Raw genomic sequence first — 66,419 nt, 5'->3', positions numbered from 1 at the left:
GGCCCTTGCGGCAGTGGCAGGGCCGGTCCTAGGCCCCGGGCTGCAGTGGGCGGCGGCGGCGCGCGGGGCCCGAGTTGGGAGGAAACTTTTGCGCCGGCTCCCAACTCCGCTGCGCCGCGCCGCGCTCTGGCTCCCGCGGCCCCCGGGCCGGCCTGGGCCCGACTCTTAAAGGGGCCGCGGCGCTCCCGGGCCCCGCCGCCCGCTCGGAGGCGCCCGGCTGGGACCGTGCGATGCGGTAACTGGAGCCCGGAGCCTGTTCCCCCTCACTTGGACTCTCCCCGGCTATGCTCCTGCCACAGGCAGACTCAGAGCTCTGGGGAACTGTAACCGGACCTGCAGGCTGCCCACGGGGAACTGAAACTGGATCTCATAAAACACACTCAGGGACTCGCGAGGAGACGCCCTTAAGGTGGGGGGAATCGGAGCAAGATTCTAGGAAAGCCCGGGAGCAGGTGCTTCTCGCCACGCCCACCAAAAACACCCTCGGGAGCAGTAGTTTGCAGGTAATGAGGTGCAGGTATGGCCACAGGGCCTGTTAGGAACTCGTCTTAAGCACAGCATGGCAGCTGCCCTTAGGAGCCCTAAAGAGGGCTTAGCCCAAGGAACCTGTGGCAAACCTACCCTTGAAACTATCTTCCGCACACCAGGACCCTGGGTTTCCCCGCCCAAGTTCTCCTGCCCAGATAGAGTCGCTTGTGTTTATGAAGTGACCTTCTGAAATGTCAATCCCGCTGGTTATTTGACTAGGAAAACAACAACAACTCCTTAAACACCTTTAGGCTGATGATTTGGCAAGTGTGAATCCATTTCCAAAGTGAAAGAACGAGACCAGGAAGGGTGGAATTTAATAAGCAACATTTGTATCCTTCCTCGCCTAAATGAGCTCCATGAACAACAGCTGAACTTCAACCCTGTAAGGTAAATCTTGGCATACAGAACCGTTCTCAGGGAAGTGAAGGGACTTACCAGGTCATGGAGTTAGTTCTGTGGAAACAACCCAGGTCTCCAAAATTAGAGCTCTGATTTCTCGTAAAGCAGTTTGCTTCCCAAACCAGTTCGCCCAACAAGATCCTCAGGGCTTGGGCAAAAACTGTGATTCAGGAAATCATTTCCCTACTTTTGCCTGGCATCCTGTATCAAAGGACTGGTTCAAGTCCAGGCTACTCCATTTATGATCCAGCTGCCTGCTAATGCACCTGGGAAGGAAGAAGAAATGTCCCAAGTGCTTTGGCACCTGCTACCCAAGTAAGAAATCGGGATGGAGTTCCTGGCTTCTTCCTTCAACTCTGGGCATTGTGAACATTTGGGAAGTGAACCAGCAATAGAAAATCAATTCTCTCTCTCTCTCTCTCTCTCTCTCTCTCTCTCTCTCTCTCTCTCTCTCTCTCTCTCTCATAAATAAAGTTTAAATAAAATCCTCAAGGCTACATCATCTGTTTTCCTACAAAAGGATTTGCTCCTATGTCAAGACACACTGAAATAGAACTTCAATGGCCTAGGATGGCATGATGAGTTTTAAAGAGCTTTTCTAAATTTTAGTTTATTCACATACTCAGTATATATAGGTTCTTTTCTGTGTCTATAGGGCTTTGTATAAGGTCAATGTCAATAAAGACAATAATGTATACCAAATCAATTTCAAGAAAATGTATATTAATCGATATAATTTAGTTGCATATCTAACACAAACTGACTTAAATAAACCAGACAGAATTGATTTTCTCTTAAAATCAGAAGATTCAAGGAACACTCTACTGAGGCCAGATTGCAAGCAAGACTCTTACCCCGTGCTCCAGGGTCATGTCCTTGTACTGTTTCTGTGTGGTTCAGTGCAGCCTGTAATGCCAGGCGAGCTCTCCCCAAAGGAAGTACTTCATCCTCCTTTTAGAAATGAGGAACTGACATCAAAAAAGGTGAAGCAATTTGCTTAAGGTCACATTCTTAGAAAGTAGCAGAGCCTGTTTGAGAACCCAGACAGCGGAAGGACCAAATGAGCAGATCAAACAAGTTAATGTGTGACCCTCGCTTTTACTTCTGGGTGTTATATGGACATGCAGAATGAAAGAGCAAAGCTCCTCAGCTGATGAAAAAATTTTAATTCTGCTATTCTTTCTTCTTCATGGCTGTTCCCCCCAACATACATACCTGGCCTTTTCCCTCATAGTTACTCCAGACTCATCTTCTGCTCAGGTGATGAATAGTTCCTGTTCTTTTCACAAACTCCTTGGCAGCCCAATTTTCACTCTTCCCCTGGGCCTGGCTTTGAAAATTCCCAGGTGAACATGAAAAACACCCAGGTTCACCTACTGCAGGAGACTGGGAAATGGCAGAGGCTGTGCATTTGTGAAATGGAAGAGATGAGGCTCGACACCGATGTGAACAATGCATTGTGTATTCCTGCACACCAGGTAGTGAAATTTTATGGCTTCAACTTAGGAATTCTGAAAAGAGGGTAGTGTTTCTGTCATATTTACTAAATAGGCAGGTTAAAGTTATTATTCACCCTCATCACAGCATGCACAGAAATAATTTATCATATATTAGGAAATGATATAAAGGAACAGAGTTGCAACACAGTCATTCATGCCCAAAAAATTCCTAAATCAATATTTCATGCCCCACAGGACTTCCTGGGCAGAAGACAATAAATAATTTGCCTTGATTGAGTAACACCAGAGGATTCTAGGCCTAGGTTTTATTTTCTTGTTTTGCCTGCTGGATGGATAAATAATGCCTGTGATGTGATATTTTCCCATTTGTTATCCAACATCTTAGCAAGCTTTGGAATAGACAGTGAAAACATGTAATCCACAGAACAACAATACTTATTGACCAATATTATTAAACTGCCTCCCATAAGGGAAGTACAACTAAAGTGTCAGATACCATTCTTTTAGATGCATACTGAAGAAAAATTGATAATTTTACATCTATAGATTACCAGTCATCCATTCGGATGTTGTACACTGTTAAAAGAGCAAATAGAGGCTGGCTAAGCCTACAGCTATGGCACGGGAATCCCACATGGGAGCCAGTTCTTGTCCCAGATGCTCCTCTTTCTTTTTTTTTTTCAATATTTATTTATTTATTTGAAAGTCAGAGTTACATCTCTCTTCTTTCTGAGAGAGAAGGAGACATACACACACACACGCACACACACACAGGTCTTTCATCCACGGGTTCACTTCCCAATTGGTCACAACAGTCAGAGCTGCGCCAATCCGAAGCCAGGAATGAGGAGCTTCTTCTGGGTCTCCCACATGGGTGCAGGGGCCCAAAGACTTGAGTCATCTTCTACTGCTTTGCTTGATCAGAAGTGGAGCAGCTGGGTCGCAAACCAGGGTGTATCTGGGATGCCAGCACTGCAGACAGCAGCTTAACCCACAGCGCCCCACCCCAGCTGCTCCTGTTTCAATCCAGCTCTTTGCTGATGGCCTGGGAAAGCAGTGGAAGATGGCCTAAGGGCTTGGGTCCCTGCACTCACGTGAGAGACCCAGAAGTAGCTCCTAGCTTTGGATAAGCCTACCTCTAGCTAATGCATCCATTTGCAGAATAAACCAGCAAATGGGAGACTTTTCTCTCCGTCTCTCCCCTTCTTTCTGTAACTCTCTCAAATAAATAAATAATCTTTTTAAAAAACAGCAAATAATTTCAATTTTGAGGAAATATTATAATAAGCGCTATTTATCACAAAAATTCATCGACTTATTTCTAAGGCCTTTGGAGCAGTCACTTTGCTTCCTTCTGAAAGCAGGTGCCAGAGTGATCTCATAAGAGAAGTAGAAACATGGGGATGATTTCTCATGCTTTCCCTCCATATTTAAAATAAACACATTTGGTTATTGTTTAGCTTGGCAAGAATCGGTTCGTCTTAAGAGGTGTATGTCTATAAATTCCTGGCGGCCTTCATTTGTTGATGGTTTCTTTGTTAGCTCCCCTGAAAGCACAAGTAACTGGACTGGACATCCTAAGATCAGGACTGTGAGTTCTCAGCTTTGAGGAGGGTCTGTCTTTATGCTTGCTGTGTAAGTCCGACTCCATTGTCTCCAAAATGATACATCCAGACCCTCCTCATGCTGAATTCTGTTGTAGGGATATTAATGCCCTCCTTCGATTTGTTTTCTTGAAAAGGATGTGGATCATGAAATGCATGTCTCTTTAAAAAGCAAATTAAAGGGACCAGCAGTGTAGTGAGTAGGTTTTAAGTGCCTGTTCGAGTCCCCGCTGCTCCACTCCTGACCCAGCTCAATGCTTATGAAAGTAGTAGAAAATGGGTTGGATCCCTGCACCTACTTGGGAGACCCAGAAAAAACTCCTGGCTCCTGGCTTTGGTCTGGCTCAGCTCCAGCCATTGCAGCCATTTGGGGAGTGAACCAGCAGGAGGAAGATCTCCTTGTCTCTCCTTCTCTCTGTGACTTTCTTTTTGTTTGTTTGTTTGTTTTGTTGTTTTTTTTATAACAAATCTTCAGTTTATTTGAAGCAATTCCATTTCAAAAACTTTTAAGTTAGAGCAGTCACAGAAAAAAACGGGATAGAAACAATAGAAGAATGACCGGGAGTACTGCATTTACTGTATTTTTTAACACTGTCATGACTTTATTCAAAACACAGTTGCACAAAAGTATTAACTTCAAAGTTTTTAAGGAGAGATTCTTGAGAAACTTAACACACTATCTACATACTGCCATACAAACAGCATTAAAGTAGAACCAGAAACGTCTACAAAATATAAAACCTACCCTTACCTGTTTGCATAAAAATACCACCCACAAAACTCTAGGTGTTGTTTTCAAACCAAAGAACTCTTAATTTTGATTGCACAATATGATGATTTATAAGAAAGTCAATATATAAATTTCATTTTAAAAATAAGTATTAAATAATCTGGCATAGTATGCAATGAGAATTCTTAGGGATTATAACAGGGCATTTCAATTCTGAAAATTAGGAGGCAAATGTGAAAGTCTTTTGGAAGAGTCCAATCCCTCCACTAATCTTCCCCAAGTGTTTATATTTCAGTCAGTAGTGAAACTTTTTTAGTTTCTCCACAAATAACTCCACTTTTACTTTAAAACATAAAGCATACATTTTAAACTAATAAAGCAGCAGAAAAAACTATACTCAGTAATTTAAATGTGTCCCAGTATTGAAACAATTTTAGTATAATGACACTTTTTAAAAACATACAAATATTCAAACAAAATTTTAGATAATTGAAGTTAAAAATGCAATTGCCTTGAACATGGAGCCTCAGCATCAAAAAGGGAAATGCACTCGTCTACTCAGTGAACTTTTTTTTTTTTTTTTTGACAGGCGGAGTGGACAGTGAGAGAGAGAGACAGAGAGAAAGGTCTTCCTTTGCCGTTGGTTCGCCCTCCAATGGCTGCTGCGGCGCTGCAGCCAGCGCACCGCACTCATCGGAAGGCAGGAGCCAGGTGCTTCTCCTGGTCTCCCATGGAGTGCAGGGCCCAAGGACCTGGGCCATCCTCCACTGCACTCCTGGGCCATAGCAGAGAGCTGGCCTGGAAGAGGGGCAACTGGGACAGAATCCGGCGCCCCGACCTGGACTAGAACCTGGTGTTCCGGCGTCGCAAGGCGGAGGATTAGCCTATTGAGCCTTGGCGCCGGCCTCGTGAACTTTATTTAGTAGCCATGTAAGGAAACACTCACACTTATCCCAAATATTTTGTATTTTTAATGGACATCCACTTAAAAGCAAGTTAATTTTACTATTAATTTAGTTTAAAATATTTTTCCAGATGCCTAGTGTATTTCAATTAAATGCCATAGCCACAATGCTTTAAAACTATAGGAAAAATAATTAAAGGTTCTACTCAGTATTATCAATACTTTGCAGAGTGGTATTCAAATCATTTGAGAAGCCAACTTAAAAGTCTCTGAGCAGCCATTGAAGGGGAAGGAACTGCGGCTCAGCATGTGTGTGTGTGCACACGCGGGTGTGTGGACAAAGAGGTGGGGGCAGCTGAGTTAGAGTCCCAACTCCTTGGAATCCATTTGCTATTCTTTTCTTTCTCCTTCACACCTATCTGGTGGTAGTAGGCGTTTACATTTGCATTTCTTTTCATTCATTTCCAAATCTTTTTAAAAAAATTTTAAGGTTGGGGGTAGTGGGAAAGACAGGAAAGGGGTAGGGAGGAGAGTAATCGGAGAGGAGCAGGAGGAGGACATGGAAATGAAGAAGATTAACCTGGAGTTAAGGAACAGAGCCCCGGAGGAGGTGACAGAGTTAGTCCTTGATAATTGCCTTTGTGTCACTGGGGAAAATGAAGGTCTGAATGATACTTTTAAAGAACTGGAGTTTCTGAGAATGGCCCAGCTTCCCAGCTTAAATAAACTTCGAAAGCTGGAACTTAGTGACAACGTAATTTCTGGAGGCTTGGAAGTCCTGGCAGAGAAATGCCCAAATCTAACCTACCTCAATCTGAGTGGAAACAAAATCTAACTTTCAAATAAATGAATAAATCTTTTTAAAAAATTAAAATAAGCCAACCCAAATCAAGAAAACTTTTGATGATGTTGCCTTGAAATATGATTATTAGATATTTTCCTGCATTCTACAATCTTGTGATAGACTCTACTCAGGAAGGCACCAAGTTCTTTTACCACTATGGATCAAGGACAGCCCGTTATGAAGGGGGCCAGTACCGTGGTCAGAGGATGTTCTCCAACAAGCTTGGTTACCCAAGGATAGCCCCTGAAGTGGGGTAAGAATGCAGCAAGAGTTTCCTTTCAGTTCTTTCCTTAAGGCCTTCTGCTGCTGCTAATAGATATCTCTTTACTTGAAGAGGAAGTAAATTGGTGTTTGCAAACTTGGTCAAAAGTAGAGAGAGAAAGAGCTGAGTTGTAGCTCTGCATGTTTCAGCATAAATGGATCACAGGCAGAACTAGTAGATTGGAGCCAGATAGACCTATGCCCAAAGTACTCTTGCCATCTACCAACTATATGATCTTAGGGAAGTGTCACTATCCTTCTTTGAAAAATGGAGCAATAACCCTATTTTTAGGTAGAACACACAATAAGCTAACAGCACATAGTGATCAAAATGTATTGTCCTCCTCAACTTTTGCTCCATTTATTAGTATTTCTAAATACCACTTACTTTCATTGGGCCTGGAAGTTCTTTCAAAAGGAGACAATGCAAATGACACTTAGCAACTACACATTATTGTCATCAACAATTGGGAAGCCCATGTGTAACTAGCTCTGTAAAGAGAGTGTCACGCAGATAGCAAAACCAATAATATGATTTTATTATATTTCACAATCCACATATCATTTCCTTTGATAAAGAATAAATAAAGCTGCACATATACAGTACCTGAGAATCTTAGAATTACAGAGTTGAATGAGGCTTTGGAGATGATGTGCTTCGATCCCCGCGTTTTATAGACAAAGAAACCAAGAACTGGAGAAGCACGTGGCCCAGATCACTTTGGTTCATGGAGAGTCAGATTTAAGACTTGGTACCCAAATCCCCGGGTTCAGTCCAGCACTTTCTCCACTTCCCTGTTTGCCTGATAATCGGACTTAAAGCAATATTTGGCCAACAATTTGCTCAAAGCTTTAAAATCTCATTGAGCTCATTCTTCTACCTATTCCTGAGGTTTCAATTTAAACATAGTATCGTGAATCCTTATTCTTGCCACAACTGTCAATCTTGAAGAAAAAAAAATTGCCAAACATTAGATTAGTACAGAAAAATTGGAAACCACAAAGCTATTCTAAGATAAAAAAAAAAAAAATGATTGAACATGCAGAGAGATAGACAAGAGCCTCTGCTCAATCCATTCAATCTGTCACCCATTCTACACAAGTTTTTATTGAACACCTAAAATGCACTGCATACAAAGTGATTATGAATCTTAGACTCTGGTAAGGAAAGCAGATTGTGAATGACTAACCAAATACTTAAAATATTTACATATTGTGATAAAGTGAAATGAAAGGTAAAAATAAGAGCAGGGGGAGTAACTTTGGGAAGAACCTAAAGGAAACGGAACAGAAAATTCTTACCCACGAGACAAGACTAAGACTTGTGTGAGTTAGGAATTAAGGGGAAGCCAGATTGGTTCCTGGAGCATTTCTGAGTAAGCAGAGAGAAAGGCAGGAAATGAGGTTGAAAAGATTACATACGACAATGGCTTCCCAGAGCCCAAGGCAACATAGATGATAAGAAAAGACAGTTTTGTGAAATCTTTCAGGATTTGTGATAGATTAAGGATAGTAAGCTCTCTCTTGAGTTTCCTAGTGAATGTTGGGAAGAATCCAACAGAAGGATATTGAAGTAAATCATATAAGGCAAATTTAAATGAAACATCATGTATGTATATATGTATAAAATATCCCCTCCTTGATATATGTTGATCCAAAGTAGTGGGCTTTGTGTTTGCTTCATATCCAGACATACTATTCTAGTATTCCATGAATAACAAGTGGGGAAGCAATATATGATTTGAAGTCCAGCTAGAAAACCTAAAAACCCACCCTATCTGAAACAATAGGATTGAAAAGAAGAAATCAAGGAACTGAGAAGCCAAACAGGATATGGGAAGACAACTCAGAGGTTAGCCACAGCAGGAAACTGCCTATTTCTCCAGGGCTGCTCTGGTGCAGGGAGGAGAGAGTGTTAGTGGAACCCAGAAGTTGGGGCGCCTGGCAGGAGCTCTACCAGGGACAGCCTGTCAGCAATTGGGAGTTTGGAGAGAGGGGCTGTCCATAGATGGCTGTGGAACTCTAAGGAGGAATTGTACCCCTGCTGGAAAACACAACCTGAGGGAGGCCACAGGGAGGTGCTGAGAAGTAGAAACAGAAAGACCTCCTCGGTCCTTCTTCTTCCAGCATCCATGCTTCCACCAGTGTCTCCTGCCAGCTGAACTGACTGGAAGATTTTTAGCAAGGGAAAAAGTAAAGAAGTTTTTGAGAACAATCACAAAAGGTAGCCCAGTCCTTCCTAGTGATCTAGAGTAATTCATACATAGAGTTTGGAAATTTAATACTTCGAATTTAGAAAAAAACACTGTTCCCTATTTGGTTATTTATGAAAATGAATTTTTCCAGTCTAAGCTAAATTTATACTTTCCTCGTGAGAAAGTACTTCTACGTCTTAACATGGAAATATGAGCCTTTCCCTGATTGTTAAATAACTATTAATTTCCATCATCATGTAAGAAATAAGAACAATTCTACTCTTGCTTAGTCATCAAACTCAAATTAATAATTTCCTTTAGCTGTAATTGCATAGTACTATAAGCAGCAAATCTGAAAATCCTATTAATATTGAATGCTGAAGCTGTCTAACTTCAATGCTATCTGATAGTATTTCACTTATTTTACATACTATAAATTTTAGACACTATCCATGGATTCATGATGGAAGCTTTGAAAGACTGAGTTTAAAGGTATGATTCTTTTGTATAAAATTATTTGAGAAAGACATTAATACTTTACCCCATGTACATATGAATAATAATAAATGTAATTTTTATTTCAATACTGTCAGGAAAGCTTCATTTAACTAGTATTTTCCTTCAGGAGTATGTACTCTTGGTAACACATTTTGTAACAACTTTTAGCAATGATCTTCAAGCTCTTCTTTATATAACTGGAATATATATAAAGAATAAATGGACTATAAGTAGACTTCAACATGTCTCACAAGACTTGAGTAACTTAACAACAAGCAAAAATAACTAACAATTTGCCAAGTATCCAATAAAAGTTCAGCTTTTGCAAAATGGTGGTGTAGACCATGAATAGTATATACTGGACAAGAACCCTATTGGGGACATTGTTGTTCAGTGGATTAAGCAACTGGGATGGCTATATTCTGTATCAGCTTGCCCGTTTGAGTCCCAGCTACTCTGCTTCTGATCCAGCTTCCTGTTTGTGCATTCTGAAAGGCAGCTGAAAATAGTTCAACTGTTTGGGCTCTTGCCACCTTCATGGGACACCCAGATGAATTTTGCACTCCTGTCTTCAGCCTGGCCCAGGCCTGGCTATTGCAGTTGGGGGAGAGTTACTGAGTAACTAACCAGAGTTACTGAGTAGCCCAAGAATGACCCCTGACTTGAGGACAGCTACACATTGCTGATGTAACCCATGATACTGAAAGCTAGTGAAGTCATTAGTGATTAGCCAAGCTGATCAAACTGGCTTTTTCTGCCATCTAAACTAGAGAATGGAGAGGTTTGGTTGTATGACAGTAAGAGATTGAGAAGCTAAAACCTTGAGAGCCTGTGGCTCATAAGAAGAAATAAGTTGGAGCATTGTACTAATCTGCACTAAAGTACAGTACTAATCTACAAGTATTCTTACAACAAAAATCATTCCCCATACCCAGTTCTTTTCATTAAATTATTCTGGTTGAAACCAACCCTTCAAACCCGAGCCAACTCAATCTAGTAAAGAACACAAGTAAATTCAAGATAAGATAAACTCACAAACAATAAGTCATAGACTCAGGAGAAATTTTTGCCAGTAAGGATGCAGGACCCACTGGCAATAACTGAATTGTAATTTGAATCATCTGGCAGGCATGGATAATTTAATGAATTTTCCTAAAGAAAGCAATTTGAATGTTGCTACTCAGAAGTTAGGAAGGATATCAGGACTGGGAAAATCCAGCATTGAGCAGAGTCAAGGCCTGCAACTTTTCTGGCCTCCAGAAGAAATGGATGAACAATTCCTTCCCAAGTAATTTGATGGTTGAAGATCTGGCCAACATACCCGAAGGCAATGACACTTCATTCTTGTGAGGCAGGGTTGTTTGAAGGTACTCCTTGGACAAGTATTTGAACCCTACTAATAGAACAGTTTATTCCACGGCATATAACTCAGATTCCCCCACCCCCAGCACTGAGCACTCCTCTTTTGCAGCTGAGATTATTGGCAGCTGAGGCTCTCAGCTGAGCTGCCTTGTAGGAACTGTCCTCAATGGAATAGTGCCTTGCTGCCATGATCCTGTCTCATCTAAAACACAGCCCACATGCCCACATTCAGTATGTGGCCCATATGTGTGGAGACATGCTATAAAGGTCCAGGCTCCCTGTCATAGGCTGATCAACTCTGAGAGGTCATCCCAGTCATGGAAGACCTTTGTTGCAAATGTATCCCCATGCAACTGCTTTCTCTGCATAATCCTACCTCCTTCATGTCTACCCCGGAGTTGATTTTGAGAACATTCCCCAAGAAATTTATACCTATAAAGTTATGAAACTCCATGCCATAGTCTGTTTTCCAGATAGCTTGATGGGAGGCATAAAGTAACATAAAGAATTTGTGGCTTTTGAGAAGGCAGCACTTGTAGGTGGCCCTCAGCAGCTAGTTCTTGCATGATGTTGAGCAGTTTTGAGAATCCCAATTTATGTGTGGTTGACCCAGGCAGAGGGGACAGAATAGATGTTGGAGGAAGGACTCTGGACTTCCATGAGAACTCCATGGAAGAGACCTACAACCTGTGATCTCCTTGATCACCAGCGTTTGCTCTTGGCAAAAACCATGCCTTGAATGGATCTAAATGAATCTCAGGTGTGGGAAAGGAGTGGTCAGGAGCCCCGTGCCACAGTATGTTGTGGTTAGCCAGATCATTCATTTGTCTGTAATAGAATTCATTTGTTTTAGCTGTGGAGCTGGAGTGGGAGTCCTCCTCAGGGAGATTGATCCAGCTCTCTGACCCAGCCCCAAAAGGCTGCTGTGCTTAGACTGAGGGCTATCCAGTTTTCAAAAGATTTTACCTATTACCTTGATATCAAGAAATATTATTAGACTTTGAAAAATGTCCAACTTTGTAGCTTCTTATTTGGAAAAAATAAAATTGTTCTTGTATTTGGCCAAAAGAAGAAGAAGAAAAAAAAAAAGAACTCATGGTCACATGCTTTGCATGAATGCTCCATCAACTTAAAGATAAAAAGAATAGATGAATATGTGAAAGAATGCATTGTAAATGACTTCTAAAATATGCAAAATGGGTAGATTAGCAGAAAATGCAACCAAAGAAACTGACTTTAAAATAACTCAGTACTGGTGACTCACTTGAGCCTGCATACAATGGCACAAACTTTTATGATTCAAGTATAAGTGAGAAGAATTTCTAAAGGCATAGCAGAGCAATCTGATTTTCAGGCATCTTGAGAAGGAAGCCATTGCAAGAAACACACACACCTGCCATATCATATTCTATATAAAAAGAACCCTCTGATTTTTTTCATTCTATTCAATAGTACATCCATACTGTTTTAGTAAAACCATGCATTAGATTACTTTTGTTGGGAAAAGGTTTTTTCAGTATTTTGTGAAACGATGAAATGCTTATCTCCTTAGTCCTTCCACTTCACAAAATTTCTCTTCACTGACTTAGATTAGTAATATTTTGAGAAGTCATCTAAATAGGTATATTCAAATGACACTAGTTTAGTTATAATTTTATGAGCTAAACCACAGTAGTCACTAAGAAAACATCATTCAATTGTTCAGCGAATATCTATGCTGTGACTGTTGTGTGTCAGGTTCTGTTTAGGGTGCATAGTGGTGAACAAAGGCAACACTATCTCTATTCTTTTGTCACATCCAGGATCAAGAATTCCAGGATAGTCCAAAGGGAATTTACTGCAAATTCGTATCATGTTGTTGGGAGAAAACTTCAGTAAGTTTCTCTTCCATAAAGTCGTGCCATTTCTTATACAGGGTGACCAGTAAGAATTTTTCATACACTCATTACTTTTACCTATGTCTTAGATAATTACTGAAAGGACATTTTAGGTGATGCAAGATAGCTGATAAGAGTGTTGCTTATTTTATTTCTAAGTCCATGATTTCATCAGCCTTTTTAAAAAGATTTTATTTATTTGACAGGTAGAGTTACCGATGCAGAGAGGAAGAAACAGAAAGGTCTTCCGTCGGCTGGTTCACTCCCCAAATAGCCATAATGGCCGAAGCTGAGCTGATCTGAAGCCAGAAGCCAGGATCTTCTTCCAGGTCTCCCATGCAGCTGTCGGGGCCCAATCACATGGGCCATCTTCTACTGCTTTCCCAGATCAAACCGAGAGATGGATCGGAAGAGGAGCAGCCAAGACATAAACTGGTGCCCATATGGGATGTCAGCACTACAGACAGAGGCTAAGTCCACAATTTTAATAGAATTAATATTGTTGTTCCAAAGAGTCAACTCTAATCACTCAGCTCTGAAACTCCATTTTTGTTTTAGCCATTTGCCATATGCAATGCAATTTTCCACCATTTGGCCTTGAGAGTATTGGTTGTAAGAACTAGCTCCAAAAATATCTGCTCAACTAGCCAATTTTTAAAGCTCTCCTTAAGCTATGGTTGAGATATACAATAAATTAATTCTTCCCTTTTCTTCCAAGATTTTACTTCTAGGTACAATGTCTTTTTTCTCCCTCTCTATGAGATAAAACAGAATTGCAATCTTGAAGAAATCCATCCTTTTCATTTTTCTAGCCAAACATTCAACTATTAGCAGTCTAAGTTTCCAAAATTTCTCCCCATTTTATTACACAGGACCACACATAAAGCCACTGGCTTTTAGTTTTAATGTTTATGTCAGTCAGGTTTCTGGAAAGAATTAGACGGCCCACTTGAAAGGGTTAAATGATAATATTCTAATAAAGGGACCACTTCCAGGTATAGGCAGCTTTAAGTAGCCCAACTATGGAAGTTGTGGTACTTCAGGGACAGCAAGATGGTAAGATGTTACCAACCCTGTGCAAATTGATACAGAAAAGGGCCACCTGATGGATCATCAACACTAGCCTCTGTGCAGCTTTTCTAGCCACAAAAAATGGAGCTTGGGAAAAATACAACACCTTCATATTCTCCTGCTTCTGGTCTCCTATTAGGTATATTTCACTTTTTAAACCCACTGGAAGGCAGAAGGTAGGGAGTCCATTGGTACTCCTGGGACTGATAGTGCGATGGAAAAGGGTGGACAGTAGATAGGGAGGGGTGTAGGAAATGTGTCCAGCACACTGTTTTCACTTTTTTCTAGAATATTTTATTCCCCCCCCCCAATTTTTGTGAGCATTTGACAAAAATGAAGAGTCAGACTCTGTGACGTGTTTGCCATGAAGGATGTTCCCTCAAGGTATATAATGGTTTGGCTGTGGACAATCCCTCTTATTTTCCCATCCTGGATTTGGCTCCATCCATTAAGGTTTTTGGAAGGACAAATATTTCCAAAGTGTTTTTAGTGCAACTTGCTATCTCAATACATATGACTTTCACTAGATTTTTTAAGGCGATCTTTATTACTATTGAATCAGGTAGATATTTACTTGACTATTAAGACTTGTTAAGGATGTTTCAAATATTTCACCTGATCTCTTAATGTGTTTTTTTTTCTTTTATTCAGAGTCACCAAATTGTACACATAATAGCTCGGCATTATCATCAGAGTAATAACACATCACTAAAATAAGAATATTCTCTGTGTCACTTCCATGTGATTTTTCCAAAGCATTGTTATAAGGTGCATGTATAGGTTGTTACGATGTATTACATATTATATATTATATATTTAAAAGATTAAACTAAAGTCAGGTGCTAGTCTCATGTCAAAGAATAGAACATATAAACAGTCCAATTTAGGAGCAACTTACAAATGGTGTAGCTTTAGGAACAGATGGTTGAAGGGTCTGCTTCCTGAATTTTTGTTTTCAAGTCCAAACCAGTGGTGGGACGCACTGGAGAAAATATGTGAATATCAAATCCTGTTTTCCTGTTTCTTTTCCTAAGATTTTCTCAGTGGACCAGTCAAATCCACATGTTACCCATTTAAATAGAGCCACTTTTCAAGATTACTCAAGTGGATGAGTCATGCCGCTTCTGCTTACATATTCTCCAGTACAGAAGAGTCCCAGGGTTTTATTATCATTTTATTCCATCCCTCAAGTTCCCAGGAAATCTTTCATCCTTGTACAGTTGATCTTAGGGAGCTCTGAACAAAATAATTGAAATACAAAGAACACACCAGGGTCTAAATGATTGACTTGGAAAATGTCCCCAAATGTTACAATGGAAAATAAACAATCCAGTTTTGTAAAGGTGATCATTTTAAAACTACACAGGAACTCAGCGTTAAACTAAGTAAATCAACCAAGAGGGTTAAGCCAGAGTCAGCAGAATCAGACCTGTCCCAGCTACTTGGGAGGGCTGACTAATGAGATTCCCATGAAGTTCCAATCCACAGATTAGAGCACAGCTGCAGTCAAAGGCTAGCAATTTGCACATTTAAAGCCTTGGAAAAGACAATGATACCAAAACTGGGAGGAGGAGAAAGGGTTAACAGAAAAGTCTGAGTAGCAGAGTGTGGAAAGTGGGAGAGGACCAAGAACTTGGCCTGTTAGTCCCTAGAGGAACCAAGAAAGAGGTGCCCTCCCCAGGAGACTCCAGCCATCTCTTTGGCTGATGCTTTCCTCAGTGCGGCAGAATATCTTCTAAGTACTCTTAGCTGAAGAACTCTTCATTAAGAAAACCTAGGCCGTGGCTCACTAGGCTAATCCTCCACCTGCGGCGCCGGCACACCAGGTTCTAGACCTGGTCGGGGCACCGAATTCTGTCCCGTTGCTCCTCTTCCAGTCCAGCTCTCTGCTGTGGCCCGGGAGTGCAGTGGAGGATGGCCCAAGTGCTTGGGCCCTGCACCCGCATGGGAGACCAGGAGGAAGCACCTTTCTCCTGGCTTCGGATCAGTGCAGTGCACCAGCTGCAACGCGCTGGCTGCAGTAGCCATTGGGGGGTGAACTAACGACAAAGGAAGACCTTTCTCTCTCTCTCTCTCTCTCTCACTGTCCACTCTGCCTGTCAAAAAAAAAAAACCTAATTCTTCTTGGTTTGTACTTAATATTCACTAAGTAATCCTGACTGTAGGTTACATTCCATCTGTTTGCCTTAGGGAGAAAATGTGTAATCCAAACACCACTTCATGAATGTCTGTAGTCTTCCTGCCACCTCAAAGCCTGGTGCATGCATTAAGGGCACAGGGTACTGAGCCACATCCCTGGGTTCTGGACTAGACACAGCCACCTACTATCTGGGGAACCTTGGACAAATTACCTTCCCATTCTGTATCTTACTGGGAATTAATAATAGAACATGTATACTCTCGTTATTGTTATGAGAATTGACATAAAACAAAAGACTCTGAACAGCACTTTCTGATTTATCCCTCAAATTCTGTGAACTTAGCTGACTTAAGTCAGTTTCCTAAGATTTCCCTAATTGGGATATATGAAAACTTTAATGTTTAGCCACATAGATTAATAATTGTTGACTAGCTACCAACAGAATCCCTGGAAAGTACCTCTGGACAATACAGCCATTCTCTTGTGTGTGTGTGGAAAGAAGGTAATGGGGTACAGTGGGTGTTGCTTGCCTAGAGCAAATTTCTATAATTTTATGGCCAAGAACAACAATACTCTGCAACTTCCAGTTTGGGGTAATATGGAATTGAATCTGGCTGTGGGGCAGTTTCCCAGCCTCCTTATTCCCCTTTTCTTCCTGACCTTCAACCCTGGTGAGGAAAATTCACAAGGAAGTGAAATACAGCTGAAATTTCTTGTGTGCATTTAAGAGTTTATTGTTCATATCACTTTGTCCATGAACGCACACTCTGAGGCTAAAGTCCAGGCCTTGAGGAAGTCTGTTTGCAGAGGTGTGTGTGTCATCTGGAGAAACTGGGAAACCGACAACTCAGGCAGGATGTAGAAGCCTGGTTGAGGGAGTAAACGTGATCCTGGCTAAGAATGAGGGTGGATACCTGGACATTGCAATAGGAAGCATCCACACCAAACAAGAGCAAGATGCAGAATCTGAGGCCACTCCTAAATCAAAGTTACTCTGTTAGAGAGTGACTTTCAGTCCAAAAATAGCCCCCGCCAACATCTCAAAAATGTAATGAGACCACATGCATCAATGAAGCTCCATATCCATAAGTGTTATCAATAAACTCCCTTGAACTGAACTGCCATCCTACTGCCTGCAGATTTCCTACTGGAAGTAGCAAAAGTACTAATGGAATTTATCTTTAGGATAGTGTAAGTAAACTCAACTTCTCCCATATGCTCTATCTACCCCACTTGGACCGCAGGTTTTGGATGACATCATCACTTTTCCTAAAAATGTCTTCAGAAAAATGTCTTCAGACTGTTTTACCCAGACTCAACCCTGGCTTCCAAGATGATAATCCTGCCATTGTGAATTTTCCTGTTCTCGTTGAACACTGGCCATCTGCTTTGCCACCCTCTCTACATTCTTGCAGCTCTTATAGTCTCACCTTAAACATCACTTCAGTCAGGGGTCTGTTTGGAGACAGATGATACACTTTGAAGAGCTAGTTGAAATGAGCTGAATATGTTCAGACGCCTAAGAAGACAAGAGGACAGGACAGGTACCAGATTCTGAGGAAGCTATCACTTTGGGAAGAGACTGCCCCAGAGGACCTGTGGCCACAGGTCAAGTTGCATAACCAATCCCCCATGTGCCAGACTCTAGAGATACAAAATGCTAGGAGAACAGCTCAACTTTTATCTTTGGTTCTCCATTCTTCTGCCAGTGCCTGTTATTGGCCAAGTCCAACTTGAACCCATGGGGCAGGAAGTGCTAGTGGTACAGTCCATTGAAATCAGCTTTTCCTGGGGCAGGGAGCAGGGCAGACAGAGTTGCTTGGAAACTAAACAGGATAATCAGCAAATGTACTCTTCTATTATTCTTCAATTTTTGGTTTTTTAAAATTTGTTTATTGTTTAACTTATATGAAAGGTAGAAGAAGAGACAGAGAGAAATACTCCATCAATTGGTTCACTCCCTAAATGTCCACAACCCTGTCTGGGTCTTGCATGTGGGTAGCAAGGCCTCAACCACTGAAGCTACCAACTCCTTCCCCCGGGTTTGCATTAACAGGAAGTTGGAATTGGGTGTGGAGCTAAGACTCTTACCTGGGTATTCTGATATGACATGCAGGCATCCCAAGGGGGATTTTACCCACTACACCAAATACCACCCTCATATTTTTTCTTTTAATAGGAATATTAAAAGATAATAGGAAGATTAAAATAATCATTAAAATGATTATTACTAGCTATCTTCACCCTGATTATAAGAGCTCATGGAGAAATTTAAAAATACAGAAAAGTATAAATGTAATATTATCTGTATAGTTGTAGGTTCTGCTTTTTAAATTTAATGTCATTCCATGAGTATTTCCCAATGTCACTAAATAGTATTTTTAAACATTATTTTTATAATGGCTGCATCAATCTCCATCTTTTGAATACACCAAGATTTGTGTAAGCAATCAATTAATGTTAGCATTTAGATTATCTCTTTTTTAAACATTGTATCTAATATTAAATCAATATCCTCATATGTCAGCCTAATTATTTTCAGAGGAGAAAGATTAAGGAATGAGATGACCTTTCAGGGCCCTTTCTACAAGGTATTACTAAGTACATTCTGTCAGCAGTGGATAGGCTTGTTGGTCTCTCCGTTCCTCTACCTCCTGAAGACAGCCAGTCTAATACTTACCATTGCTTGCTAGAGTTATGCAGAATAATGTTAACAAACTATACAATAGTACAGCAATATACAAATAAAATGATTATACACATTGTGGCCAAGTAGGCCATAGGAAGGAACATTGATTATGGGGAAGGAGGTAGAAAGGTGTCAAGGGCACACATGTTTTCATTTTCTATCTCTAGACTCTGGCACATCATTTAGAACAAATAAAGTACTTACCAGGGCTGTTGAACAGAGGAGTACAAAGTTTTTGGCTTATACACTGACTAGTGAAAATAAACAGAGAGAAATGAAATTCATTCTGCCTGTATTTTTTTCAAGATTTATTTATTTATTTATTTGAAAGGTAGAGTTAGAGAGGAAAAGACAGAGAGAGAAAGAGGTCTTCCATCCACTGGTTCACTCCCTAAATGGCTGCAATGGCTGGAGCTGGGTTTATCAGAAGCAAGGATCCAGGAGCTTCTTCGAGGTTTCCCATAGGGGTTCAGGGGCCCAAGGACTTGGGCCAGCTTCTACTGCTTTCCCAGGCCATAGCAGAGAACTAGATTGGAAGTGGAGAAGCCAAGACTTGAACTGGCACCCATATGGGATGCTGGCACTGCAGGCAGTGGCTTTAGCTGCTATGCCACAGTGCTGGCCTCATGCCCAGACCTCCCTAGAATTGCAATCAAGGGGCACAAATCAATTACTCCTGGTTGCATAAGCATCCCCCCAACACACACACACGAACACACACACACAATCCAGGATAATCTTCCAATCTTAAGATCCTTTGATTATTCACATGTGCTAAGTATTTTTCCATGTAAGATAGTATATTTACAGTTTCTTGGCACTGAGACAAGCACATCTTTTGGAAGCATCTCACCAACTCATAAGATTGTGTGAGATCATTAAAAATAATAATTTGTATCTGAAAACTCTCTAATTCAATACCTGACATAAAAGAAGTGGGCAGTAGATGTTGGATATCATTTTAGTAACCATGTCCCCTCTCTACCTTCCTATTCCCTTGCCAAAGAATCTTTTTTATACCCAGAAACATTTTACTTAAGGTATACAAACACTTTATTCACTTCATAAATTTAAATTAAGGAAAATAGTGATTCTTCCAACCCTACCCTCCCACCTGCATTCCCCACTTCTTCCTCCTCCCTCTCCTATTCCCTTTCTTGTTTTTTATAAAGACCTATTTCCAGTTAATTTTATACTCATAAGATTAGCCATACACTAAGTAAAGAGTTTAACAAATAGTAAGAAAGAAAGAAAGAAAGAGAGAAAGAACAGACAGAAGGACGGAAGGACGGAAAGAACGGATGGAAGGACGGAAAGAATGGACGGAAGAACGGAAAGAACGGAAGGAAGGATGGAAAGAACGGAAGAAAGGAAGGGAGGAAGGAAGGAAGGAAGGAAGGAAGGAGAGAGAGAGAGAGAGGGAGAGAAAGAAAGAAAAGAAAGAAAGAAAGAAAGAAAGAAAGAAAGAAAGAAAGAAAGAAAGAAAGAAAGAAAAGAGAAAGAAAGAAACCTGTTTCTCAATAGTTGAGACAAGGACTGTTCAAAGTTATCACATCCCAAAGTGTCAATTTCACTTCTATAGATTACCTTCTAGAAACTCTATTAGTTACCCCAGATCAGGGAGAACATATGGTATTTGTCCTTTAGGGACTGGCTTATTTCACCAACTATGATGTTTTCCAGTTGCATACACTTTGTTGCAAATGACAGGATTTCAAGATTTCATTTTTAATGTGGTGTAGTATTCCATGGTGTACATATCCAATAATTTCTTTATCCAGTCTTCAGTTGATGAACATCTGGGTTGATTTCATATCTTAGCTATTGAGCTGCAATAAATATGGGGATACAGATAACCCTTTCATATGCTGATTTCATTTCCTTTGAGTAAATTCCCAGGGGTAGGATGGCTGGGTCATATATGGCAGGTCTATATTCAGATTTCTGAGGTATCTCCATACTATCTTCCATAGTGGCTGTACTAGTTTACATTCCCACCAACAGTGGGTTAGGGCACCTTTTCCCCCACATCCTTACCAGCATTTGTTTGTTGATTTTTGGATGAAAGCCATTCTAACATGGGTGAGGGGAAACTTCACTGTGGTTTTGATTTGCATTTCCCTGATGGCTAGTGATCCTGAGCATTTTTTCATGTGTCTTTTGGCTATTTGCATTTCTTCTTTTTAAAAATTCCTGTTCAACTCCTTTGTCCATTTCTTAACTGGATTATTTGTTTTGTTGTGTAGAGTTCCTTGAGGTCTTTATGTATTTTGGTATTAATCTTTTATCAGTTGCATGGCTTGCACATAATTTCTCCCATTCTGCCGGTTGCCTCTTCACTTTGCTGAGTGTCTCTTGTACAGTGCAGAAGCTTCTCAATTAGATGTAATCTCACTTGTCAATTTTGGCTTTGATTGCCTGTGCTTCTAGGGTCATTTCCAAAAACTCTTTGCCAATGTCAATGTCTTGCAGGATTTCCCCCATGTTCTCTAATAATTTGATGGTATTGGGTCATAGAGTTAGGTCTTTGATCCACTTTGAGTGGATTTTTGTATAAGTTGTAAGGTAGGGGTATTGCTTCATACCTCTGCATGTGAATACACAGTTTTCCCAGCACCATTTGTTGAAAAGACTATCTTTGCTCCAGGGATTGATTTTAGCTCCTTTGTCAAAGATAAGTTGGTTGTAGATATGTGGGTTGCTTTCTGACATTTCTATTCTGCTACATTGGTCTATCCATCTGTTTTTGTGCCAGTTCTAGGCTGTTTTGATTGTAACTGCCCTGTAGAATGTATTGAAATATGGTATTGTGATGCTTCTAGCTTTGTTTTTATTGTGTAGGATTGCTTTAGTTATTCGGGGTCTCACGTGTTTCCATATGAATTTCAGCATCATTTTTTCTATATCTGAGACTAATCTCCTTGCTATTTTGATTGAGATCACATTGAGTCTGTAAATTGTTTTTGGTAGTATGGATATATTGATTATATTGATTCTTGCAATCCATGAACATGGGAATTTTTCAATTTTTTGTGTCTTCTATTTATTTAATGTTTTGTAATTTTCATCATAGATATCTTTGATGTACTTGGTTAAATTTATTCCAAGGTATTTACATTTTTTGTAGCTAAGAATCTTTTAATTTGTTTTATGTAAACTCTTTTTTTTCCCACGAAGGAATCTGACAAAGGAGAAGGGTTTGGTATGGGAAAGTAATTAGTTCCATTTTGAAAGCACTTTCAGAGAAAAGTGGATGAAAATATTTAGGAGGTAATTGGTAAAACTGGCTAAAATGGAACTATATGAAGATTTGGTAATCATGGGTATAGCTAAGCTTACAGGATATGATGTAACCAATGAGAGAGTATATAAAACAAGAAGAGCAAAAGAATGAAGATAGATTCCACGGAGCATCAACATTTAAAGGAAAGGAGGAAGAAGACTTTACAAGGAAACTGTGAACAAATGGATAGAAAGATACAAGAAGATCAAGCAGAGAGCTTCGCCTCTGAGGCTGAAGTGTGAGAGGATTCTAGTGAGGTGTGTGGTGACTAAATTCTAACTGATAAAAAAGATGAACACTAAATGTAGCTGATAAGTCAGTAGTGGTCTGTTTTGGTAGACTTTCCACTAAGTGATGAATGCATAAACCGAACGTTAGCTGTCATATTTGCTGTTTGTTTCAATGAATTGTGTTAATGAGTATTCGGGGAGCAATGGAGAAAGTAAGTCTTCCTAACATGTGACTGCTAAGGAAAGAAAAAGATGTGGTATTAGCTTTAATGCTCACAGGCAAAGAAATATTAATTTGGGTGTGAATTAAACTTATCTGTGTTTGTAGGTCTTTGGAAAGGAGCCAGTAGAAAATCAGGCATTGTTATAAGCTAGGGATTTAATTCACAGAGGAAGTCCTTAACAGGTGCTGGGAGGAGGTTAGATTAAACAAATAGCAGAAAGAGGTAAAGACAGAATTATTGATAAGTTTGATATTAAAAGGGAAAGTTTTTAGGAAGTTCTTGCCTGATTTTTTTTTCTGGTGAGGTTGGAAGTAAGATCTTTTGACTGTGAAGGTGGCAGATACAAGGTGGATGGCTTTGGGTTTGAAAGAGCTGTTGTTCTGAATAAAAAGTTCAATGTAGGAGGGTCATCTAAAGATTGCTAAACAAGAGTAGGGACCCAGTGGAGTTAAATAACCACAAATGTTCAATGGAGCCCTTCAGCCTGATTATACTGTCATCTCTAACAAGGATCTGAAGATTAGCATGGTAGGTGAAAGAGAACCAAGGGTTTCCAAAACCATGTTGTTGACGCTGTTAACAACTGGATCCAGTTGCTTCAGCATCAGCCTTTGCCAGGCTGCTCCAGCTCCTAAATTTCCTCCTGTGAGTTTCCTTCAGCTTAAGTTGACCTCAGACACTTGCTCACTCATCTATAAACTAAATGTCCCTATCATTGAAACTGCTTCCTCTTGAAGCTGTTGGTGTCTGAAATTCCCCTCTAACTGTAATCCATTTCCTTCTTACCTCACCCACTCCTTTGCATTAAAATTTCCTTCCCCCACTGCTCTTCTTTTGAATTAATTAACTTCCCTGGTTAGCTTATAGCCTGCATTTCCATATTTCCATTCTCATATTTATGTGAACACCAAGAAGAAATTGGCACCCTCTTACTTCCCCTCAGCCATCTCACTCCTAGAAAAGCATATAGTCTGTGAATGAGTGTGAGCCTTGCAGGTGTTTGGGAGGTTCATATTGTGTGAAATAATTCTGATTCTGGGAGGCAGTTAAATTCGGAGGCAATTCCCAGAGTTTGAGTCTGTTCGTGAATGGGCCCAACTCATGTGGACCTTAATGTTGGCAGGTAGAATTAACATCCTGGTTCTAAGAGCATACTGTACTCATTACCAGCCTTAGGCTTCCAGAAGGTTCACTTCTGTTCCCTAATATGTATTCATTATTCTTCTCCATTGGGAGAACCAAATCACCTGCTAGCAGCTGAAAGGCAAAGTATTATTTCACTATGACTCAGTGCTAAGTCAACTTGTGGGAGTGAGATTTATTTTGCTCTCTGAGCCACAACTGGGTATGAGATCATAGTGGATACAAATATGAAAAAAAGAGAACTTGGTAAATTTTAATGTTCATTTGTAAAACTTGTTCAACCCAGCCCCATTTATCATTCTCATATACTTGGTTATCAATAATAGAAAATGTTAGCTTCTATATTAACAATAATTTGGAGGGTCCTTAATATAGAAGGAGCATGACCTTTGATAATTCACTTGGAATAGGAGGATGATGTTATCATGGAAAGCTAGACATATGTGAGTCTATGTCTTTTTTCTTTGCATGTTCTTAGATAAGTTACTTCATCTCTCTGACCCCAGTAAAATGGGAACAAATTTACCTCTTGCACATAATTCTTGCTAGGATTATACAAAACACTGGTTTTTAAAAATTATTTATTTATTTATTTATTTATTTGGTGCACCATGCCTGGAGGTACCGCAATACTTGGTTGATGCATGGAATGGACAGAGCAAGCTCCTATTCCAATTCCCTGCTCCAAAAATCCACTTAATATATTGTCCTCGGATAGAGGACGTATCAGATATTAAACTGTTAAGAATAGATACTACATTTGATCTTAGCCAAAAGGCTGAGAAATGATACAAAACACTGTTGTATCAAGGATGCTGTCTGGCTGTAGGATTGTTAGATCTCAACACATCACTACCATCACTCTGCCCCTCTCTGTCTGGGAGCTACATTTTCCTGAGTCCTTTTCCCAGCGCCGTCCTGAGTTGCAATTTCTCAGTGGCAGGTGTAGCAGTTTGCACCATGTGGTCCTTCACAGAACTCTCTGAGATGGTGCCTTGCAACACCAGTTCATGCCTCTAATTTTGTAATTAGATGCTCATGGCTTCTAGAATCTCCTTTGCATTCTGATGATGCCACTCATGCCAGTGCTTCAAGAAAGTGTTTTTGTGAATTTTCTTCCTGGTGATAGTTATTATATGTGTCAATTTGATTGGGCTAAGGAATGCCCAGATAGCTGGAAAGCATTATTTCTGAGTGCGCCTGCAAGGCCATTTCTAGAAGATATTAACATTTGGACAGGTTAACTAAAAAAAAAAGATCAGTACCCATCATCAAACCTGTTCATGACACCAATAGAACAAAAATGTATAGAAAGGGAAAATCCTTTATCTCTCTCTCTCTCTCTCTCTCTCTCCTTGAACTGGGACATTCATTCTTTCCTGGTTCTTAAGTTTTCAGACTCTGGGACTTAGACTGGCAGCTTCGCCTGTTCTTGGGCCTTTGGCCTTAGGTTGTGAGTTGTATCATAAACTTCTCCGGTTCTCAGACTTTTGGGCCAAAAATTGGAGAACCAGTTTTCCTGGTTCTCCAATTGCAGACAGTGGGTTCTGGACCTTCTAATCACCTTTAATTGACTGAGCCAATTCCCATAATAAATCTCCTCTTAATTCTGCTTCTCTGGAGAATCCTAACCATCTCACCTCCATTCAAGTCCCTAATCCCCTAACTTGAAGGCACTCTGTATTTTTTAACAAATTCTAGATTGATTCAGTATCAAAATGTCTGTATGAAAATCACCCCTATGACTGACTAGGTTGGAAATAATCTCACTGAAACATTTGCTCTTAAAACTCATTATTTTGGCTATATTTCCCTACAGCATTCTAAACTTCATTACTAATTTTTAAAGGCAGAGTTTATACTCTGTCAAAATGAAAATTTTATATTTGTTTATCCATTTCTCACAAACCTCAAACTTCCAATAACTATTTTTAAAACTGGACTTCATTGGTATTTCATGAACCTTCCCAATTACTGTGACAGACTGAAATTTACCACCATTGCCTTTTTTGGTCTGTTATTATCCTCCCTTTATGAGTTACTGAGGATGAATCTCCTGATTAGAGATTAGCAATCACTTTTTCATGTATTTCTCTAAAAATTACTCTGCTGCATACATATTCTAAAGCCATAATTCATGAATGAGAGTTAATGATATTGTCATTCAATGCATTTTCTAGTTGTATGGGTAATTTCTTAGATTGATTTTGCCTAACAGTGTGAATAAACTATTTCAAGGAATATTTGATCTTGTCCAAAGTCCCTACTTGACAATCTGGAAACTGGAATTTCAGGAGCTGGGGTTGGGTGGGGCAGGAGAAACAGATATGAGGAAAGGGAGCTGGTGGCTGGTTTCTAGAATGAGGTAGAAGCAAGTCAGAAATTAGGACTTCAAGGATGAGTGGAGAGCAAGATGACAACAGCTGGTGTTTATTAAGTTCTGATGTTTCAGTGCTGGCTCTAAGTGTTCCACCTATATTATTTGCTAATTTTCAATTTACAATCTGAGAAAGACTCTATTATTCTTAACCCCTGTTCGGTTAGAGTCCCAGCAGGATAGATGAAGGATGTGCAAATATAATCACTAGGACTGTTGAGCAGAGACTATGTATGGCAGGGTTACGGAAACTGATAGGGATGGTTGAGGTATTGCTGAATAGCCAGAGGACTGAAGAGGTAAGGGGAGGAACAGTATTACTAGAGCCCAGGGATTGCTAACTCCACAGAGGAGAAGCCACCACCAGAGTGTGCAGAGTTGTGGCCAATGGCAGATCTGCAGTGTTTCTAGGCAGGGCACACTCTTTCTGTTTTTCCCTCACCCTTACCTCTGTCATCTGCAAACTGCTTTCCCATTTGCAAAACCCAAGCAAACGTCACTGATGCTATCTGTAAGGGTTGGACTCCCAGAGCAGAGAGAAAGGAGCATGGGCTTTGTTTGGGGGTAGGTGCCAAATAAATAATAACTATCTGCTTCACAGATGAGGCAGTTGAGACTCAAAGAGGTTAAGTACTTTCTCAAGGTCACTCAACTATAAAGTACCTTCATGCCTGGATAATCTGAAGCCATTATCTCTGGAGGATTCTACAAAGAAGCAGGTTGATGGGACAGGCATGTTCCCAAATCCTCTGTATAATTATATTAAAAGGCAGGATCCAGACAGGGGAAACCTGAAGGCATAGCTGAACTCTTCAAGAGGATCAGTTAAATTCGAGCAAAATCTCTGAGAAATGTTCTTTTTGAATCTAGAACTTGCTTCCTTCAAAAGGAAATGCAATTGCAGAAAATTTTTGAGATTTCTTTATTTATTTGAAAGAGTTACAGAGATGGAGAGAGAGAGAAGCAGAGAGAGAGAGAGAGAAAGAGAGAGAGAGAATTTTCCTTCTACTGGTTCACTCCCCAGATGGGTGCAAGGGTCAGGGCTGTGTCAGGGCTGGGCCAAGTTGAAGCTAGGAGCCTGGAACATCATCTGAGTCTCCCATGAGGGTGGAAGGGGCCCAAACATTTGGACCATGTTCTGCTGATTTTTCCCAGGCCTTTAGAAAGGAGCTGGAGTGGAACTGGAGCAGCCAGGACGTGAACCAGCACCTATAAGGGATGCCTGCATAATAGGCAGGGGTATAACCTGCTACAACCAAAGCTGGCTTCTGTATAAAAATGTTAAAAGTTGGGGTCAGTGCTGTGGCATAGCATGTAAAGTACTGATTTGAGTTCTGGCTCACATCTGATCCAGCTCCTTGCTAATGCTCCTAGAATAGCAGCAAAAGATGGCCAAAGTGCTTGGGACCCTGCACCCATGTGGGAGACCTGGAAGAATCTCCAGGTTCCTGGCTTTGGATTAGCCCAGCTCTGGCTGTTGGAGCCATTTGGGGAGTGAGCCAGCAGATGAAAGATCTCTCTCTCTCTCTCTCTCTCTCTCTGTGTGTGACTGTGCCTTTCAAATAAATAGATAAATCTTATAATAAAAATTTTCTAAAGTTTTGAATAGAAATTTAAAAAATAAAGTCTTAAAAATATTCTCTGGTAATGTCTACATGATGCCAAGCATTCAGATTAAAAATAAAATTAATTGGATCTTTCTTAATATCCAAAATTTTGGCAGCAAAATATTTTAATATTCATTGAATTCACCAGCCAATTCTTATAATAGTAACTAAGATTTAAGTCTGTATAGTTTTAACAAAAACTTTCATATGTACTACCTCATTTAATACATGTAGCAATCTTGCTCTTTTAATATTATTATAATTTTATAGATGAAAAACTGGGGTCTCAAGAAGATCAAAAGATTTATTGAACTATTTTAAGAACTATTCCATGGCAGGCTCAGGTCTCAGCACTCTGATCTGCTGGCTCTAAGTCCCAGGTTCTTTTTAATTCACCTAGCAACTATTTCAGCAAAGATAGCATTGATATTTTTTTTTTAAATTTTTTGACAGGCAGAGTGGATAGTGAGAGAGAGAGACAGAGAGAAAGGTCTTCCTTTTTGCCGTTGGTTCACCCTCCAATGGCCGCCGCGATAGGCGCGCTGCGGCCGGCGCATCGCGCTGTTCCGATGGCAGGAGCCAGGTGCTTCTCCTGGTCTCCCATGGGGTGCAGGGCCCAAGCACTTGGGCCATCCTCCACTGCACTCCCTGGCCACAGCAGAGAGCTGGCCTGGAAGAGGGGCAACCGGGACAGGATCGGTGCCCCGACCGGGACTAGAACCCGGTGTGCCGGCGCCGCAAGGCGGGATAGCATTGATATTTAACAAATTGAAAATATTGGGAAAAAATAACACAACAAACCCCGATACCACTCTTTTGGAAGGAATAAAATGAGAAAACAATCGCAGAAACACAAAGTGTAAAAATCTTCTCTATATAAAGATAATTGGAAATGAAAAAAAAAAAAAAAACAAAACCTGGTGTTAAATTGGAAATGGCATAGAAAATTAATTAATTTTTTAAAAAAAATATTATGTAGGATCTCTGTCTTTAATGTGCTGTACACTCTTATTTAATGCTATAACTAGTACTCCAACAGTATTTTTTTTTCTCACTATGTGATGCTATATGGTGGGAAACTGTTGAAATCGTTACCTAATATATACTAAACTTGATCTTCTGTATATAAAGAGAATTGAAAATGAATCATGATGTGATTGGAAGGGGAGAGGGAGCGGGAAAGGGGAGGGTTGCGGGTGGGAGGGAAGTTTTGGGAGGGGGAAGCCATTGTAACCCATAAGCAGTACTTTGGAAATTTATATTCATTAAATAAAAGTTTAATTTTAAAAAAAAAAGAAGAAAACAATCGCTACATTTGATCTTAACTTGATGTTTGCACACTTCCCGCTTTTAACATCAGCAAGATAGGATGAGGCGAAACTGAAAACCAAGCAGAGGTCTTAGAAGAGTCCAAAGGGAAAAGGTGAGCCATCAGCATCTCTGCAGACTTCATAGTGAGTCCCTGGTTGGAGAAATAGCTCTGGATGGTGGTAACTGGGTCAAGTTTCCTTCCTGCCAGGGAAATGGGCTGAAGTTCAACAGAGGCTTCGATATGAAACAGATCCTTCCTCTCATTCACAGCTAGCCCCAAGCCTGGACAGCAGGCTTTCAATATCTCCTACTAAAATAACTGAATAAAGCAGTCCAATGAGATGAACAATTAACCAATATGTATTCATTTATAAAGCAACCTAAGCTCCTCATAGTTTGTCCAACTATTCCTGAGACCAGTGAGATCTGTGGGTGGACACCTTGTGAAAGTATAAAGTGTTCTATGAAAGTAAGGTGATATCATTGCTATACTGCGTAGGACGGGTCTTTAAAAGTTCTAGGAAAATATATTATGAAAAAATTATGCATTCATTTCCAAAATCTTGTACCAGAATAAACTTGTATTTTAATTCTATTTTTCTTTTGATAAGTTTTTATTTATTGCTTTTTATTTTTATTTGAAAACCAGAGAGAGAGAGAGAGAGAGAGAGAGCAAGCAAACACTGGTATGCTCTCTAAATGCCCACAACAGTTCCTGAAGCCAAGAGCCTAGAATATAATCTGAGTATCCCACGTGGGTGGCAGAGACCCAAGTACTTGAGCCATCACTGCTGCCCACCAGGGTGTACATTAGCAGGAAGCTGGATTGGAAGCAGAGTAACTGAGACTCAACCCAGGCACTCCAGTATGGGATACAAGGGTCTCATGCAGTGCTACTCAGTGACTACTGTGCAAATGCACAGTAATTCTATTTATCTATGAACCTCTTGAAGCACACTTGCATTTTCCTTCCTCATTATTATTTTCCTGTCAATTAAGTGTCATTGCATGGACCAGCATATTCAAGTCAAATTGATAAAAACTAGATTATTATACTCATATTACATATAGTAATATGGCCACTCCTAAACTATCCTCCGTGCTTCCATGTTGAGTGCACTACATCAAATTCACTGTTCTCTGCCTTCCAGTTGGCTTTAGTCAATGAAAGACTCAACAGGAAATTGGAGAATGGGAACAGAAGAGTGGTTAAAGTACTGTATCTTTTTTAAATAATTATTTTATTTATTTGAAAGGCAGAACTGGAGAGAGAGAGAGAGGGAGAGACAGGAAGAAAGAGAAGGCTTCCATCAGTTGCTTCACAACCCAATGGCCACAGCAGCCAGGTCTGGACCAGGGCAAAGCCAGGAGCCAGGAGCTACTTCTGGGTCTCCCACATGGGTGCAAGGGGCCCAAGCAGAAATCAAATATTTGATTTCTCATAGGTGATTAGACTCACTATTCAACTCACCTAGGTGAGTTTTCTGCTTTCCACACAGATGTTAACATTATGTATACATAAATGATAGCTGGATATTTTTGAAAATGAGCATAAAATTATAGAAAGAGAAAAGCAACTGGGGTGTCTGCCACCAAACACTACTTCCTACTCCAGCTCCTCTGATGGAATGCGAGGGAGGAAAGCTAGACTTGCACAGGAGACCCCTAGGTGATCTATATTTAAAAACGCTTTCATGTGGAGCAGCACAGTTGGGAGCGCACTGAGGAGGCTGATGGTGTTATTTAATTATGCTGATGTTTCCCTGTGTTCCTTGTGTTCTCTGAATGGCATGTTAATCCCCTGCCAGGTGGATGAGCAGGAGGGCTGTGCAGAGGGAGTGGCTTCCTACAAACATTCTTACTGCATTTACCCAGCTCAAGCAGAAGAGGGGACTGATGAGAAATGATTAAACATGCCATAAAATTATATCACGATGATTGAAGATTAGGAAATTTAAAAGGTAAAAAGAAAAAGTTCAGGGATCTGTTACATCTCTGGGGACGCTTGCTATCAGAGTTTTAATCACGTACATGTTCCCAGTGAAAAGTTAAAATAACATCAAGTGTGACATGTCAAGAGGTAATCTGAATATCCATATTCAATATTTTGTCACTTTTTAAAAAATTTATCTTTTGAGGGATGTATTTTATTGTTTGTTTCTCTGTTCTCTAATCTCTAGTTTATTAGGTTGCTTGTTGGGTTGTATGATGACAATTTACAAATTCATCCTGCAGTATAGTTTCACATTTTTAATACAGCTGTTATTATATCACATACTCCCCTTGATGTTTTTCATCTTTTTAGAGCCAAAATGGAGTGTAAACATTTTAAGAGCGCTTAATTTCAAGACATATATATTCTTCATTTGAAATTGGAATTGATTTTCATTTTGTGCTATTAAAATAAATGTACTATTCCTAGACATTTAAGAGCCTTAATGTTGCTTGATTTCTCTTCTATATCATCTTTAGTTCATCAACCAAACCACAGCTTCTCAATCATTTTAGGACATAATCCATCTTTCTTACACATTGTTAGAATATGAAATCAGATGCCACAGTGGTACTTATTTCTCTATCCCTAAACTCCCCAGTGTCTGGGATGAAAGCAAAACCTCAATGGAAATCAGTTTGTAGTAATTTTGGGTTATTATCTTTAATCCCTTTAACTTGAGCTAGTAGAGCCATTTAATTCTTACTCATACAAACAATACTGAAATAAAAATACTACACATAGAAGTCAGCACTTATTAAGAGTTGTGACATAAACTACTAGTTGTCCACACTATTGATTCCTTTTTGTCTTCCTTTAGTAATAAATACCCTGGTTTTCTGTTGATGCCTGCTCCAAATAAGGAAAGCATTTCCAGTGTACACACTGGACCATGGTGATCTTGGAAGAGGCAGCCAGTCAGTATGGAGTGACAAGGTAGAAAGTTCCCAACACTGCAGAATTCCATATGATCTTTGATTTGACACCAAGGAATTCTTGAATCTTGGAGAGAAATAAACATCCACCTTAACCTGCTATTTGTATAGTTATTTGCCATAACAGGTTAAGATGCCAGCTAAGGCGCCCATGTCCCATGATGAAGTACTTGGGTTCAATTTCTGTCTCTGGCTCAGGTCTCCAGCTTCCTGCCAACACAGACTCTGGAAATCGGCAATGATGTCCCAAGTAATAAAGTTCCTGTCTCCAGCATGGGAGACCTAGATTGGGTTCCTGGCTTCTAGCGTTGGCCTGGCCTTGTACCTGCCATGGTAGGCATATGGGGAATGTACCAAGTGACTGGAGTGCTCCCCTTAACCCTCCTCTTACCTCTCTACCTCTCAAAAAGTCACAACTGTTTATTGCGTATTAGTTATTTGTAGCTGAAACTAATTGTAAGTGCTACCCCATCCCTGACACTTAGCTGATGATTTATTTCGTTTAATTTTGATAACACCTCTAAGAAAGAAATACAATTATTTCCCTATGTGATTTGCCCACAATCACATTGTAGTTGAGGGAAATCAGCTGTCTGATTCCAGTGTCTGTACTCTCAACCACCTTGTCTCTACAGTATTAGAAGGGATGTGTGGGTTCATTTCCATAAATGAAGAAGTCCAGGCTTAGAGAATGACCATAACCTGCCTAAGGTCTCTCGTAGAGTGAATAGCAGAGCTAGGACTGGAGCAAGCTTTGTGACTTGAGCTGTCTGCTTTACCCTCCTGCTTCTCCTGGGACAATGCCCCTTCCCAGATAGGTGTAGTGTAAGCCTGGGAAACTTAACACAGTAATAGCCATTCTCCTTGCTTTCCTATAGCTGCACTGTCTACCTTGCTCTTTTTTGACCAAGCCCTCAGCTGCTGGTGACATTTCCAATAACTAAGCTCCAACTCTCCCACTCCAATATAAACCTGGATTTTGCTCAGTGGTCCAGCGTCTCCTTGGTCCTTTAAGCACCTGCTTTCTCATAGTTGGATCCCCTATTTCTGACTTGTGTTGGGCATACATCCCTATTGTCATTACTGGTGCTGGACCACACTATCCTCTCCTCTCCTTACTGCATCCCAGCTTGCTGCTTGGTGCCACACTGCTCCTGTCCCAGATAGGTCAAGGGCTCAGAGAAAGCTTTAAAAGCTTATTGTGCTGATAAATTGTATTTAGCAACCCCAGCATATGAATGAGATAATGACAAGGTGCTAATATAATTTCTAGTTCAGTTGGAAACGTTTGAGGCTTATCTGTCCACTTGTGTCTGTGATGATGATAACATGTAACACTTGCTACAAAATTGCCTGGCACCCTTCTCAGTGCAGTTGAACCTAATCCTAAACATTCCTAGTCCTAAATGATCTTCACCATAATCTCATGCAGGACCTTTGCTAATTCTAGCTGGAAGCTGAGGAAACTTAGGCATTCAAAGTAAGTCTCTTAAGATTAAGTTCACCCAGCACTATCCTGAGAACCAGGGTTTGAGCTCAGGCTCAAACTTTGTCCTGGACAAAGTCCTCGCTCTTAGCCATTCTCTCTTTTGCCCTTTTTGGAGCTCTTAATCCTTACAGTAGATTCATCCTTGGAGAGAGATTCTGCCTTTTATATTATTCCTAATATTATTTTTAAAATTTTAACACTTATGTAAAAGTAAATGTATACAATATATATTAAATAAATATATAGTATATATGTATTATATATATAAAACACCTATATACCCTTACCTTACCAACTGTTGAAATTTTGCCACATTTGTTCTCTCTTTCTCCAGGTATGTTGCCCATTTGAAAATAAGCTGCAGGCATTATTCCTCTTTACCTGTAATTAATTGAGTGTGTATTTCCTAAGGGCAAGAATCTTCTCATAAATACCCACAGCATCATCATTAAACCCAATAAATGTAATATTGACACAACAAGGTGACCTAATATGCAGGCATAGTAAAATTTTCTGTCATCCCAGGAATGTAATTTCTATAAGGTACTTTAGAAAGTTTGTGGGAAAATGGAATTAAAATATTTGCCTATGGGGGCTGGTGCTGTGGCACAGTGGGTTAACGCCCTAGCCTGAAGCACTGGCATCCCATATGGGTGCCGATTCGAGATCCAGCTGCTCCTCTTTTGATCCAGCTCTTTGCTATGCCCTGGGAATGCAATGGAAGATGGCTCACATCCTTGGGCCACTGCATCTACGTGGGAGACCCGCAAGAAGCTCCTTGCTTCTGGCTTCGGATCAGCACAGCTCTGGCTGTTGAGCCTTCAAATGACCCCATGAATCATTTGGCCGGCACCCTGCAGCCTAATCCTCCCCTTAAGAGAGACCCCCCAACCCAGATCTCCCCAGCAGTAGATTGCTCATCTGTACATCCCTTTGGGCTTTTCCCCCTTTCCTGTCATTCTCTTTCTACTCACTCACTGTGCTTCTTAGAATTACTTCCCAAATATACTATCTGCACCCAAATGCTTGTTTAAGGTCTTGCTTTGTGGGGAACCCAAAACTTAGTTCACTTCCATGATGTTCCTAACCGATAGCAAGCCAGGATTTATAATTTGGCATCCTGGCTTCATTATTGCTGCTCTTAACTCAGACAAAACATCACTTTCTACATAAATTTCCAGAGAGGGATTAGTAACTTGACTAAGTTCTGAAGTCAGTAAAATAGTGCTGAAACTGAAATCCACTCATTCCCAAATTCCCGATGATGGTATCATTCAAAATCAATGGAACATCAAAATGAAAGATATGACCATAAGGAAAGCAGATCCTAAGTTGCTTTCTCTCATTCATGATAATTTTAAGCTTTTTTTTCCCACTAAACATTAAATTATAATATTTGAGCCTCTTTCTTTATGAAAGATTTTAATAACTAAAATCTGTAAATCAACAGATATTCATCAAGCCCATGGCTCTGCTCATATGCTGGGTAGGGTGGAGGTTGTCTCTAACCCCTAATGTCAAAGATTGTAGTATATAACTGCATGCTGTACAGTCTGATAGCTTATGTAAGTTATGATTGCAGTAACTTCACAACAAATTTAGTAACACACACACATACATGCACACACACACAGAGGCACAGGCACCCAGTACCTCTGACTCTCAATAGAGAGATTAATTGGTCATTCCCCTCCCCTTTTCCCCAAGATTCCTTGCAAATGTCCTTGCTATGACTTCGCTGTAGTTGCCTATTTAGGTATTTGTGTCTCCCACTAGATTTTGAGTCCTGCAAGGGCAGAGATCCTGTTTTATACTCAGCACCCAGCTCCCATCTTAGCCAATTGCTAATAATGTATCTATTTCCTCCATGTGACCAGGGACTGTGCTAGGCATTTTAAGTGAATTACCTCCTTTTATCTGCAGAGCAATTCTATGATGCAGCACCTATTATTGTGTTCAGTTTACACGATCCTCCCTAGAGTTGTGGAGGAGGAGAGGATGACAAGGTCACACAGCCAGCAAGTGGCAGAGCTGGGATTCAATCCGAAAACCCAATGTGGCCCCTTGCTGCTTTCTGCACTGTGTGACCCTGTGGCTGAGCTCTTCTGAAACCAGAGATCACTGAAGCTGGTTCTGATCACTTTAAAATTGTGCAAAGTAGCACTGCTGCCAAGCCTCTCAATATGGGCTGTGCCCCCCAGCAGATGAGACAGCTGCCTTGTCTCAATTAACCTTTACTGAGATCAGGTTGGGTTGACATTAGCTCCCTAAGCACCTCTTCAATCACTCATTCACTCATTCATGCATTCATGGGTTTTCATTTCAAATCGCTCCTTTGTGAACCAAGTTGGGAAATTCTCATTTTCACACATCACCTATTTTGATGGATTCTGCTCGGTTATTTTCTATTTTCATGATTGACCAGCAGCCATTTATACATTTTTCCAAACATCAGCTCCTTTGCAGCACTGGGCTTTCGACCTGTGATTGCTTTCAAGAAGGTATATTACTGGTTGATTTTTTTTTTTTTATTTTTTTTTAATGGTGGCTCTCTGGTAGCTTCAGCTTTCAAATGAAATTGAACAAGATGAATCTTTGTCACTTCCAAGTCTATGAGATCTTGGTACACGCACACATGCATGCATATGTGAGGATACTTCAAAAAGTTCATAGAAAAGTGTACTTAAAAGATAACTTTGTTTTGGTGAAAAAAATTCAAAATCCATACATAGTTTTTTTCATAATATATATTACACATGAACTTTTTAAAGACCCCGCATATGCATGGATTCTGTACACACACACACACAGATGGGCACTTTAATATGTAATATGAAAGGGTCAAACTCTCAGGACATTCATTAGTACTGAAGGGGAAATTGCTATCCACTGACTTGAGGAGTGGACAGGCCAGCCACAAGCACTCCAGGTGAGGTGGGCAAGATGGCTTTTGTAAATAAACTTTCTTTGGAGCATAGCCACACACATTTACCTGTTTGTTATCTGTAGCTCATTGTGTGCTACAGTGGCACAGCTGGGTAGTCACAAGAGACTGCAGGACCAACCTGAAGAGCCATACAGAAATAGAATACATATGATAAAAAGACAACATTTATGATATGACTGTTTACAGGAAAGATTTACAACAGGGAAAGGGACATACTTACACAATTAATTTGAACCCTAAGTCTGCCATTGGAGAGCATAGATAAGTCATAATCTTTCTGAACCCTGGTTTTCAGATCAGTAAAATTATGTTAATAATGAATCAGGAAGTACAAAGAAAATGCTTGGTAATCTGTAAGTGTTTATCCAATTCTTAACTATAAAATATGTGGGGAGAGCAGTGTTGATGACTATATGAGTCCACATCAAACTTTGTGGAAAATGGAATTAAAAGATAATTTATACTGGTGCCAAAGTTTTTAAACATAGATGCATAGGATTCATCATCAAAAATGTATGGAAAATTTGCATTATGAAAAACTATGCATGGAATTCAAAAAAAAAATTTCACCAAAATAAGCTTATCTGTAGATTTCATGTTCCAAGGACTTTTTAAAGCACCTTTGTATATATTAGCTATCGCTACATAACGAACTACCCCAAAACTCAGTGGTTGCATTATTTTCCACAAGTCCTTGTGTCAACTCGGTGTTACTGATCTCTACTAGGCTCAGTTGAGTGGCTATTCTGGTCTCTGCTGGACTGTCATTCACTTTAGTGCTGGCTAGAAAATGTTTTTTCTGTCTTTGCCTCTCATCCTTATCTTGGGGCTAGTGAGCTATGGTAGGCAATAGCAGAGTCACAGCCAAACAAGCCTAAATAGATAAGCACTCCCGAGGGTTGTCCATAAATCTTGACTGCTAATATCCCATTGACTAGAGAAACCTCACATGGGCTTGGTCAGGAGCAGCCACAAAAGGATGCTGCAACAAGCTCACAAGGCAAAGAGAGTAGTGAAACCCTGACGTCAGTAAGGAGATGTACCAAAGCTGTTGTTTGAAGAGATGGGACTTCTTAAACTTTGATTATTAGAGCAAAAGTTTTCAATGTGGGGCAACAGTTAGGCAGCGCATAGGAAAAACATGCATGTCTAGCAGTAGGCTCAGTGATCAAGTCTAAGAATTCATGTTAGAGGAATCATCATGAAGGTATTAAATATTTATTAATAAGGATGCCTACTATAACGTTGCTGATACTGGTGAAAGAAAAACTGGAAACAAATGCTCAAAAATGGTGTCATGGTGAATTAATTATGGCCCATCTTCATGATAGAATAATATGGAACAGTTAAAAATGAGAATAAAAAGAATTATCTATTGAAAAATATGCATGCTATATCACTTGCTGAAAAGGTCATACAATTATTCTGCAATGTATTCATGTTTGGCAGAAATGATTTTATATGGCGTTGGAGTCACATCACAACAGGTACAGACACTGCTTGTGATGCTGGCATCCAATATAGGTGCCAGTTCATGTCCCAGCTGCTCCATTTCTGATCTAGCTCCCTGTTAACAGCCTGGGAAAAGCAACAGAAGATGGCCCACTGCCACTCACTTGGGAGAACTGGATGAAGTTCTTGGCTCCTGGTTTTGGCCTGGCCCAGCCATGGCTGTTGCAGCCATCTGGCGGAGTGAACTAGTGGATGGAAGATCTCTCTAGATTTCCCTCTCTGTCACTCTTTCACAATAAATAAATAAATCTTTAAAAATGAATGTATATGGAATAGATAAGAGTTTGCATATATACTAAGGTATTTACAATGACTATATGTTAAAGAAAAAATTAGTTTTGAATTTTTATTTTCTCCTCTGTAATATTGGATTTTTCAAGTTATCCAAAGTAATCATGTATTGTTTTTGTAATAAGACTTGTTTTATACAAATAAGATCATGTAAATTTTTCTAAGGTATAGGAAAGAATTATTTCAGAAGCAACATGCATATATAAATGGGTTTTTGATTCTTGCTTTCAGATTTCTTTTCTCTAAGGCATTGTGAGATAATCTGCACTTCATCTATTGATTGAAAATACATTTTATTTTAAATGAATATCTTGTTGGACAAGAATCATTTATGGCTTTGTAGCCATGCATCAATCACACTGCTATTGCTTAAGTTATTTATTGTGAATTAGAATTATGATTATTGTCTGCCTAAACATTTTTGTATAACTATTCCCTTGCCTCTTGTTAAAGCCCATGTTTTATCTTTGAACACCTAAAAGAGGAAAGATTACAATAGTATTGTCAGATTTTAGAGTAAAGTATTGAAAAAATAATGTAATTCCCAATGTTTGACATATTAGAAGCAAACTCTATTCAAAGTTCACATGTGCCTCACCTGTATTCTTTCCCCCCCATCTTTGGCCCACTTATATTTCATGTTGTTGTGCCTGTTGAGGTTTATGCTGCAGAGGGAAGCTTCTGCCTCTGGAGCTACCTTTGGCCAATAGGAATGTGTCCAAAAACACATTAATCTATTCTCAACTGAAGACCACTTTTGAGTGTTCATGAATACAATGAGGCACCAAATTACTTAAGAATTTGTAAAATAAGGCAATGCCACTTGCTTTAACAATTATATAGGCTACCTATTTCTGAACAGAATATTAATAAATCTGTTAATTGCATCTGCTTCAATTTTGATACTTGCATATACTTAAAAATCAATAGTTGCAAATCTTTGCCAAAATAAACAGTATAACCACAAACATTGGAAAGCAGGCAGTATATGCATGTTAGAGTCTGCCCGAGGAAGCACACCCCACTGAATTTCATGTGCACTCTTTTTTTCAGTAACTTGAATGCACATTAGAAATTCAAGAAATTACTTGTAGTACATGTGGTAATAACAATCAGATTGTAGAAACCATGTTTAGGGAAATGGATAAATAAATTACAGTATCACCACATAGACTAATGCTGGTATATAGCGATGAAAATAACTGAACTAGAATCATATGCATCACCATGGATGGATTTTACAAAATAATGTCACACGAAAAGGCAAATTGTGAAAGTATACTTTAATCACATGTAAATGATTCTGGTCATATAACATTTTGAAACATGCAAAATAATAGTAAATAGTATTTAGAGATGCATATTGAGATATAAAAATAGTGTGTATGCACTAGCTATTTATCATCTATACATCAGCTATGCATCAGGAATAATAAATCCAAAACTCAGCAGATGGATTGCTGAAGGCAAAGATGGAATACATTGAAGGAAGAGCTTCTATAGTATGGGCAACACTTTAATTCTTTAGTTGGTTGAAGAGTGAAATGGAATTTATTATATTATTTGCATACCTTTATATATGTCTTAAATATGTTAAAATGAAATTTTAAAATAATTATTTTAGAAGATACATGTTTATGTCCCTAAATATAAGTGAGGCTAAACAACATTTTTTTCATCAGTAATAGGTAATAAAGGTGACAATTTGGTTTAAACAAAGTTTACAAAGTACATTCAGGCAAAATACATTAAAGTAAAACCTTGAGCATAGTTTTTAAGAATATGAACTTGGAGCTGGCCTTATAGCCCTTGTAGCACTGGTATCCCATGTTGGAGTACCAGTCTGAGTCTCAACTACTCTGTTTTTGATCCATCTTCTTGATAACATACATGGTAAAGCAGCAGAAGATGGCTCAAGTATTTGAGTTTGGTTTCCTGCCACGCGTGTGAGAGACCCAGATGGAGTTCTGGGCTCCTGGCCTCAGCCTTGGCCCAGGCCTCGCCGCTGTGGCCAATTGGGAAGTAAAACAGTGGATGAAAGATTTCTCTCTCCATCTCTCTCTCTCTCTCTCTCTCTCTCTCCTCTCTCTCTCTCTCTCCTTCCATATAGATAAAATAAATCTTTAAAAGAAAAAGAATATGAGCTCAATGTGGCTATAGACCAATGAAGATTTGTACCTCCAGGAACCTATTTGTGCTGACACAAATATTCATACTGAGGATTCTGAATTTCAAGAAATTGCTTACTGAATGTTGGGAAAAGTTTCCACGCCTGAGAATTTAGTGCTGTTAATCTTCTGCCACATTTCTGCTGGGTCCATTAGACCATTCCAGGTCTTGTCTGTTTTTATTACTTGTTATATTTCTACTAAAGTTAAAGCTTTTAACGCTGCTTGGGTGCCTATGAAGTTGATGAATTCCCCTGCTACTGATGGTGTCTCGTGCTGATCCTCTAATGGGTGCATTGAAATATAATCTGCTGGGTTATTTTCTTTCCTTGGCCCATGTACAATTTTATAATCATAACCATGTAGATATTGTAAACCCCATCACTCAGAGTGTATTGCTGCCTTGAACTGTGAACTGCCAAATATTGTCATGAGTACCTGATGATCTGTTACCACAGTAAATGCTGAGCCATAAATGAATAAAAGACAGTGTATGGAAACTAAGAGGGCTGGCAGGCCTGTGTCAAACCCCTAAGGGTGATTGTGACACTCTTAAAATTGGCCTTCCATCGAAGAAAGCAAGTACCCTTCCAGCTAGGTTGGAGCATGAGACATATTTTCAGAAATTTAAGAAAGCTTTTATAAATCCGATAGAGTCTTTAAAAAATGTTAGGTAATGGCCTATAAGTTTGGATATTGCAAAGCATGCATGAGCTTTTACCTTCACTTTCATTTGTCAAACAGTTAAGAATTCACAAAATTATTTTACTATGCTTGATGCTAGAATGGCTTCCCCATCAACATGGAAGAGGAAAAGCTGTATTTCTGATGGAATCCCAAAATTGCAGCTTCTTTAAAAACTATGATGTGCTTGGTTTTGGTGTCTCAGCTTCTCCTTCTGTAAAATGGAAATAACAATAGCTTATGTGTCCTGGGGTGTTATATGGATTAATTAGTCCATGTTGAAAAGAAACTTTGAACATCTAAAGCCCCATGTGGAAGTCAGGAAAACAAGCTATAGAATATCTGAATTTTTATTTTACTTTTTGACAGAGTAAAACCCCAATCAAGTTTATTTTATTTCACACCTTTGATTACATTTTGTATACTTAAAAAAAAAAAACAACAAAGAAAATTAACTGCCAAATGTTTTATATCTCTTAGGGATTAGGGTAGCTCTTTGGTATCTTAATAAATGTTAATGATAATAAAATACTTGCTAATTTTAAAAAAAGTCACTTTCTGTTACCTTTTCATATGTTTCAAGAACATAGGTGACTTAATCATTTCCTCTTTCCAAGATTAGTTTTTTTTTTTTTTAAACTGAATAAAGCTAATGGACACTGAAGATTGAAATATAAATTGCTTGGTGTATACAGAAGTTACTCAGCAAGTAAATTCCATGTGTGTCTTTTTTTTCTGGCTCTGACCCCTTTCATCTCATATTCCAGTCTTCATCATCAGATCTTTGTTTTGTTTCCTTGTGTCTAACACTCCAGCCATAGAAAGATGGAGTCCCACATTCTTGTTTCCATGACCTTGTGGGATACGTGGTAAGGTGATCTTTTTCAAACCACAGTGTTTTGTCTTTCAAGCATTCTTATCAGTTAATTGAATAAAAAGATAGCAGAAGTTCAGCAAATACCTATTATATTCCAAATATTGTCAAGTATTTTGCACATATAATTCTATTTGACTGCTACGGCAAACCAACATGGTATGCATTGTATTTATCTTCATTTCATGGTTGAAAAAAGAAGCTCAGAAAGGTGGATTATTTTCCAAGTCCACAGAGCTAGTAAGCAGCAGAGTCAGGTTTCAAACCCAAACCTGCTTAGTGATGTTTGGATTCCTCTTATTTTCAGGTAGCAGATAAATCAGCGATTGTGATATTGAAATATGTCCCCAGTTCTTTGATGCATCTTCATTCAAATTCCCTCTATAGAACTTGGCAGAAGTAACTGTGTGACTTCTGCAACAAATCGAAGGGATTGCAGCTTCCTCCTTGTGCTTCTTCTTGGTTCATCAAACTGGGGAAGGTCAGCCATCTCTGGGAGGACTCTCAGCCAGCCCTATGAGAAGACCATGACACCCAAGGATTCCTGTCAACAATCATCAGCAACTTACCTGCCACATGAGTGAGCCACCTTGGAGGCAGATCTTCCAGCCCAGTGAGATCCTCAAATGACTAAGCCTTTGGCCAAATCTTGACTACAGCCTCATGAAATATCCTGAACCAGAACCAACCAGGTAGGCTGTTTTCAAATTCCTTACCTCAGAAACTATGTGAGGCTATAAATGTTCATTGTTGCCTCAAGCTGCCAAGATTTGGAGTGATTTCTTATGCAGCAATGTACTAGTTAATATAACACAGCAAAACTGCTATATGAAGTGATCACAATTTCGGGATTCTAGGACAATGTCAATAAGAAAAAGTAAGAAACAGATACCACTGCAGACACTGAAAATCAATTGCATGAGCTCTACTATAATAGGGAGCAGTTTCAAATTTCAAAATGACTGGAACTTATCACAACTTCAAGTTGAGCTAACAATGTGATTTGTTTAAGAAGCTGACATTTGTGTTGTCCCTGATTCACCTTGCCCTTGGTGTTTTCTGGACACATCCAACCACATCTGGAAACCTAGTTCCATTCTGAGAATCCCATTTGAAGGAGCACATTGATAGCTGGTTTGCTTCAAGAGGAGGTACCCATGATTCTGGGGAGTGTGGGAGGCTTGAAACAATACCAATGAAGCATCAAGGAAGAACCTCAGTGTTCTTTTTTTTTTTTTTTTTTTTGACAGGCAGAGTGGACAGTGAGAGAGAGAGAGACAGAGGAAAAGGTCCTCCTTTTTCCATTGGTTCACCCCCCAGTGGCCGCTGCTTGGGCAAGCACGCTGCGGCCAGCTCACCGCGTTGATCTGAAGCCAGGAGCCAGGTGCTTCCTCCTGGTCTCCCATGTGGGTGCAGAGCCCAAGCACTTGGGCCATCCTCCACTGCACTCCCGGGCCACAGCAGATTGCTGGACAGGAAGAGGAGTGATCGGGACAGAACGGGGTGTGCCGGCGCCTCAGGCGGAGGATTAGCCTATTGAGCCGCAGCGCCGACCAGACCAGTGTTCTTCTAACGTTGCAACATTATAGTCCAGAAGTGGGAGAGGATGCATTTTGCTTTATTCCATGGGGCAGAACTAGAATCACTGATAGCAGTTCTAGGCGGTTCCTGTTACTGCGAGCACTGAAGTACATGAAGTACACAGGATGAAATGTTGCTAACACTCAACAGAGTTCTAGAAAACTTGATTTCCCCTCATGGGAGGTAAGACTGCAAAACTCAGAATCTCTTTACCACTATAATTCAATGGCATTTGAACCCAATTTGGGTGTTTTTCTTTGGTTATCCTTGTGGCCTGAACTACTCATGGACTTCTTTATTCATATCTCAAACATGATCCCAAAAGGACTGAATGTTTTATACAATGCATATGCAACGCAGGTGAGGGTCTAGCCTGCCTTTGAGGGTGTTGGATGAGAGAGGGGGAATGTCAGTTTCCTGGAAGAAAGCTTTTGGTTGGGATTAACTGATAGAAAAATAAGCTATTCTGTTCCTGGATACCACCTTGCTGATAGTTCTACAAAACAAATATACATTGAGCTGTCTGAAAGTTTTAATTTACTTTTATTTGTTTTTATATAAAAGTACACACAATTAAAAATGTGTTCATGATATGCATACTGCTTTTAGTGCAGCCTTTTATTTTCTCAAAAAAATTTTTTTTGGATTTTCCTTCTCCTCCTTCCTACCCTATCCACATTAAACCTCCTTACCCCCAAAAGATTTTCCATGTTAACAATCCAATACACATATCCTTCCATATGTCTTTCCATGCTCATATACATCTAAACACATATGCACTGTATATATCCAGATGCACAGAGGGGGATTTTGGTATTGGTTTATGAATATGGAATCATATTATACATAGTTTCCTGTTTCTTGCCAGTAATGGTTCTCATTTCCTCTTGCAATGCACAACAATCTCTTTTGCCCAAGGTGTAATGACTCTTTTTATTTTTTTGTCAAACCAATGCAACCTTTCTTGTTGTTAATTTAATTTTCATTTCCCTGACTTGTTTTGTAACTTAGAGTTTCTTTTATATATCTGCTACCATTTGGAGCTCTTCTTCTCTGAATTCCCTACCCAGATGTTTGGTCCCCTTGCCACTGGATCCTTTCTTTGTCGATGTTCAGGGAAATAGGTATAGCATAAGAATTGTCCCTTTTGTGAGAGCTTGAGAATAAACCAGCACATGTCAATAGCAGTAAGAAATGGATTGTGGAACTCCTACTCAGAATTCCTCATGAAACCTCTATGACACCAGAGTATTGACATATTGATCACAGGGTGTTGCTATGGTCATCTTCATATTAACTTACTAGTAGAACCCAAATAAACACTACCTAAAAATAAGAATTACACCATTTTACTTCAATACACACTAGATCATCTTGTATACTAACTGTGACAAACATGCATACTTGTTTAATTTCTAGAAAAATGAGTATTCTTCAATCAATAGCATTCTGATCTTACTGTTTATAAGATATTAACACTTGCCTTATTTTGATGAATGGTTACACAGATCTGCATCTGGGGCATTTAGGATGTACAGCATCATCCTAAAATATTTGGTCCCCATTTTTCTAAATGTTTATTTTAATCACACATTCTCCCTGATTGTAGTGAGGGGAGTAAAAGGGTGAGCTGAGGGAGGGACTGTTTAGGTCATCTGCCTCATATTCAGTACAGCCAGACAGCAAGAAGTCAAAAACTTCCACAGATGAGTAGGAAAGCAAGATTACTCAGGAGTTCGGTTTAACCCATAAGCTTGCTGGAAATGGGCCACAGATCTGGTGCAGAGCTTTCTTGCTGCCAAATGAAAGAGAGAAAAGCAATTGCCTATAAACTTCACAGTGTTCACAAGTGAAGTATTAATCTGTTGCTCAGGAAATAGCTCGAGTATCTCTGTAATTTGACCAGAGCTGAATTCTTTTTTTCCATGGAGCTTTTCATGTCACAGAAGATATATGTTTGAGCCTTAGTTTTCCCTGCCTAAAGAAGAGGGACTGGCCCAGATCGTCTCCTTGGTTTCTTCTAGTGCTTGTTTGCTGTGACATTTTGCTTCATTATTCTAACATTCTTGGTTGTCATATGACTTCCCAGTATCACCCAGTAAGATCTGGACTGAATGCATATTTTTCTTAGTACATCATTTAGTTGTGTAGAATTTGGTTTAACTAAATATAAGGTACAAAATGAAAATGCTCTCCATAAGGTTTGTACAAATCTTTGTTGGTACTTCTTATATTCTATATCTAGCTCCTGCAACTAGTCAAGGACTTTTTATACCAAAATGCTCCATCCTTAATTATCTTCATCACTGGGTATATCTACTACTTACGATAAAAATTTTGCCCACAGATGACATTGTAATCTGCTCAGTTGGCTTTGGGTAGAATAACTAGAGTTGTATTTTGTTTAAATTAATAGACCACTTTTAGATCAGTTTTAGATTGACAGAAAATTGAGCCAGCAGTACAGAGTTCTCATGTACTTCCACTGTCCCCCACTCAGTTTCCCCTTTTTTGGCATGTTATTGCATTAGTGTGACATGTTTGTGACAACTGGCAAGCCAATCATGATATATTATTAATTAAAGTCTATAGTTTATATTAGAATTCACTCTTTGTGTGTGTTCTATAGGTTTAGCAAAATGCACAATGTATCCACCATTATAATATAAATAGAATGATTTCACAGCACTGGGTTTGGGAGAATAACTCCAATAGTACTTCTTGTCACTTTTTAGCATCACATAATGAGGCTACCACATTGATGTTCAAAGACAAAATTTCTATAGTTCACAAGTTCTTCCCAAATATGGCCACATATTTTAATTTAGAACATGGATGGTATACCTATCTTAGTTTACAATATATAAGCCTGTGGGAATTCTTTGACATTTTCCATAGAGATTTTAAAAATTTGGAAACTCATCTGGGGTGCTCAGCTCATTAGCAATTTATTATTCCAAAACAGCACAACATTCTCATGTTACAACAAGACATCTAATTAGATATTCAAGACATAGCATCTGAGTATCCTTTTCTAAGGAGCATTGTACTATTTCTAAATATTTGATGAATTCAATGGAGTGAGTTAGTCTTCTAAATTTTAAACTGTTGTGGATTTATACTCATTCAGTAGGAAGTATTTTTGTTCTCAAAATATGGAAGCCTGCAATTCTTATGTTATTTTGCCATCTGTTAGTTAAATTTTTTGTACATGCAAAGAAAGGATCTAGTACCCACACAGGCCTTCTACTTTGTGTTTTCATTCTTCTTCCTGAGGTCATAGGCCTGTTAGGCCTCTGTAGCCATGGTTCAGATAAGTTACCAACTTTAGCCAGTTCTTACATCCTAGTGAACATCTCCTTATGACTACAGAGATATTTATGATTATTTATGTGACCATTCTGTCAATGAATATACATTGAGTCCACATTATGCGCTAGATAATGGAATAGATGCAAGAACAAAAAAGTCTAGTGATGTGACAGATAAGTTAACAAGCAATTAATTGCCAGTGCTGTGGCTCACTAGGCTAATCTTCTGCCTGCGGCACCAGCACACCGGGTTCTAGTCCTGGCTGAGGCGCTGGATCAGTCCCGGTTGCTCCTCTTCCAGTCCAGCTCTCTGCTGTGGCCTGGGAAGGCAGTGGAGGATGGCCCAAGTGCTTGGGCCCTGCACCCTCATGGGAGACCAGGAGGTAGCACCTGGCTCCTGGCTTCAGATTGGCGCAGCGCGCTGGCCATGGCAGCCATTAGGAGGGTGAACCAACGGAAGAAAGACCTTTATGTCTGTCTCTCTCTCTCACTGTCTAACTTTGCCTGTCAAAAAAAAACCAAAAAACAAAAACAAACAAACAAAAAATAAACAAGCAATTAATTACAAGAGAGGTGACTGTATATAGACATAGTATTTTAGAGTTCAAAGTAGCTAAAAACTCTCATTTTACAGCTAAAACTAGTGAGGCTAAGAAAATTCACATTTCAGATGAAGAACAGATCTCCCTCCCCCTTATTTTTTCTCTTTTGCCTTAATAACACTATACTGTTCTGATAAAGCTGTGTCATTTTTAATATTTTAATTTGTGCTGCCTATATTCCTTCAGATGATAGGGGAGAAAGAAGATGCTTACTGAATTCTAGTGTCATTTAATTTAATTTGCCTTAGATGAAATTGAAGCTAAAATTGTTAGCCAAGACATATATAAGGAGGTATAAAAACTCAAGAGTATTTTGTTACTCTTTTCCAAGTTTGTTACAGATTAGAATTTCATCACTGGAGTTAAAAGCATTGGGGACATGTTGAATTACTTTTTTGATTGTATCTTTAAATTTTTTCAACAGCTGAGTTTATTTTAGACATTAATCTTTGTGGCTGTCTCAAGAAAATACAAGAAAATAAAATGTTTTTCAAATAACAAGATCTTGTAACGAGTTCTGAGGGTCACCTTTGTTCAAATCTGGCTCAGAAAAGACAGATGAGCCATTGAGCAATTGAACTGTATCTGTTAAAATTGACCAGATAATATATGTGTCTTCTTCCTCCTATCTCTTCATCTGAGTGATTCACACCAATGCAAATTCTGACCTACCTCTATTATTCAGTTTAAGAAGAGAAAGTATAAAAGATATATTAGTGCATGGTGCTGGATCAGTCACTGTCCTGACTTTCTTTCTCCCTTTTCTATTTTTTTTAAAAGTAGATTCTCCATTTTTTCTTGAAGTTTCATGTACCTTCATTTTTATCATGCAATGTCTATAATTTCTCTACATTTGCAGCCAAGTCAGACTGTAGAACTTATCAATTGTATTTTTAATGGTACACACAAAACTGCACTGTTATATCCCAAAGGCAGAATAGTGATTCCATTAAATTACAACTATATGTAGAACATTCATGGACACTACAATTACAATAAATGGCATGTCATTGAACATATGGACCAGAATGTTTTCTCAATCGCTAAAAATTGCTTTTATTGTCTGACTACAATGCAGCAGTTTTAAGTTATGTTGAAAGTAAGCTAATAGAGTGGAATACACATTTGGAAGGACGTACAATAGGATGAGCTAATCAGCATCTAGAAAGCTTTTCTCCTTGCAGGTGTCCTGTTTCTAAGGATTTGCCTTGACCCATGTCCCATCTGAACCAGGTAATAATGAGTTGCCAAGATCTCATAGTAACTTTTTTTGCCCTTTATAGTTTACAACCATGCTTTCATATAATTATCTCATTCTGAGCTGGTTCTGAACACACAAGGAATATGACCTCAGCAGCTCACCTATTGTGTATACTGTCCCTTATCCTCAGGGGACTTAAGCAGACCAAGAATAAATACTGTTGAATATCTACTCTAAGGCTCATTGCTCCAAGCTCCTCTTCAGTCTTTTCTATCTTTTTGTTACTGGAAGATGTAAATGTTCTGAACATCAGCACCTCTCATCATAATCAATAACAACCAATCAAACTGGAAAAGGATGAGGAAAGCAGCAGGAAGAAACAAAATACAACTTAAGATCATTGGGGAAGGAAGAACAGATAGTTGTGCAAGATTTTAATTTTTCCTAACAGAGGCTGGGAATATCATTGCCTAAAGCCCCCTTCTCTCCCGATCATAGTCACAGAATACCACATTCTGTGTGCACACTCAAGAACTAACCAAGTCAGAATGGTAGTAGCAGACATGGTAGCTCTGGATGCGCTGCCTAGATGTTCACCAGGAGCTGCTAGCTGACAATTCCCTTGTAGAGGCTTCCTACGTGTCTCTACCTGAGGACATCTGGTGGTCCTAGGAGCATGTGCAGCCAGTGCATGGGGCAGACTGGAAGTGCTGCTGAGTTAATGCTCCCAGGAGTGACCCTCCACTAGGGAAGAATGATTGGTGATGGATGTGTTAGGCTGGGTATTCTGAGAAGCAGCCAGTAAGAGGTGATTAAAGGACACCCAGGGGGCCCGCGCTGTTGAGTAGCAGGTGAGGCTTCCGCCTGCAGTGCTGGCATCCCATATGGATGCTGGTTTGAGTCCCTGCTACTCCACTTCTGATCCAGCTCTCTGCTATGTCCTGGGAAAGCAGAAGATGGGCCAAGTGCTTGGGCCCCTGCACCCACAAGGGAGACCTGGAGGGAGCTCCTGGTTCTTGGCTTCAGATTGGTGCAGCTCTGGCCATTGCAGCCGATTGGGAAGTGAACCAGCAGATGGAAGACCTCTCTCTCTGCCTTTCCTCTCTCTCCTCTCTCTGTGTAACTCTGATTTTCAAATAACACCCAGGGACAATGCTATGCAAAAGGAAATAGGGAGAGGGTCAGGAAGGCTGGAAGGTCTATCAGACCAGTATGCAAGTCTAAGAAAGCAGATGAAAAGAGGGTTGGGTGGATTTAACCTATTCCTGAGGCAGTCTAAACTGTCAGCAAAGCAGGAGGCACCATAAAAGAAGTCCTGCGTCTCCCGGGTAGGAGTCTTCCGTCGCATCCCAGCCCCACTCAGTCACTGGCAGAGAGCAGCTTGTGGAAGGTGGGGCTCCAGCCCACACCCTGCAACAGATTTCAAAGCACGGGCTCTGGGACCTCAGCCAGTTTGCTCGCTGTAGTAGTTGGGTGGTGATGTGCATTCTCACAGCTGCCACACCTGATAAAAACCCAGGTACCATGAGGAGAAAGTTCTGAGGCATGTTCCACATAGTTCCTCGAAGTGTCACCACCAGGGCCAAGCCCCAAGGTTGTCCATCGTAGTGACCACTTTCTCTGGCTTTCTTCGTCTCACTTCAGCACGTTCTCACTGTGCTTCCTGCCATTGCCTGCCAAATACACTACTTACATTCAAATCCTTGGTTCAGCATTAGCTTGTAGGGAAATTCAAACCAACGCAATTACTTGCAATTACCTCTAGTTTCCATGATCCTGTCTACCCGAAAGCAGAGCCTTTTGTTGTGGCTGATGTTAGTTACTGTTGTCAGGCTCAAAATGGGATACAGCATCATCAAAACTGTTGTTTATCACCTATTCTTAGGCCTCAACAATAACTCTGAATCTCACCATCTTTCCAATTTTTAATGCATGGCCCATATCCAAACACATCTGAATGATCCTTAAGATGTTTCTTCAAAATCTTTGCTTAGAATTGTTCTTTTTAATTTAACAGCATGAGAAAGTGATTGATTGGGACAAAAATAGTTATGACAAAATATCCATAGAAATATTCAGTTATCTCTGAAAGATTCATGTGGCTCAAATAACTTTTATCTGATAATGGAGCTGTGAGCCATCTGACTTCTATACCAGGCCTAGCCCCTAATCCTGGAGGGTGCCTTGTTTTCCCATTTCAGCAGAATAAAAGACAAGTATGCAGCAAGCTCAACCTGTTTCCATAGCAACTTTAATACAAACTTATTTCAGTACTCAACTTGAGAAGTCAGGGATCTGCTCCCTATTCTGACCACTTGACTGATGAGTTTTCTAATAGATGGTTCAAGAGAAGATAGGATTCCAAAGACAAAATTCATCTTATTCTCCACGTGGAGGTCATCTAAGCACTAAACAGCTTTCTTTCTTTATTTTTTTAAAGATTTATTTTATTTATTTGAAAGACAGAATTACATAGAGAGGTAGAGATAGCCACAGGGAAAGAGGTCTTCCATCCACTGGTACACTCCTGAAATGGCTGCAATGGCAGGAGTGGAGCTAATCTGAAGCCAGGAGCCAGAAGCTCCTTCTGGGTCTCCCACGTGGGTGCAGGGACTCAAGGACTCTGGCCATCCTCCATTGCTTTCCCAGGCACATTAGCAGGGAGCTGGATCAGAAGTGGAGCAGTAGGACTTGAAATGGTACCCATATGGGATGCTGGCACTGCAGGCCTGGGCTTTAACCTGCTGCCCCACAGTACTGGCTCCCTGAACAGCTTTCAGAACTACTGTATTGAGTTGAACAAAGCACTGTGTGTTGTGCACCCCATTTCTGCATACTGCTCTCCTTCCACCTTTCCACTTCATCTACTCTTGCAACAGTTGAGGATCATGCTAACAGGAGTTCCCCAACCCGTTTCTGAGAGCGGTGCAACTCCCGCATTACAGTCTGGATGACAGTCACAGCATCCCTCTTGAGAGGCCTCACTCCTAACTTTCTGCTATTTATTTTTCCTATTTCAACTTCAAATTCTAATGGGTAATATTTGTGGTATTGCCAAGGTTTTATTTCAAATAAATAAATGTTATACCCTATCACTATGATATTTGTAGGAATAAATAAATTTTGACATCAAAAATGAGGAAGAATGTTATCTCATAGTAAAGGAAATTATTCCTAAGAAAAGATGCATTGTTTCCTTTTTAAAAATTTTTTCATTAATTTAAAGAGAACAGATTTCATATATTTCATGGGTACAATTCTAAAAAAAACATAATTTCTCCCATCCCTAAATCCCTTTCCCTCCTTTATTTTTCTTAAATTTTTGCACATACAACATTTCAGGCCACTCTATAATCATAGGTTTAGCGCACAACTAGCCATAATATTCAACAAATAAAAATTATAAAGAACACATTCTACAGGAACATAAACAAGGGTTAAAAACAACAATCAAATCACAAATGTCTGTTTTCATTCATATAAATATTTTTGTGTTCTACATATTTTTAAGAGATTTATTTATTCATTTGAAAAGCAGAGTTACAGAGAGAGAGAGAGAGACAGGGAGAGACAGAGACAGATCTTCCATCTGCTCGTTTACTCCCCAAATGGCCACAACAGCCAGGGTTGGGCCAGGTTGAAGCTACGAGCTAAGAGTTTCTTCCACGTCTCCCACATGGGTGCAGGGGCCCAAACACTTAGGCCATCCTCCTCCGATTTCTCAGGTGCTTTAGCAGGGAGCTGGATCAGAAGTGGAGCAATCAGGTTTGAAACTGGTGCCAGTATTGCAGGTGGCGGCTTAACCCACTACACCACAACACCAGCCCCTGTATTCTATATTAACTACTACATTTCAGAGAAAACATAATAATATTTGTCTTTTTGGGACAATAATGATTTCCAATTGCATCCATTTTGTTGCAAAAGATGTGATTTAATTATTTTTATGGCTGTGGAGTATTCGATAGCTATTATATACACCACATTTTTTTTATCCAGACATCAATTCATGGACATTAGGGTTGGTTCCAAATTTTAACTATTGTGGATTGCAATAAACACAGGGAGTACAGATAACTTTTTCATATGCTGATTTCATTTGGAATGGGTAAGTTCCCAGGATTGGGATGGCTGGATCATGTGGTAGATCTATTTTCAGATTTTTTTTTTCATTTTTTTTAACTTTTATTTAATGAATATAAATTTCCAGTGTACAGCTTATGGATTACAATGGCTTCCCCCTCCCATAACTTCCCTCCCACCGCAACCCTCCCCTCTCCCGCTCCCTCTCCCCTTCCATTAGCATCAAGATTCATTTTCAATTCTCTTTATATACAGAAGATCAATTTAGTATAAAGATTTCAACAGTTTGCACCCACATAGAAACACAAAGTGAAACATACCATTTGAGTACTAGTTATAGCATTAAATCACAATGTACAGCACATTAAGGACAGAGATCCCACATGAGGAGCAAGTGCACAGTGGCTCCTGTTGTTGACCCAACAAATTGACACTCTAGTTTATGGCGCCAGTAACCATCCTAGGCTGTCGTCATGAGTTGCCAAGGCTATGGAAGCCTTCCAAGTTTGCTGACTCTGATCATATTTAGACAAGGTCATAAAAGACAGAGTGAGGATAGTAACTAATGATCCTAAGAGTGGCATTTACCAGGTTTGAACAATTATACAGCATTAAGTGGGGAAGAAGACCATCAGTACACACAGGTTGGGAGTAGAGCCATTGGTGGTAGAGTAGAGGTTGTGATTACAAAGGAATGAGGCCCAAGTGCACTAGAAAGGGCCTAGAACAAAGGACAGAGTCATTATTAGAGGAGCTAAGAAAGGTGCTGTCTAAGCTACAAGTAATTTTTCTGATTGAGAGGCAAATAGAACCTGATAGAAGAGGCTTGATAATAATCTGGTGGGCTTTAGGCCTTGTAAGTTAAGAGGCCCAGACCTATCTATCTCTTCACATGGGGTATATCCTAAGGGAGGTGTGAACCTCCTAGGGGAAGGCACTCTGTTGACTTTCATTACTTGGCTGGCCTGGGAGGAGAGCTGGCCAGGTAAAGGCAGGGGGCATCTCTAACAAGAAATTTACAGTTCTGCCTGCAATGTTGCTGACCCTACTTGACCATCCCCTCAGCTGCAGTGGTCACTTTGGAAGTTGGGCTGAGTGAAGGGCTTTTCAGCTTAGAGCCAATAAGATCTGTGGCTCTGACCTGGGCATCCTTCGACTCCAGGGCAGGTCCATTTCCAGTGATCCAACTCTTGGCAGAGCTGCCAGGGCTCTTCACAAGCTGACTTCTGCTGAAGCCCAGGCTTACCACATTGAAAGCCACTGCAGTGGACTGGCCTGTTGGGTCTCTTTGAGGCAGATCACTGTACAGATCAGCCATTAATAGGCCTGCCACCCATTGCTTCTGATGCCGAGCTTTCTTTTCCTCCTGGTTTGTGTTAAAGCAGACCAGAGGATGCAAGTCAAGGGAGTGCCCGTTTCCCATCTCTAATCTTCGGTGGCCTGAACTACAAGTCTATAGTCACAGGCATGTTCTGTAGTAGTTTTTCTAAGGTAGACAATGCCCATGAGGAAAATTATATTCTCACTTTAAAACTTTCTTTCCCTTTGGTCTGAAAGGGAGGTTTTTTCTACTTACTGTATACTTCGCTGATGGCGAAGTAAATCTAGCTATGAGATTATTATTTAAGTTCTTATTTTGGCTATGCTATTGCAGAAAAATGTTAGCCATCTCTTTTATAAGGTCTAAAGATTAAATTGTGCATTCTACAGATTCCTTCATAATAGAATTAGTTTCCTACCTTGAAGAGAATAGAGAAATGAAAGAACAAGTTGGGCTTAGAATAGAGAAATGAGGGAGCAAGTCCTAGATCGCTTGCTGACAATAGCAATATCACATGAATACTTAGCAAACCGTTTCAACCATTAGATAACAACTTAAGAAAACATTTACCAGAAGGTCCAATGCCTTCTATAAATTTTAAGAATCATGTATTTGAAAACACCTCTTAAATATCTAACATGGTGTAGTTTGTTTAACCAGTAAACTTAAGCACATCCATCTAAAATGTTTTTAGTTTCTTTCTACCAACATGTTTAAAACATATGATACACAGATTCAGGTCACTCAAATTAAAATGTATCTTTGATTGATTTTAGCAGCTTAAATATATGGACAATCTTATCTATAAGCCATTTAAAATAAAACTCTTAATAAAATTTCCCCATGTGGACATACAATATGTACACACATATAATATAGCATAATAGACCAATATAGCAATTTTAATAATAGCTTTTAAAATCTTTAACTCTTTTTGTAGATTGCCAATTGATTTGAATTGCTTTTTCTTTTTAGTAACCTCAGTTAACCATACTTTCTCTCAGTTGGTACTGTTAATACATTATTGGCTTCATCTGTTTACAGAGCTATCCCAAAGTACTGAATACAATAAAAGTGGCTGGAAAAAGTCCATAGGAACCTATAGGAGGACAGCTAAACACAGAACCAACAACGCTTTAGTTTTATGAGCAGCACATCATATATAACTGTGGATGACAAAAGACTTTAAGTCACCATGTTTAAAATTATAAACTCATCAACCAACAAGAGGCACTTGCTTACTTCACAGTATTTTTGAAAGCACCTGTAGGATTTTACAAGTATTTAACCCTTTAGGCCTCTGGGGCTTTCTCATTAAGATAACTATCATGTCTAGTAACACAAGATCATTAGACTTTTTAATTCTCAAACATTTGTATTAATAGCATTTTCCATTATAGAAACTTAAAGTCTGGTACCACATCACATCTTGACAGTCCTTCTAATATAATCCAAATAGACTGATTAGTTGGTGTCTCTATAAGATGAGAGACATAGGTCCTTTGATTTTTTCAGTTGGGCCCAAACTGGAAAAACCAAAGTCCAGGATTTACTGGAAATTTTAGAGACCAGATTGTTTGAAACTTTGATTTTTTGAATGCCTGTCAAGAGTGCCAAGAAGGCTCAAAATCCAAAATATCTGGTTGAAATAAGATTTCTTAAAATCATGACATAACATAGACCAAATTTGATCATTGTTACAAGGTGATTATTCAAATTTTTGAAAATAAGCACACATTTAAATAACCCATAGCTCTTAATAAAAATTCAGCTGTTTTTGAACAATTAGAATTTAACAGACATCAAGAGAACATAATAGATTACTTTAACACATTGATTTAACAGAGCATCAGAGTTTAATTCTATGTCAAAGAGAAATTGAGCTTCCTGTGATCTTTTGCTGTGAGGTTTCCTTCCTTTACCTTCTTTCATATTGGTGACCATGTTTCTGTGTTTCTGTGTGTAAGACATCTTTAAGCATCTTTTGCAGGGCAGGATGAGTGGTAACAAATTCTTTCAGTTTCTGTTTGCTATGAAAAGTCTTAATTTCACCTTCATTCACAAATGAGAGTTTTGCAGGATATATATTCTGGGCTGGCAGTTTTTCTCTCTTAGTACCTGGGCTATGTCTCACCATTCCCTTCTAGCTTGTAGGGTTTCTGATGAGAAGTCTGCTGTGAGTCTAATTGGAGATCCTCTAAGAGTAATCTGACGTTTCTCTCTTGCACCTTTTAGGATCTTTTCTTTATGTTTCACTGTGGTGAGTTTGATTACAACATGTCGTGGTGAGGATCTCTTTTGGTCATGTTTATTAGGGGTTCTATAAGCTTCCTGTACTAAGATGCCTCTGTCCTTCTCCAAACCTGGGAAATTTTCTGCTAGTATCTCACTGAAAATGCCTTCTTATCCTTTCTCCCTCTCCATGCCTTCAGGAACTCCTAGAACCCGAATGTTGGGTTTTTTAATAGTATCCTGTAGATTCCCAACAATATTTTTTAGATTTCTAATTTCTTCTTCTTTTCTTTGGTTTGCCTGTTTCCTTTCCTGTTCTCTGTCTTCTAAGTCTGATATTCTCTCTTCTGCTTCGCCCATTCTGTTTTTAAGGCTCTCTAATGTGTTTGTCATTTGATCTATTGAGTTCTTCATTTCATTATGATTTCTCGTCACTATCAGAGTTTCTTGTTCCACTAGTTGTTTCATTTCATTTTGATTCCTCCTTAATATTTCACTTTCATGAGAGAGATTTTCTATCTTGTCCATTAAGGATTTCTGTAGTTCAAGAATTTGTTTTTGAGAACTTCTTAATGTTCTTATCAATGTTTTGAGATCCGCTTCTTGCATTTCTTCGATCTCATCATCTTCGTAATCTTGAATTGGGGTGTCTTTTTCATTTGGGGGCGTCATAGTTTCTTCCTTGTTCTTGTTACCTCGGTTTTTGCGTTTGTTGTTTGGCATGTTGGAGATATTTGGTTTCTTCACTGTGGTGTTTTTTCTTGTTACACTATGGCTCTATATTAAGTGGACTGTCTGCTTTCGGTGGAGCCTTAGAGGCTTGAGATGAGTGTGGACTGAGAGCTGTGTTTGGTTCCTCAGGGTTGAGGGTGTGTCAAAGATGACACTCCCAGGTTAGGTGTGGTAAATCTCTCTTTCTTTTTTTGATTCAAAAGGGAAGTAATTCTGCACAGCTGAACGTAATTGGAGGTAGTTTGCAGGTGAATGATATACCCAAAGGAGCCAGAGATCAGAAGCTCTTTCCCAAGGACCACACAGGGAATCTCTGCTGCCCTCAGTGTGGGCTCCAATTCTCCTGCAGTCTCCCACTGGGTTGCCAAGTTAGATGCTAATCTCCTGTTATTTCACCCCTCCCCACAGAGTCAGGTGTTTCTGCTAGGCTCAGGGCTGGTGCAGACCTGAGGTCGCCCTGCTTATGACGTATGTCCAAAATGGCGCCTGCTCTGTCTTGCTCGCCTTTGAGAGGTGAGCAGAGAGAGAGAAACTTGTGTCAGTATCGGTCACTTTTTTTAAATTTTTTTCCTCTCTCTCTTCTAGTTAGCCAGGTGAACTTTTCCCCACGAAGTTTCAAGCCTCGTTCCCTCTAGTCTCCTCTTTCCACTTGCCCGCTGGTATCTCGGGCTATTGAGGTTCGGCTCACCTCGCGTTCCAGCGCTGGTGTGTTGAGTCTGCCGCTGGTGTCCCGAACTTGGGCTCCCACGCTCTCCACGCAGGTCCACTGTGAATCACTAGTTCCGGAAGAGTTTCCTCTGCTGTTTCATCCCCTACTCTTCCTTGACCCTGCAGTATCTCCACTTATATTAAACTTTCTCTCCCCCTGGACTAATAGTGTGCTCCCTGCCTATTCCGCCATCTTGCCACTCTCCCTATTTTCAGATTTCTGAGGACACTCCATACTGTCTTCCACAATGGATGTACTAGTTTGCATTCTCATCAACAGTGGATTAGGGTACATTTTCCCCCACATCCTTGCCAGCATTTATTATTTTTTGATTTTTTGATGATAGCCATTCTAATTGGGGTGAGCTGAAACTTCATTGTGTTTTATTTATTTATTTATTTATTTTCATTTATTAAACTTTTATTTAATGAATATAAATTTCCAAAGTACAGCTTATGGGTTACAATGGCTTCCCCCCTCCCATAACTTCCCTCCCACCCGCAACCCTCCCCTTTCCCACTCCCTTTTCCCTTCCATTCACATCAAGATTCATTTTCAATTCTCTTTATATACAGAAGATCAGTTTAGTATATATTAGGTAAAGATTTCAACAGTTTGCCCCCATATAGCAACACAAGGCAGAGTGGACAGTGAGAGAGAGAGACAGAGAGAAAGGTCTTCCTTTGCCATTAGTTCACCCTCCAATGGCCGCTGCGGCCAGTGAGCTGCGACCGGTGCACCGTGCTGATCCGAAGGCAGGAGCCAGGTGCTTATCCTGGTCTCCCATTGGGTGCAGGGCCCAAGCACTTGGGCCATCCTCCACTGCACTCCCGGGCCACAGCAGAGAGCTGGCCTGGAAGAGGGGCAACTGGGACAGAATCCGGCGCCCCTACCAGGACTAGAACCCGGTGTGCCGGCGCCGCAAGGTGGAGGATTAGCCTATTGAGCCACGGCGCCGGCTGTGTTTTTTTTTAAAGATTTATTTTATTTATTTGAAACAGAGACAGACAGACAGACACACACACATACACACACACAGAGAGAGACCTTCCATCCTCTGGTTCATGGCCCAAATGGGCGAAATGGCTAGGGCTGGACCAGACCGAAGCCCATAACCAGGAACTTCTTCTGGGTCTCCTACATGGGTGCAAGGCCCAAATAGTTGGTCCATTATCAACTGCTTTCACAGGCACATTAGTTGCATTGGAAATGGTGCACCCAGGATATGAACTGCTGCCCACATGGAGTGCCAGCATTTCAGGAAGTGGCTTTACCTGCTGCACCACAACCATGGCCCCTTCACTGTGGTTTTCATTTGCATTTCTCTGATGTCTACTTATCCTGAGCATTTTGTCATATGTCTATTGTCCACTTATTATTCATCCTTTGAAAAATGCCTGTTCATTTCCTTTGCCCATTTCCTAACTGGATTGTTTGGTTGTTGAGATACATGAATTCTTTATAGATCCTGGGTATTAATCCTTTATCAGTTGCATAGTTTGCTGATATTTTCTCCCATTCAATCAGTTGCCTCTTCACTTTGTTGAGTATTTCCTTTGCAGTGCAGAAATTTCTTAGCTTGATATAATCCCATTTGTTTACTTTTGCTTTTATTGCCTGTGCTTTTGGGTCTTTTCCAAGAGGTCTTTGCCTATGCCAATGTCTTGCAGTTTCCCCAGTGTTTTCCTTTAGTAATTTGATGCTATCAAGTAATAGATATACGTCCTTGATCTATTGTGATTTGACTTTTGTAGAAGGTATAAGGTAGGGGTCTTGCTTCATACTTCTGCGTGGATAGATCCAACACCATTTGTTGAAGAAACTGTCATTTCTCCAGGGATTGATTTTAGCTCATTTGTCAAAGATTAGTTGGTTGTAGCTGTATGGATTAATTTCCAGGGTTTTAATTTTGTTTAATTTTTTTACATGTCTGTTTTTGTGCTAGAACCAGGCTGTTTTGAATATAACTGCTCATAGTATGTCTTGAAACCCAGTATTTGATGCCTCCAGCTTTGTTCTTGTTGTTTAAGACCGATTATTCTGGGTCTCTTGTGTTTCATTTGATTTTTAGCATTATTTTTTCTTGATCTAAGAATAATGTCATTTGTATTTTGATTGGGATTGCATTGAATCTGTAAATTGCTTTGAATAATATGGACATTTTGATTATATTAATTCTTCCAATCCATGAAAATGGAAGATTCTTCCTTTGTTTGGTCTTTTATATCTTTTTTAAGGTTTTGTAATTTTCATTGTAGAGTTCTTTTAACTTTTTGATTAAATTTATTCCATTTTTTTGTAGCTATTGTGAATGGGATTGATCTTACAAGTTCTTTCTCACCCATAGCAATGTTTGTGAATACAAAAGCTATTTACTTTTCTGTATTTATTTTATATCCTGACACATTACCAAACTCCCGTATGAGTTCCAATAGTCTTACAGTAGAGTCTTTTGGTTCTCCTATAAGTAGGATCGTGTCATCTGCAAACAGGGACAATTTGACTTTTTCCTTTCCAATTTGTATCCCCTTGATTTCTTTATCTTGCACAATGGATCTGGCTAAAACTCCCAGAAGTATATAGAATAGCAATGGTAAAAGTGTGTATCCTTGGCTGGCGCTGCAGCTCACTAGGCTAATCCTCCACATACGGCGCCGGCACCCTGGGTTCTAGTCCTGGTCATGGTGCTGGATTCGGTCCCGGTTGCCCCTCTTCCAGTTCAGTTTTCTGCTGTGGCCCAGGAAGGCAGTGGAGGATGGCCCAAGTGCTTGAGCCCTGCACCCACATGGGAGACCAGGAGGAAGCACCTGGCTCCTGGCTTTGGATCGGCACAGCACACTGGCCACAAAGTGCTGGCTGTAGCGGCCACTTGGGGGGTGAACCAATGGAAAAAGAAAGACCTTTCTCTCTCTCTCTCTCTCACTGTCTAACTCTGCCTGTCAAAAAAAAATGTCAAAAAAAAAAAAAAAGTGGGCATCCTTGTCTGGTTCCAGATTTTAGTGGAAATGTTTCAAATTTTCCTCATTTAATACAATGCGGGCTGAGGGTTTGTCATATTGCCTTGATCATGTTGAGGAATGTTCCTTCTATGTTTTTATCATGAAAGTATATTGTGTTTCATCACATACTTTCTCTGCATCTTTTGAGATAATCATATTGTTCTTCAATTTGTTAATGTGATGTGTCACATTTGTTGATTTGCATATGTTGAACCATCCCTGCATACCAGGGATAAAATCCCACTTGGTCTGGGTGGATGATCTTTCTGATGTGTTAGATTCTTTTAGCTAGTATTTTGTTGAGGATTTTTGCATCTAAGTTCATTAGAGATAATGGTCTATAGTTCTCTTTCTTTCTTATATCTTTTTCTGGATTTGGAATTAAGGTTATGCTGGCTGTATAGAAGGAGTTTTGAAGGATTCCTTCTCTTTCAATTGTTTTGAATAGTTTCAGAAGAATTGGGATTAGTTCTTCTTTACAAGTTGGTAGAATTTAGCAGTGAAGCCATCCAGTGCTGGGCTTTTCTTTATTGGGAGGGCCTTTATTACTGATTCAATCTCTGTCTTGGTTATTTATCTATTTAGGTTTCCCATGTCATCATGAGTCATTTTTTTGGTGATTGTATGTGTCCAGAAATCTATTCATTTCTTCTAGATTTTCCAGTTTGTTGCTATATAGATGTTGGTAGTGATTCCTGATGGTTCTTTTTATTTCTGTAGTATCTATTGTAACATTTTTTCATCTCTGATTTCATGAATTTGCATCTTCAATTTTTTTTGTGTGTTAGTTGAGCCAATGGTGTATTAACTTTGTTTATTTTTTCAAAAAAATTTCCTCATTTCACTGATCTCTTGTATTGTTTTTTGATTCAGTTTTGTTTGTTTCTTCTCTAATTTAATTATTTCTTTCCTCCTACTAATTTTGGTTTCAGTTAGTTGGGTTTTTGTTTGTTTGTTTGTTTGTTTTGTTTTTTATAGGCAGAGCTAGACCGTGATAGAGAGAGACAGAGAGAAAGGTCTTCCTTTTTCCATTGGTTCACCCCCAAGTGGCTGCTACGGCCAGCACTTTGCGGCTGGTGTGCTGTGCTGATCCGAAGCCAGGAGCCAGGTGCTTCCTCCTGGTCTCCCATGTGGGTGCAGGGCCTAAGCACTTGGGCCATCCTCCACTGCACTCCCAGGCCACAGCAGAGAGCTGTACTGGAAGAGGGGCAACCGGGACCGAATCCAGCACCGCGACCAGGACTAGAACCCAGGGTGCCAGCGCCACAGGCGGAGGATTAGCCTAGTGAGCCGCGGCACCAGCCTCAGTTTGTTCTTGTTTTTCTAGGTCCTTGAGATGCATTGTTAAATCATTTATTGGATACGTTTCCAGTTTCTTGAGGTAGGCACTAATTGCTACAAACTTTCCTCTTCTTTACACTAACATTTACCTTTTAGAGGCTGGAGTTACAGTATAGTGCCACTCATGCTGGCATCCCATATCAGAGTGCCAGTTCAGGTATTGGCTACTCTGCTTCTGTTCCAGCTTTCTCTAACATATCTCACATATAGCAGATGGCCCAAGTGCTTTAATCTTTGAAATCCGGAAGGGAGACCAAGATAGAGTTCTTGGATCCTGGCATTGACCCAGCCCAGACCTACCTGTTGAAGCCATATGGGGAGTGAAAGAGCAGAGGGAAGATTCATTTCTCTCTCTCTCTCTCTCTCTCTCTCTCCCACCTTCCCTCTTTCTCTCATCTCTTCCTCTCTTTACTTTCCTTTCAAATACATAAGCACATCTTTAAAACAACTTCATTCACCAGGGGGAAAAAATGTTCATCTGAGAATTGGCATCTTGGAACTACCAAAATGAAAGAGCATTAATAATGAATATTTGTACTGGGCTAACAAGGCAGTACACTATTGCAAATGCCTCATCTCATTTAATTCCCACAATAACATGTGATGTGGCATTACTGTTTTATCCTTTCTACAAGTGAATGGACTGAGATGATGAGAATAATTTGCTTTTCCAAGTTTATGTAGTCAACCAAGAGCAGAGCAAACACAGAATCGAAACTCTGTGCTTGAACTCCAGTTTACATTTTTATTCCATATAATTTACTTCCGTGATTTCCAAAGTGTGCTTTAGCACACCTAGAGCATATTAAAAGTCATGTTCTCACTCCAGATGAACTGGATCAAACAGGAATGAGGTGCGGCCAGGTAATCTGTTAAGAAGACCCCTAGAGGATTTAGAAGCCAGCTAAAGTTTGAGAATCAAAATTGTATCCCATTTCAATGTATGCACTAAACTAGCATACCTTAAAAATGTATTTTAAATATATTTGATAAAAACATTGTGTACTTCTTAAGGATGTGGCAGAATCAGGTTCTTGAATTTCCTTTTTATCCCATGGTGTAACTTTTGTAAAGCATTTATAAAATTGAAAAGGAAACTCTACCTGTGTCTTGAATGACTTAAGTTCGATTGTGTATAATGATGAGATGCTAGATTAGAGAACTTCTTGAGGTTCTTTGCATCTCCAGTACCATAATACTGTTCCCGTCTCTCATTGCATATGCTTGTGCTAATCAGGAATTACATGAATATAAAACTAATATAGCATTTTGCTTGCATGTGTGATAATCATTAAAAACACAGCATGAACATAGTAACATATGGCATTTAAAAATAAGCTTTTCAATTATGCCAGGAAAAGCATAGCTCATTTTGTTTTACCACAGAGTGTGTAATATTGGTAAGTAAAGGTTTGAACGAGTGACTTTCTTTGGAATACATTAGAAATGTTTTTTTTCTTCCATGTACAACATTGGCAGTGTACTTTATCACAAATTGTAAGAGCAACAAGACAATTCTCTAAACTTGATTTTCAAGAAAAGCCCTCTAGAATACCCATATCATCATTACTAGAAATATAATAGAACAGAGGCCTTGTAATCCCATAACTGAATTACATTTCATGTGATAGACTGTGGATATTACATGTGATTGAGCACAAACAATATGCTTTGGAAAAGTCTTATAATTATAAAAAGAATCTGAAGTGCCTGTGTATTCTGCAGGTTTTTTAAAATGAAAGGTTTAATTGAAGACTTCCTTTAATTCACTGTCTCAAGGATGGCATTATATGATCATCACTGAAAGGAAGAGATAAACAAATTTTATGTTCATTTTTATTCTCTTTGTCAGCAGCCTTAACCATAAGGCTAAGTTATTATACAGAATCTGTTAGATTGGTAAGATTTAATAGGATGTATTTATAAAGATTCAAAAGGTACTTTATTATTAATAGTACTATGTATTAATACTATACTCTCAGATATTTTTATTATCCTTCACTGAATGTAACTGGCGATATATATTCAAAATGTCCTTTTTAGCTCTATTATCTCTAATAAATTATTTTGGATAGTCTATGTCTACATGCAGTAATGCGCTAAGGAGATTAAGTTGTATCAAAATGTCTGGTCATCTCTCTCTCTCCCTCTCCCTGCCCCCACACACACATGTTTTTCAGATGACTTATTTTCAAGAGTTGATTTTGGACACAAATTCCTGAATTAGCCCTGTTGATTCCAATTTATAGAAACTACTCAATCAGCAGAATCTATTCAATGTGATTTAAAGAAAAGGTAGAGTTTTGTTAGAAGCTCTCTGAATGTCTTCCTAAGATGGTGGTCAGGCCTCAGGAGTAGAGGTCTTGATTGGGGAACTGAGGAAGACTTCACCTGGTATTAAACCCATGGGCTGGTTCTTATTCTATATAATGTTTTTACCCTTCCATCTCTCTGTAGAATGGCTTTCTTAGGTTCTTCCGATGCAAAACAAACAAGCTGCTACCTTCAGGGTCACCACTAGCCTGTATGGTGGGGGGGGGGGTGGGAAGGAAGGAAGGAAGGAAGGAAGGAAGGAAGGAAGGAAGGAGAAAGGAAGAAGAAAGGAAGAAAGAAGGAAGAAGGAAGGAAGAAGGAAGGAAGAAGGAAGGAAGAAGGAAGGAAGAAAGGAAGGAAGAAAGGACGTCCAGGCTGCTCCACTTCCAATCCAGCTCTCTGCTATGGTCTAGGAAAGCAGAATAAGATGGCCCAATTTCTTGGGCCCCTACACCCTCATGGGAGACCTGGAAATAGCTCCTGGCTCCTGGCTTTGGATTGGCACAGCTCTGGCCGTTGTGGCTAACTGGGGAGTGAACCAGCAGATGGGACACCTCTCTCACTCTGCCTCTGCCTCTGCCTCTCTGTAGCTCTGCCTTTCAAGTAAACACTTAAAATCTTTAAAGAAAAAAATAAGAAAAGAAAAAAGAAACGATTTCCTTTCTCAACACACTTTGACTCCATCAGCCATAGAATTGTCATAATATTGATTTGCAGATATTAAGACTCTTACTGGAGAAATTTCAAAATAAATATACAAGACTACAACTACAATGTGCAGGGTGCCCCTTGTAGTATACAACCTGCTGAACTCGGCCCTGGCCCTGGTTTACTTCTCTTTGACTCAAGCCTGAAGCATGGAAAGATAACCAGGAGAGAGTGCACTATTGACTGAATCTGAATTTGGACACAACATCTCTAGATGGAGAGGCATCTAGAGAAAGTGAGCATGTTCAGGTCCATACATGACTGTCAGCTGGGGTCACCAACCATTACAATTTGCCTGATACTGAGCGATTTTGGGGGGTGAAGGTAAAAATTAAAAACAGGAAGTTTTGGGCAAACAAGACAAGTTGTGAAAGTCAACCCTCAATTCTCAACAAGTTTTAAATGATAAGACATCCAAGAGGGTTACAGTGCACATCATATGCGCTGCTGTTTGGTGTTGAATTATCATAGCTAGTTTGGTGCTTCGACATTGTAGAGGCTCAACCCTGAAGTAATTATATTCCATTTGGCCTTACAAGGCTATCATAAAATATCGTGGTAATCTTTATTTGGGTATCCTACGCTATATATCACATTGCTATTTCTTTTCTGTTCAAATTCTATTTCAGCAAAGGAATTATTGTTCTATATTAAACTTGAGGTTTTCAGTCTTGACATTTTGCTTAGGTTAATGTGGCCACTGCTTTTTCTTAGGGAGTTTTTGAAATGTTCTCTCTTTAAGACAAAAAACTTTCAAAAGAAAAATGTAGCTATGTGGACTAGATTATATAATTTGATATGGTTTTCAGTGAAGATGGACTTTTATGCATGACATCTAGATAAATAATAAAACGTTTCTCCCCTCAAAGTGATGTTACCTCTCATTCTGGTTTTGAATACATGGGAGATAAGAGGTAGAGCAGAGTTGAATTGCTTTTGGTGGAAAAAAAAGACAGACAAGCATTATCCTTGGAGCCCAGCTTCTCAATCACAAGCAACTTAATTTAGATTTATAATTTCTTTTTTTATGGCTTTTTTATTTTTTTTTAAATTTTTTTTTACTTTTATTTAATGAATATAAATTTCCAAAGTATAGCCCATGGGTTACAATGGCTTCCCCCCTCCCATAACTTCCCTCCCGCCCGCAATCCTCCCCCTTCCCGCTCCCTTTCCCCTTCCATTCATGTAAAGATTCATTTTCAATTCTCTTTGTATACAGAAGATCAGTTTAGTATATATTAGGTAAAGATTTCAACAGTTTGCCCATATAGCAACACAAAGTGAAAAAACTACCATTGGATTACTAATTATAGCATTAAATAGCAATGTACAGCACATTAAAGACAGAGATCCTACATAATTTTTTTTTTCAAATTAATTAATTTTCTATGCCATTTCCATTTTAACACCGGGTTGGTTTTTTTTTTCATTTCCAATTCTCTTTATATACAGAAGATCAATTCAGTATATAATTAGTAAAGACCTCATCAGTCTGTGCCCACACAGAAACGCAAAGTATAAAAATACTGTTTCAGTACTAGTTATAGCATCACTTCGCTTTAGACGACACATTAGGGACAGATCCCACATGGGGTGTAAGTACACAGTGACTCCTGTTGCTGATTTAACAATTTGACACTCCTGTTCATGGCG

General features: G+C 39.6%; 1 non-coding gene across 1 annotated transcript; it reads right to left on the bottom strand.

Annotated features, from left to right (window-relative positions):
- Positions 1 to 24,044: 24,044 nt before the first annotated feature.
- On the bottom strand, positions 24,045 to 24,235 carry LOC133768769 (U2 spliceosomal RNA). The gene has a single exon (XR_009867076.1). It is a non-coding gene; the product is annotated as a U2 spliceosomal RNA (small nuclear RNA).
- Between the last annotated feature and the right edge of the window lie 42,184 nt (positions 24,236 to 66,419).

The sequence above is a fragment of the Lepus europaeus genome, chromosome 1 (assembly GCF_033115175.1).
Source record: "Lepus europaeus isolate LE1 chromosome 1, mLepTim1.pri, whole genome shotgun sequence".
NCBI lineage: Eukaryota > Metazoa > Chordata > Mammalia > Lagomorpha > Leporidae > Lepus > Lepus europaeus.
Note: the sequence above shows the minus strand (reverse complement) of the source record. Positions and strands in the feature narration are given on the sequence as shown.